We start from the raw sequence: 72,089 nt of genomic DNA, 5'->3' as shown, positions 1-72,089 counted from the left end.
ACGCCGTTTCAAATAATGATAAAGGACCTCACTATAATCAACCACTTGTAGCTGCTGTTGCTCCTGCTGTCAAAACCCAACCATTTCAAGTTCCTCAACATCAGAACCGCAATAGGACTCACTTTGATCCTATTCCCATGACATACACTGAGTTGTATCCAACTTTGATTCAGAAATCATTGGTGACTCCTAGACCTACTCAACCAAGAATAGCTCCATTCCCTCCTGGGTACGATCCGAATGTCAAATGTGACTTCCATGGTGGGGTGGTGGGTCATTCAATTGAAGATTGCAGAATTCTGAAAGAAAAAGTTCAAGATCTAATTGATAAGAAGATGATATCTTTCAAGGATACCAATCCTAATGTTGTCAACAATCCTTTGCCAAAACAGAGTGGCTGAGGACAAAGCAAGCCAAGTTATTTTCCTAAAGCCAAGTGTTTCATGATAGGACAACTCCTCCTCATCACTGATTAGTCACTAGGCCTTGTTTCCTTCTGTTTGCGAATTCCTTGTGTTGTATTGTGTACTGCATTAAACTTTGTTTGTTCCTGAATGTTAATTTTAATGAAATGAGCATTACATATTTGAATCAATCCATTTATATCCATTGTGTGCATCTTTATGCTTTATCTTTCAAAAAATATATATCTCTTCTTCATTTTCTTTATCAAGCTTTTGTTTATGCAAAGATTGGAGGGAGGATGATGACAACGAAATACCCAAATTATTGAATTGTATGCTTTCAAATAGAACTTTGCTGATGATGTACAGGCATTGTTTCAATCCCCAAACACTGGAGAAATAAGGAAGTTAATCCCTTGTCAACCCCTTTGAGCCTTTGGAGTTGAAGTTTCTTTTTTTAAACGGAAAAACCCGCAATTTTAACCTGGGGCAGGGTAGGTCTCAGTTAATTTACCTGTGCATTCAAATTCAAGATAATCATTAAGTACACCTTTCAATAAGGGTTTCGATAAAAAATGACCAAGATGGTTATTATTAACCATTATCAAGGCAGTCATTATCTTTCCAAATATCAAAAAATATTCAAAGAAAAAGCCCGCTAAGTCAAAACCTACAAAGGAGACTTAGGCAAAATTGGGGCATCCCGCTGACTGTAATCTCAAATGGAACAGTTCAGGAAAAAGTTAGGGATAATAGAAATAAAAAAGAGAAGTCAATAAATTCCTGGAACAACTATAAAACGTTGTGACTATCAAATGGAAGAAGTGACTGCCATCTCAAAGATTCCCTTGGTCTTTAAACCATCATCATTATCATAGGTGCGATTCCAAAGTCTCTTGGAACCTGAATGCATAATTTGAATTAACTGAGCGTAGGATTGAAGTTCATCACGGAGAATGGGGTGGGTACAAATAAATTTTGAGCCTATATCCTTTGTTTCTAAAAACCGTGAACCAAGCCACGTTACAACCTTCAAAAGACCTAATTGAAGCAAGGTTTATTTTGAAAGCATACTACAACAAGGTTGCGTTAACCTGACTTCTAAAGATCTTTGCAATTCGTTTGTTTTACCATACCTTTTGCTTTATCCATCACTTTGAACGTCTAGATCATTGTGTTTGGACCTTTGATTCATTTGCTTTACATCAATAGCATCATTCCAATAAATGACTTTGATTTCAAAATATGCTTTGAGTGTCGCATTAAAATTACCATTTTTGAATGAACATTTTATTTGCAAGTACTCATTTTCAAAGAAGTTCAAACAGTCAAGAAACTTGGTCAGTGGTCCTATCAGGGGCACGTTACTTCAAGATCCTGTTGTTCGAGACTTATATTGGGGGCAAGTGTTACCAACATTCAAGAACTGAAGCAAGGATCATATAACAATCAGTCAATCAGGGGCAGTTTTCTTCAGCGATCCCCAAGCAGTTTATCAGTCCTTCTCAAAAGGATCATCAGTGTGACGTAACAGAGTTGGCAGTGTTCTTGTGTTGAGGAATCAGAGTTTCGATCTACCCTCACAAAAGAGTCTACCTCAGTTGTCATAACCGATTGCATTACATTACATTCACATCTCATTCATAGAACAATTCAATAACATGCATAGAAGCAAAATTCATACTCATTTGCATTCTTTCAAGGTCTCGTTGTTATCAAACATCTTACCCTGAGATCTAAGTCCAACTCACTTGGCATTTACCAAAGCGATTTCGTCTTACATTCATCAGTACATTAGCTGATAATGTCAACTTTTTGTCATATTCATCCGTACATTAGCTGATGTCATTCACCACTTGTTGTTATCATTAGTACATTAACTGATAATATGCACTTTCGTTTCCCGTCATTAGTACATTAGCTGATGCAGGACTTTCATCAGTACATTAGTTGATATCTGATGTCTCCTATTTTCTCTCGTCAGTACATTAGCTGATGATTGATCATGGTTGTCTCATCCTTATCAGTACATTAGCTGGTATAGGACTTCTCCTCGTCAGTACATTAACTGACGTGAGCCTCTTTCTTCTTTCCTTATCAGTACATTAACTGGTATAGGATTTCCTTTCGTCAGTACATTAGCTGATGACAATTCCCTCTTGTTTCCCTCATCAGTACATTAACTGATGCAGGTCGATTTGTTTCGCATCTTCAGTACATTAACTGATGATATAATCGTTTTTCCTTCTTTAGTACATTAACTAAAGTCGTGTATCCTTTTCATCTTTTATCAGTACATTAGTTGATAAGAGATCTCAGTTCCATCTTTAGTACATTAGCTAAAGTCGATGGTCTTCTTTGCCTTTACCAGTACATTAGCTGATATGGGTCGCTGTTTACATCCAAAGCCAATAATTGGATGTCACTCTTAGACGCTTCTACTGTCTTTTTACCCAGAATTTTATCTCTCTTTTCCAAGTCTATCCAACATTAGTTTATCTTATTCCCCACAGAGAATCGAGTCTGTCTCATATCATATTGCATTCAAAATAACAAAGGAAGAGTCCATGCATTGCATTCCATTTGCATATGAAAGACAAAAATTGTGTACTTTGTATTTAAGTCTCTTCACATCTCCGTTAGAAGAAACTTAAATAAGGGCATCTGTCGCACCCCAATTTTTGACCTGCATATTTCATTCCTTTTATATTATCGCATTCATATTTCGTTTGCATTATATTGTCGCATATTTGAAAACATTGACTTTTTACTAAAGTCAACAAAAAAAAAACCTGCATTTCATATCTTTACATATTTCTTATTCGGTTTACCATTGTTACCAAAATGTTTATTTTTAGATGATTACTAGTTGTTTGTTTATTTTTATCATTTTAAAAATCTCAAAAAAAGAATATATAATTAAACATCATTTTCATTTTACATTTTTTATTAATATTGCATTTTTGTATTTAAATTCTTAATTAATGTTGCACTTTTTTATTAATAAATTATTTTTTTATTAACTTTATTATTATTATTATTATTATTATTATTATTATTAGATTGTTTGTTAAAAAAATGAGAATATAACACAAAAAAAGAGTTTATTTAGTTATGGCCCAAATCACACAATGTTTTCATAAGCCCATCTTTTTATTTATTTTTTGATATTACACTACAAGTCAAACAAGAACAAAAATGTACAGAAAAATGGGGTCTTTCACGTTTGCTTTTTTGATGCAGCCATATTTGTGTTTCTATCTTCTCACATCTCAGCATCTCTATTCATGCCATGCCAAAAAACCTGCTACACCCTGTATTCTCTGCTCCATAAAACTACACACTACAACAGTCCAAATACCCTGCTTTGCCCTGCACAAAACACACCAAATTTTACACTAAAATGGTTAAACAAAGATTTGCAGCAAGGAAAGCACAAAAAACAGCCAACAAGTATGTTCAAAATTTGATCCATTTTCCCCCCAAAAGCCAATTGATTCCTATATAAAAACAGGGGGAGAAACCGAAAGGAGAGGGGACACGAAAAAATCATCATAACAAAACTCTGAAAAGAAAACCGAAAAAAGAACTTCTGCCAAGAACTCACTCCACATAACCTTCAACTTTCAGCCTTCAATCATCATACTCCCTCATTCACATACGTCGACACTTAGTGTCCACCTTCTGTTCATCTTCATCTGTTACTTTACAAACCAAAACAGAACCACACTCACTCTTCGTAAACTCAAATCTTCAGCCTCTAAACACAACCAAAAACCAATACCTCTCACAAAATCAGTGGCTCACGACCTCAACAACAACGTAACTTCCATCGGTAGGAGCAACAACACACAAATCATAGTACTTTTAGAAGCAACAGTGTACAGAAGAAGGATCAGAGCATAAACGGAGGACTCAACATACCTGGGCTCTATTCATCTTCTTCGATTTCCATTCCGGATCTGTTGTTTGTAGCATACCGGTATCATCTTTTCTTTCTCTGTGTTTTAATCATGTAATCTTGTGACTCTGATGAACATAATGAAAATAATGTTTGGGGTTTAGGGATTTATGTTGGGATAAGGGTTTTTGATTATTTGATTGAATGCTGCTGTGTTGTTCTTGATGATGTGAGTGTGAGAGATCGAGAGGGATGAGCGATATGTTGTTGAAGCTCCATCCATGGTGATTCGAGAGAGAGCGACCGTGAGATCGAGAGAGGCGAGGGTTTCATTTGTTGCTTCTCTCCATTTCTTTGCCGGTGATAGAAACTGAGTGAGATTGACGCGAGAGAGGTAACGTTAGAGTCAGAGGGAGAAAATCGTGAGTTAAGATGAGAGTTGAAGTTACGTGTTTTTTTTTTCTGTTTGAGGCAAGTTGGGGCGGCTGGATCCCCCTAACATCTTCAGGGTTTTTTTGTTGGTTTAGGGTTTGGGCCCTCATGGCTCTTACCCGATTTGGTAGGCCCAACGCCTCTTTTATTTCCATGCTCCCCCATGTTTACATTCTAGCTCATATTTTTTATGGTTTTGTTTAATTGTTTTAGTTTTATTTAATTGTTGTTTAATTGTTGCTTTATTGTTATAAATAAATAAAAAATACAAAAATACATGTTTTCTTTAAGGTTAGATTTTATTTCTTATATTGAAAACTCCAAAAAATATTATATTAATCTCAATCCAAAAATCAATAAACCTTGGTCCAACGCCAGGTCGTTTCAATAATTTTTCGATCCAACGTCGATTTCTTCTTTATAAAAATTCTTTAACCATACTGAAAGATCGTGTGACAAGGGGTGTACACCTCTTGAATACCTCAATTCTTTTGGATTAACACCTTAAAAAAAAATCCTTCTTAATCAAATCAAGAGATTAAGTGACAAGGGGTGAACACCTCTTGAATACCTTGATCTTTTGAATCAAAATATATTAATTAAATCAAAGTGATTAAGTGACAAGGGGTGAACACCTCTTGAATACCTTCGATCCTTTGAATCAAACAATAAATTGCTTTCTTAAATAAATCGAGAAATCAAGTGACAAGAAGTGCACACCTCTTGAATACCTTGATTTTCTCGAACCAAAACTCGTTAACAAAATCGAAGTGATCAAGTGACAAGAAGTGCACACCTCTTGAATACCTTCGATCCTTTGAATCAAACTTTTTCTTAAAACTTAATCAAATCAAAGTGATCCTGTGACAAGGGGTGAACACCTCTTGAATACCTTGATCTTTTGAATCAAAACACATTAATCAAACCGAAAGATCCTGTGACAAGAAGTGCACACCTCTTGAATACCTTGATCTTTTGAATCCTTTTTTATCAAACCGAAAGATTCTGTGACAAGGGGTGAACACCTCTTGAATACCTTGATCTTTTGAATTAAAATAAGTTAATTAACAAGGACAACAAGTGACAATGGGGCTCGCTCCTGTTCAATACCTTGGGTAAAGACGCGCTAGGTGAACACCTATGCTCAATCCTTTGCTAAATGTCCCTTTAAAACACAATATCAATTTCATTCAAACCTTTTTGCCTTATGGCTTTTAAAACTCTTTTCATAAACGAGACACTTATCCAATTTTAAAATGCGAACATACTTCCACATGTGAAGATCTAACATCTTCCACTCGAATGCGATGATGGCCAAAATCATGTCTTATCTTGATTTAGTCATCCATTCTTGTAGTGATCTCATATCCATGTGCGCATAGTATTTCCATTTGAAAGCGATCGAGTACCTCTCGCTAAAATCAACCAACAAAACTTTTCGTGGTTCCTAGCCCGAACTACGATTGCTCTGACTTTCCCATTGCACTAGGGAATACGTAGGCACAAGATACAAACGTCTTGGCGAGCATAATAATAAAAAAATCATTTCTTTTTCTTCACAATAATAAAAAACCTAAAAATCTTTTCTTTTACCTTTTCTCGATTAATAAGCTAAAGAACACAAACATTACACTAACACTCAAACACAAAACTAACTAAATGGGTCCCATCGAGTACGATGGAGGTAAGGGGTGCTAATACCTTCCCCTTGCTTAACCGACTCCCGAACCCTAATTTGGTTACGAACGACCATCTTATCCTTCTCTTTTTATTCTGTGGGTTTTATCGATATTTTCCCTTTCCTTCTTGGAATAAATAAAGTTCGGTGGCGACTCTGTTGTACTTCGAATGCGGAAACGCGTCGAATACATTTTTACCGCTACAGTAATCGTCCTCCATCATGATTTTGTGCATGCAATAAGCGGGACTAATACCTTTCAAATCAGATAAAACCCACCCTATTGCACCTTCATGCTTCTTTAACACCTCGATTAAGCGAGTCTCCTCTTGAGTAGACAAAGAATTACTAATGATCACCAGCTTAGTGAAGTTATCACCAAGGAAAACATACTTCAAATGAGGTGGCAACATCTTTAGCTCAATTTTTGATTCTTACACTTTCTTTTCCGCATGCAACTCTTCTACATTTTCTTCATTATGGTCTATCTCCCCACAAGATTCCAACTCATTCAAGAATGCTTCCATTTCTTTCTCTTCAATCTCGGATAAGACATTGTAAGCTCCTATAAGAGATCTTTCCAAAGGACTAGAGATGTGAACTTGATTAGCAACCTCCTCGATCTCCTCTTCGGTGGCATCGACTCGAAATGTGTCATGTTTATCCTTGGGATGCTTCATTGCTTCAAAGAGATTGAAAGTGACTTCTTCATCTTGCACTCTCACCTTCATAAGACCATCGTCTATGTCGATCATCATCCGGGCTGTTTTCATGAAAGGTCTTCCAAGTATCAATGGTACGTCACGGTCTTCTTCCATATCAACTACCACAAAGTCTACCGAGAACAAAAATTTGTCCACTTTGACTAGCATGTCTTGTGCAACTCCATAAGGAGAGGTGAGAGACTTGTCGGCTAGTTGCAAAGTCATTCGGGTCGGCTTCATCTCTATGTTTCCCAATCTCTTGATGATAGATAACGGAATTAAATTAATACTTGAGCCCAAATCTACCAAACCGTTACCTATGTAATGACCTCCAATTGTAACCGGCAAGGTAACACGTCCCGGGTCGGCTTCTTTCTTTGGTAATGTCTTTTGGATTATGGCACTACAACGAGCATCAAGTAAAATAGTCTCCTCTTCCGAATATCTCTTTTTCTTGGTGAGAATGTCCTTCATGAACTTTGCATATTTTAGCATTTGTTCTAACGCTTCGGAAAATGGGATATTTACTTGGAGTTGTTTGAAAATATCCATAAACCTAGCGTATTGCCTTGCATTATCCTTCCTTGATTTGGCATGAGGGTATGGTAAGTGTTGGGAAGGGATTTCGCTCTTTTGTTCATCTCTCTTTTTATTTCTCTTCACACTTTTAGTGTTTTTCTCCTTTTCTTCATCTTCTCTCCTCTCTTTTTCAACTAAGTCTTCCTCTATCTTTTCCTCACTTTTTTCTCCCTCATTTTCAACTATCACTTCCACTTCTTCCTCTTCAACTACTACCTCCTCATCATCTTCCACTATAACCTCTTCATTCACACCATTATTCACCTTTCTCCCACTTCTTGTAACAATGGCTTTGCAATGTTCCTTAGGATTGGTTTGGGTGTTGGCGGAAAAGGATGTTCCCGGTTGTTGCTCGGACAATTGCTTTGCAAGTTGACCCACTTGATTTTCTAAATTCTTTATGGCCGCTTCATTGCTCCTTTGGTTAGCCATGGATGCTTGCATGAATTGTGTAAGAGTGTCTTCCAATTTTGAGCTCCCACCTTGAGATTGTTGACCTTGGACTTGAGGATTTGGACTTTGATAAGGACTTTGATGTTGATAGTGTTGATTATTGAATCTTGAGGGTTGAAGTCCTTGGTTGTTTCTTTGGTACGGGTTATTGTGAGGTGGAGGTTGCCTTTGATAACCTTGATTTTGATTGTTGACATAATTCACTTCTTCACCCTCGGGAGGAGGACAAAACCTGGTAGGATGGTCACCTTGACACAGTTCACAACTTGCTACGTGAGAAGTCATTTGCATCCCATGAATTTCCTTCATTTGTTGTGGAAGCTTCGACATTTGCTTAGTGAGTAACTCAACTTGTTGAGAGAGAATCTTGTTTTGAGCAAGGATGGCATCATTGGTGTTTAATTCGAGAACACCCGGCTTCCTTTGTGATGGACTCCTATCATGTTGAGTTTGGAGATCATTGAGTGCCATACGATCGATTATCATTATTGCATCCTCCGTGCTTTTTGACATTAGGGAGCCACCCGCGGTAGCATCCAAAAGTGTCTTGTGCACCGGTTGAAGCCCATTTCGGAAGATGTGAATTTGTGTGAGATCATCAAAACCATGACCCTTGCATTTTCTAAGCATGGATTTGAATCTTTCCCAAGCATCATTTAAGGACTCGTTGCTTCCTTGATTGAAAACCGCAATTGCCGTTTTGGCCTCCATGAATCGGGATTGAGGAAAGTATCGTTCTAAAAATTTTTCTTCCAATAGATTCCAATCTGTCATCACATTTGGTAATTGATCAAGATACCATTCTTTGGCTTTCCCAAGTAGTGAGTGTGGAAATAATCTCTTGAACAATGATTCTTCATTAGCCGCATCGACTCCCGTTGAACCCGCAATCTCATAAAACTTGGTGAGATGTGCAAAGGGATCCTCATGATCCATTCCGGTGAATGGATTTGCATAAACAAGTTGGAGGATTCCGGTCTTCATCTCCGTATTTGCTCCACCTTGAGCATTGCGTGCAAATTGGGCGGTACGTCTTGGACTATTGGCGGACATTTCGGTTGGAACAACACCCGCCATGTCTCCTTCAAAAGTCTCTACAACTACTTCTTCAATGTGATTGTTAGAAGAAGTAGATGCCTCTTCTCTTTGTCGCTTCTCTTGGGCTAACTTCCTTCTTCTTCGTGTCTTGCTATTGAGCTTTCGGAGTGTTCTTTCAATTTCGGGATCAAAATGAAATTGCTCTTCGGTAGCCTTTTCTCGCATACACAAGAATCTACAAAACTAGCAAACCAAGTGAAACGAAAAAGCGATATTAATAAAGTAACAAAACTTAAAACAATGAACTATTGCAATGCTTGCAATATCAAACGCCAATCCCCGGCAACGGCGCCAATTTGTTGAATAGTATATTCAAGGCAAATATTTTTAAATCGTATCCACAGAGATTGGGTGATATTACCGCCGTTCTATAGTTACTATCGCTTTAAGTTTAAGTTGTAACAAAGTTGGTTTAAGTTGAGTTTCTATTTTTCTATTCAAAAGGTAAAACAAGTAATAAAATAAGATTTGTTCAAAGATAAAAGATTGACAAGATTGGTTTTGGTTTCACTATCCCTATCTCCTATGTGACTTTAACAACTAAAGTATACTTCAATAGCAATGCAATGTTCTAGTATCCTCTCAACAATGTTTATGTCTAAACAAAGTTGTGAAAGTTAATATATTAATCTCTAGATGATCTCTCACTCTAACTATCAATACATTAAGCTTGATTGATTGATACAAATAGAAAAGTGGCAAATAAATCTATCTCTAGCATTTATCCACTACTTGATAAAATGTTGTAGAACAAGACTTGAAATATATTTCTCAATCATAAATCAAATCTAAATATGAAATATAAAACAACAACATTCATCCATTTCAATACTAATGAAGTTCATACAAAAGTGTTAGAGGAAATACATAGTTAACAAGGATAGCTACTACCTCCAATCTTGTCAAAATGGGATTTAGCTACTCATCACCATGGTTGACAGCAAGAAGAATGAAGAAGAAGCTATGAGCATCAATCTCTCACAAAGTTACAAGCTTTTCTCTCCAAAACCCTAACCTCAATGTTTGGTTCACAATAGAATAGAATGACTGGTCTTGGTTCCTCTTCTTTTATCTAAGTTAACCCCCCAAAATTCGTCCTAACTGTCCACCTTCCAAAGATTAAAAATTAACTAATGACAAGTGGCAGACCAGCTAAAGTAAAAGAGGAGTTTTGCTGCGCAGTGTTTGCGGCGCCAAGGGTGTTTGCGGCGCAAACACTTCAATTTCTGCCACATCAGAATCCAGCCAAAAACCAAGACAGAAGAGATTTTTGTAGGTTGCGGCGCCAAGGATGTTTGCGGGGCAAACTGATCTCCTCAGCTCTTCTTGTACAAGTCCAAGCCTTCAAGTGATTCCCCTTTGCTTCCATGAGCTTCAAACCTAATCAAGCGCTACAAAACTAACAAACATGTGAAATAACAATTCAAAAGAACTAAAATTAACTAAATTGCAAAATTATTAATTTGTAAGAATAAATGTGTGATTATTGAGTGAAAAGTGGCTAAAGGGACCAAAAACAATATATGAAAATTAGTACTATTCGGTCCCTAACATATACCAGTCAACTGCGTCTTGAATGAAAGAAATGTGCTCAACCAAATTAGGGAAAGTTACAACATGACTGGGTTTACTGACAGAGCATGACTTTCAAAATCCTAAATGGGAAACTGTATAAAATTAAAATGTAATGTTTGTTTGAATGTGCTAAGATAGGAGAAAGATCTCTTTATATAGATAATCTATGTCTATCTACTGTATGAAAGATTTGACTTTAGCTGGCTTGTATAAGGCCCAAGCTTGAGGATTTTTTATTGATTTTTATTGACTCTGGGAGATGACTCCATTGGGGATTAACTTAAGCTAAAAGGTTCTGTGTTCTGTACAAAGCCCAGAATTGAGGCTGACTCTAGTTGGAGAGTGTTTATTTGATGGATTTTATTTGGTGTTCTGTACAAAGCCCAGAATTGTGGCTGACTCTACTTAGGGAGTATATTATTTTCTTCCTTGTATGAAGCCCAAGGTTGTGGCTGACTCTTACTAGGGAAGACATTGTTTTCTGCCTTGTACAAAGCCCAAGGTTGTGGCGGACTCTTAAAGAAACTGAATATGGGTGACCTATGGGGAAAAGATCCTAAAGGTTAGGAATCTTTTGACACAGGGAATATAATTTTCTCTGCCTTGTACAAAGCCCAAGGTTGTGGCTACTTGATGGTGAAAGACTCACTAGGGAGACTCTATTATCTTCCTTGTACAAAGCCCAAGGTTGTGGCTGACTCTGGATAGGGGAATACCTATGAGTAGGGTTTTGACTCTAAGAGGAGTATGTGCCTTGTACAAAGCCCAAGGTTGAGGATGACTTTTTAAAGAAAGATCTATCAGTGTGGGATCTTTGACTCAGAGGGGATTTTGACTCTGTTGAGGATTATCCTAAGGGTTGACCCTACTAAGGATTGTTCTTCTGTTAAACAGGAATGAATGAATAAAAGACCCAGGTTTGAAGATTGACCTTACTGGTGATTTGTTTGAGTGGTTGACCTAAAGTAGAATCTACCGGGGAATTTGTCTTTTTAAAAAGCTTAATTTTGGAAGCTAACCCTTTCCAAGGAATTTGGATTTAAGGAGTGATTTTGGAGGCTGACCCTTTCCAGGGGTTTTGTCTCAACTGGAGATTTTTATCTTTTGAAAGTTTTAATTTTTGGAAGCTAACCCTTTCCAGGGAATTTTATTAAAATGAAGGAATTAATGGAGGCTAACCCTTTCCAGGGATTTTTGGAAAGATGGCAGAAGGATTATCTATTCGAGACTTCTTGTTTAAAGCCCAAGATTAAGGCTGACACTGACTGAGGATATACAGATATGGATCCTAGACTCTGCTAAGGAGGAAAATTATTGGAGATAAGGGTGACAGAGACTGTCCATGTCTCTCATTACAAAAGGTGTGCTCAATACTAAGATTGAGACAAACTTAGCTTGTGTAAAGTCTGGTTTTAAGAATAGAAGAAACTTACCTGGGTAGGCTAAAAGGTGACTAAAGACCTGTTCCTATATTTATAAGAAACCTGGTGGGTCCTTGTATACAAGCTCAAGAGGAAGCTGGGAATGCTTTTAAGAAGCCTGTGGGTCCTTGTACAAAGCCCAAGAGGAGGCTAATCGAGGGTCATCAAGGGTCCTTGTTATAGCACAAGAGGAAGCTATGTGGTTTTGAACTTATTTTGGCTCTAAGCAAATGGGTAAGAGGTTTCACCGGGAATAATTCCTCTTGGGTGGATGTGTCCTATTTTGGGTTCTAAGGCTTTTTCAAGATGTTTCACCGGGAATAATTCATCTTGAGGGTTTGAACTAAAGATCTCTAATTAGGAAAGAGCCTTCACCGGGAAGACATTCTCAATCCTAGGCCATAGTCCTATAATATATATATATATATATATATATATATATATATATATATATATATAGTTTAACTGTCCTAAGGTTGTACTCAGACGTAGTCCTAAACAATATATAAACAGTTTATATTTGACAGTAATTTTAATAAAGACTGTAAATTGAAAGCTTGTAAAACCTAACCTGGATGAAGTGGAGGCCTTTGAAGGATGTATGTACAAAGCCTTACCAGCAATTTTGTTGTTTATTGATAACAGTTGAATATTTATGATAAACAGTTAAAGGTTTTTTAAAAGCAGAAGAAGTGAAGATGGACATAGGTCACATAAGTATCTGAAGAGTTTCACCGGGAATAATGCCCTTCAAATACCAGAAGAAAGTTTTGAAAACAGAAAGAAGATTTTTGTAAATACAGTTTTTGAAAACAAACTAAGAAAATAAAAAGGTGCTAGGAGTTACACTCTATTAGAGGCCCATTAAAAATGAATTACTGTTTATGAGAAACAGTTGAGGAGATACAAGGTTTTGTTGTCTGAAAACCTAGATCGTCTGTTTGATCGGAGATTGAAAATAGTTTTGAAAATTGACAAAAAGTCAACTTAATTAAAGTAAAGATGAAATCTATACCTAATTAAGACCTAAATGACTTAGGTTTTTATCACAAAATTATTCATACAATAATTAGGTAAAAAAACAAATGAAAACATATATTTGAAGTATTAAGAAAACACTTAAAATACACCATTTTAAACCTAATAAAAATATATGAAATAAATAATATTTTTGTGATTTTTTTATTGTTCATAAAATAGATATATTAATTGACAAGTGTGTGAAAAATGAAGTTAAAATGAATTAATTTGATAAGTGAATTAAATGGTTTAAGTTATGAAGAAATTAGGGAAGAAAAGTGGTAAAAAAATTGGTTTTGGTCCTAACAAGGCTTGAACCCACGCCCTTGATAACCACTTCACAAAAGCTGACCAACTGAGCTACGCGCTCAGTTTGTAATATCACCACCATGAATTAGTTTTATTTTAAAAACACCCAGGAGATTCAAATTTGCGCGCCACCATAGTCATCTTCTTCCTTGAGCTCGTGAGAATTTGAATTTTCTAACTCTCTGGTTTCTCAACCAAATGGTATGATGTAAACATCAATCTTGCTCGTTTTTAGACGAGGAACATGATTATGGGTTCAGAATTTATTTATTCTAAGTGTAACTAACAAATTTCAGTATGAACACAAAGAACATATAAACCCTAATTTTAAAATTAAAGGATGAACAAGATGAATAAATGAATGATGATAGAGGGTTTTTAATCCTCTGATGATGCTGAACAAACTAGTATCGAGATATATCAAGAAGAGTACTTAAATGTGAGTGTTAGAGTTTGAAAAAATACCTCTGAAAATGGAGGTCGATGGCTATGGTGGAGAACTTCTGGCTATGGCTGAATGATCCTAAAAGCTTCCTGGGGACTCAGTGGTGCTAACTGAATGCTTATTGTATCTTGAATGCTTCAGAATTGCCCTGCTCGACACCCTCGATTTGAGCTTCAAGTGAACATGGAGGTTGATGATTCTGCATTTACAGATAGGCTGCGACCATCTGGATAGCTTCACTACACCCTAAGGAACATGTTTGGATGCTTGGACTTGCTTGACACCTCCTGAATTGTGCTACAGACCTTCAACTGCTCGAGCTCCAAAATGGAAGTGACTATGGTGTTCCCCCACTTACAGAAGTGATTCAGGTGCTTGGATCACTTCTAATGAACCTCCTCAATGTGTTAGAAGGCTTACTTTCAAAAGAAGAGCTATGGTTTGAAGAAATCGATTCTTCTTGCCAAAGATCTTTTGAAAACCATAAGCATGAGGGAGAGAAAGAGAAAGCAAGAAGTAGGGTTACTTTGGTGTGTTTAATATGAAGTATGACACTTCTATTTATAGGCAAAGAGCTCTGTACAGATTGGAGGAGTGAGCTTGCTTAATGAGGGAGTTTTAATTTCTTGGCCATGAAGAAATTCAAATAATCTCCAAAATGCAATGATGGCATTTTCGAGCATTCCCCCTAGCCATTGATCCTTGCAGATCTTAGGGAACATTTCTGATGTGTAGAAGCTTTCTATTGGCTTAGGAGAAGATTTCAATTGATGAATCATCACTTACCATAAATTCTCAAAAGTAATGATTACATAATCACATGTTTTTGTTTTGGGAATATTCTTCAATTCTCATGCCATGGTGAAAATGAATGCATGGCATCTTTTCTTATGTGTTATGGGTCGTGTAGCATCCATTGATGAAGTCATTTGCACAAAATTGCAAATTTTCAAAATGGTACATGACCTATAATTTTACTTCATGAGGCCAACTTTGAACAAGCATAACTCTTAGCTCAAAATGAATTTGGAGAAGGTTGAGCATAATTTGGAAAGTACTTAACATGTACTTCAATTCATTAGTTTGGAGTTTTTCCAAAATCATTTGGGAAATTTGTGAAAAACAGGCCCAAAGTTTGAAGAAAACTAGGTTAAAACACTTAGAATTTTTCTAAGTTTTTCATGACCTATAACTTCCAAAGTTCATATCTCTTAAATGATTGATCTCTTGAAAAAAGTTCCCTTGTGAGAAGTTGTTTTATTTGATGAGATCTACAACTTTCATGTTGGAAGTTTTTTGAGTTGTGTAGGTGAAATTTTGAGATCCATGAACTAGGTTAAAATGCACTAGTTTGATTTTTTGTTGACTTTTTGATCCTTGATGAATTTTCTTGATTTTCTTTGGTCAAATGAATTTAATAATCATATGTTGATGATATTGATCCTTAAAAGTCATGTTTTGATCCAAAATCCTAAAAGTCAAAGGTGATCTTGTACAGTTGACTTTTTCTATATGAAGTGAAATCTTGGACTTTGGTAATGAATCAAGTCCTCCTCCTCAAATGGGTGATATGAATGGATTATATTGAGGTACTAGAAGCTATTGAATCATGTTTTGAGTTGTAGACCCATGTTCTGATTAGAAGTTAACTGTCCAGGAAAATTAGGTCAAAAACCCTAATTTGTCGACCAAGATGAAATTGATGACTGTAGATCTTGAATTGAAGTACAATGCCCAATGGATGTTGTCATATGGATCATTTGAAGATGATTAAATCCTTTGAGTGATGCCCTGGAGCTTTTTAGGGTTTCCCAAATGTGGTCCCTGATTGCAGTCCTTGATGGGCTCAAAACCCTAGACTGGTGAACTAAGCAAACCTGAGTCCAAATGATTGGTGTCTTATCAATCTGTGGGTAAATGAATCATCTGAGTCCCATGATTGTATTAGAAGTCCTTATCATATTGATTGATCCTTTGCCTGAACTCCTTTGTCCTTGAACATCCTTGATTAAGTACCAGATGAAAGAGTGACTGTCCTGAGTACTTGTCTTGAGTTTGATAAAATGCCTGAAGGTGTGACATCTCAGGGGGGTCAAAATTAGGGTATGACAGAAGACTACCTGAAAAGATTAACAGATTTCTTAAAGAATATTACCTAGAAAGGTTCCTAGAAAGGATGTGAGAGTGGTATTGACCCCATCTGATATTGAATGACCTTTGCCTCGTGCCCCTAGGTGATGGACTTGCCCCATGGGCTATTAAGCATATTTCAGAGATTCCATGGATCTTGATTAGATTGCCCCAGATAAATGGGATAACGACGGGTTATGCCCCGTGTACACATTAGCCTTTAGCCAAGTCAGACGTGAGAGATGTTTCTTCTTTTTGATGTGCTTCTAAAGCTACTTCGTCTGTCGGTAGGATTTTTAGTCATTAGCCATGCCCCATGCAACTTCTCCCTGATGTTAAGCATTCGAATCTATATAGACAAGTGTGCTTTATAATTAAATTCATAAGATGCGAATGCATATGTCTGTCTTGAAAGTTTAAAAACATTTTTTCGAGTAAAACGAAGCCCCTTTTTTTTGTAAGAAAGTGATATCAACTCAAGAGTTATAGTAAATCTTAAGGAGTCAGAATACATTTCGGTAACGGTATGCTTTCGAACTAACCATGCTTCAGTTAGGGCTTTTAAGGGTTGTAACGTGGCCTGGTTCACGGTTTTAAGAAACAAAGGATAATGGCTCAAAGTTTATTTGTACCCATCCCAATCTTCGTGATGTTCTCCAGTCCTATGCTCAGTTAACTATGCACTTAAGCTCCAAAAGACTTTGGGAATTGTAATACTGACATTTATAATGGTTCAAAAACCAAAAGTTTATTTGCAAAGGCAGTCATCCTCTTTTTTTGTAATATTTTCCTTTTGTCGAGGGTATGTAGTGACCTCTTTTCGACTTTGTTATCCCTAACTTTTGCCTGAACTGTTTATTTTGAAACTACAGTCAGCGGGATGCCCTAATTTTGCCTAAGTCTCCTTCATAGGTTCTGACTTAGTCGGCCTTGCGTTTTTTTTCTCTCTTTTTTTTGGACATTGACTGCCTAACTTAATGATGACAGGGAACCATCGGTGATTGTGTTCAAAGTAACAATTTGGGATGATTAAGTTAACTGAACAACTACCCTACCCCAGGTTATATTTTGAGGGTTTTATTTTGTACGTGAAGGAAAACTCCTACTTCTTAGGCTCAAAGGGGTTGACGAGGGATTAACATCCTTATATCTCCACTGTTTAGGAATTGAAACAATGCCTGTACATCGTCAACACGGTCTATTCGAAATCATAATGTATGAGATTGTGGTATCGTTTTCGTCATCCTCCCTCTAAAGGTATACAGCTTTAACGAGAGTTGAATATCACAAAGAAGAAAACCAAGTAAAACACAGTTTTAAATATAGTGAAAACACTAGGAATAAATCAAGACAAACGTAAGCAATGCATTAATGATTATTGTAAAGTACATAGCGTATGTCGTAAGACCAATGTTTAAACAAACAGAAAAGAAATTGCTAATGAAAACGAAACTAATGATCTAAGAAACCCTCCTTCTAGCCACCTATAGCATTAGACTTGCGAGGCTCTTCAAGCTGGCCGAACTCAATGATCCCTTATTCAATTAAATCTTGGATCTTATGCCTCAACGGCCCACAATCCTCTGTATCGTGACCAGGGCTATCTGAATGATAAGCGCACCTAGCATGATGCTTGTACCCGGGAGTGGCGTTAGCTGGAGCTGAGTATGGAGGCAGTAGAGTTATCAAGCTTTGACTGAGCAGATGTTGCAACGCTTGAGATAGTGGCATATGCAACGGGGTAAATGATCGTTTTGGCTTGGACTTCCAGGTGCGTTGGCCACCCTGTTGCTTTTGCTGATCCTTTCGTTGTAGTGTTGGGGCCTGATTAACCAGGATTGCCCCAACAGTGTTGGGTTCCTTTTTCCCATCATATGACTTCTTTGTGTGATAGGAACCTGAGGGTGCCCCTTGTATCTTCCCATTTTTAATCCCATTTTCAATCCTTTCACCAATGACTACCAAGTCCGAGAACCCTGAAGATATGCTTCCGACCATCTTATCGTAGTATGGTCCTTGCAAAATGCCCATAAATATGTCCACCAGTTCTTTTTCCAGCAAGGGAGGTTGGACTCACGAAGCCATTTCTCGCCATCTTTGGGCATATTCTTTGAATTCTTCATCCTTCTTTTGTGATAGATTTTGCAGTTGCAGCCGGTTGGGAGCTGTCATACCCCAATTTTTGACCCATACATTTCGTCCCATTAGATCATTTGCATATCATTCATTCATAGGCATGAGTTTAAATAATCAGCATTTTGTACAAAATTAGGGTTTTTGCATGGTTTAAGCTGGGTATATCAATTAAGCATGATTCAAGTGTTGGTTCTAGTGGAAAGAAATCAGGGTTTTCTATTTCATCAATATGTTGATTCAGTTTATCAATTCAAGAATCATTTTTGGTCATGATCGTTGGTTTAGGGTGAGGTTGTGCTTCTTTGTGTTTGAGAATTCAAGATTAAGTGTCAATTTCGCGAAAGAAAGGCAAATGTTTGATTCAAGAATTCGAGAGACAAAGTTTGTATGCTTTTGACAATACTAGATCGTCTACCCGTGCTTCGCACGGTATGTTAGATATAAAATTATATTTTTTATAATAATTTATATTTAATTTTTTTATTTACATATAAAATTATCTTGTAGGGCATTTAGATTATGTTTGCAATTATAATATGAAGGACAATAAATTAGAAAAAAATTATTATGATAATATAAAATATATAAATTAAAGAAAAGAAAGATTAATTAACTAAAGAATATTATTAAATACTAAAGAAAGATTTAACTATGAAATTATATTTATTAAATTTTAAAAAACTTAGAACTCATTTATCATGTAAGGTCCAGAAAAATTAATAGTCTAGTAATATTTTTATTTTGTAACTTCCATGAGTATTGAAGAGTTTTTAAATGAATTTATATTTAGTATATTTTTAAAAAAATTCATTTATATTCATTTAATTTTAAAAAGTTTCTTATAATTCATTTATTGGGTAACTTCCAAGAACTTAATAGCCTAGTAATCTTTTTGTTACATAACTTCCATGAATTAAAGACATTGAAAAGTTTTTGAAATAGATTTATAATTAGCATAATTTGTTTATTTTTTAATTTTTTTAATTTCTTCTCTATTATAAATTATTTATATAAAGGATCTTATCACATAATTTTATGAATATAAAAATCTAATTACTGAAACTATATTAAACTTAATATTTAAATTATAATTTAAAATATAAATATAAATTTATTATTTAAATTTGAAATGTGGAAGAGAGAGATTTTTTAAATTATATTTTAGAAATGATAAATATATATATATAAAAATTGTTTTTTATATTTTTTATTTCTTCTCTATTATAAATAATTTTTATATATGGTTCATGATCAAATGACACAAAGGTGTCAAACTTAATTACATGACACCAAAGTGTCAAACTTAATTATATGACACGTTCGATAACTCTTTAAGGGATATCCGTATAATAAAATCTACCGTTGGATTGAATGGTAAATTGTTATGTATTGGATTTAAATTTTAAAAAACTTATTTTAACAACAACAACAAATTTTAAAATTTTAAGACTTTTTAGAATTATATTGAATTAATTGACTTTTAAAAATAATTGTTTTCTATTAAGATTTTTTTCAGTTTTAAATTTCAAAGAATTTATATTACCACCATATTTTTGTATGAATTTAAAATATTATAATATATTTTTATATTTATAATATTTATTTTATTATAATCTTTAACAAATTTTTTTTCATCTTTCTCATTTGTTAGATTTTTTCTTAATCTTTTTTATCATTCTAATTTTACTTTTTTCAAATATTGTATTTTCATGATTACTTGTTTGTTATAGATTTAAGAGTTTATTTCTATTCTTATTTAGATGGTAAAGTTGATTAATTTTTTTAAAATATTTGTTTATGAATCCTGTAGTTTTCAAATGATATTTGAGGAGATTCATCATATTTTATCCACAACATAATACACAAACATGAACTTAATAGCTAATCATTTTACCAAATATTTGTCATTTAATAAATAAATTAATATATTTTTATAACATTTTATCTCATATACTAAATTATTAAATAATTATTTTTTTAATCAATTAAATAATATTATGAAATATATATATATATATAAGCACTTAGTATTATTATTTTCTCATATTTAAATTAAATTTCACAATTATTTTAAGGGATTTAAATAAGTTTTCACATTTTAAAAAAATAAAACCTTAAGAGACCTACATATATGCCTATACACCATAAATAGATAGATGTATCAATTACATAAAAAAATCATTTTTATCATTATCATGATATAAAGTGAATTACATATGACTTGTAGTAAGGATGCAAAAGTAAGAACAATAAGAATTTTCTTTATTCTCTTCTTTTCATTCACATAACAATAATAGTTATATTTACATAAACAATAAGTAGAAGAGGAAATTATAAAAGTAGATAACAAAATATTATATTGATTCTCAAAACAAATTATTATAAAATACTATTGATAAAATATATGTAGATTAAGTTGACTCAATAACCTGCAACATAAATCAGAGTCGTATTATTATAAAATACTATTGATAAAATATATGTAGATTAAGTTGAGTCAATAACCTGCAACATAAATCAGAGTCATTAGCCTGCAACATAAATTTAAAAAATAGTTAAAACATAAGTGAAAATTAAGAAAAAATAATGAAAATATCAATACAAAAGGAAAAGTAGATCTCATTTTCATATGGATTGGGTGGTAGATAGGACCTATTTATATTGAATAAGTTTTCTTTATTAATTGAAGAAATTGAAAAGGTTAAGAAAATTGTCATTATGATTAACATTACAAATGATACTATACACAATAAAAACATTTTATGGGGATACCGTTTTATTATAATATAATTTGTTAAGTAATAATCAAAAATGCATTTATTTTTTGTTTTTAATGTTTATATATTATCATTAATATAGTGTGTTCGTTATAGTTTATGATAAATAATTAAGTAATTTACTAATGTAATAATTAAATTTAATTCATAACAGTTTTGTTTTAAAATAAATTGTTAATTAAAATGGTTTTAATCAGTTACATATTAAACTTATATTTATAACTATAACTATAATCTTTTATTTTCTTCTTATTATTACATATTAACTAAACATAAAATATTAATTTATATTAAACAATTATTAAAATATAAGTTTCTTACATAATATTTTTATAATTTGCTTTCTTTATATTATTTTTGTAAGTAACAAATATGAAATATAACCCAATGCTTAAAAGTTTTTAAAAATTTGAATGATTTGATGTTACTGAATAGACATAAAATAAAAGAAATAGAAAAGAATATGAATAAATTGATACTAAATTCTTTTTATGAGTTTTTTTTTTAATTTTAATTCTAAAATTTCTTATAAATTTTGCATTCTTTAAACTATATTCTTTTAATTTATTATTTTATTATTATTATTATTATTATTATTATTACTATTATTATGTATTAACTAAAAATAAATTAGTAATATATATATATATATATATATATATATATATATATATATATATATATATATATTAAATTAGAAAAGAGAGATTTACATATACTAAACATAAATTATTAATTTATATTAAAAAGTTATAAAAATTTATGGTTTTTTACCTAATAATTTTATAATTTGTTTTCTTCATTTTTTTTTTGTAAAATATTAATAAATATAATATATTATAAAATTATATATAACTTATATATATATATATAACTTATATATATATATATATATATATATATATATATATATATATATATATATATATATATATATATATATATATATATATATATATATATATATATATATATATATATATATATATATATATATATATATATATATATATATATATATATATATATATATATATATATATATATATATATATATATATATATATATATATATATATATATATATATATATATATATATATATATATATATATATATATATATATATATATATATTAAGTTAGAAATGAGAGATTTATTAATTGGTAGAATTTTGTGAAGATGACACATAAGATTTTTTTCTAGGGTTGCCATCATGACAACCTTACATTTATATTAAGTAGATTATAAGTTAACTTATAAGATAATTTCTTTAAGTTATAAGAGATACTTGTCATCTAAATACAAGGTCCATGAATCTAAACATGAAGCCATTTCAAATCACAAGGTTCCATTCTCCATTCAATTTCCAATAGCTTTACATCTTACAAGAAAAAGAAAGATCACATTTTAATTCCATTTTGAACATTTCAAGAACAATTGGTATTCAAATGCAATTACTTCTCACAAAAAGGTAGAATCTTCATTCAAAATTTCATTTGAAAAATTACAAGGAATTACAAGAATAAGTGTACAAGTAAGTGTACAAGCTGTTACAAAAATCATTCCTAAACCTAAACTTTAAAAAAGGGCCCTAAGTTGTTGCTGCTAAGCCCATTGTGGCTGCTGAAACTATGTCCAAAACCAGCCAAAGACCTTCTGTGTGCACCAAGCCAAAAGTTACTTGAAATTGGTCAAAACCAAAACCTGCAATAGAAAGAGCAAGAAACAGATGCCATATTAGAAAAGCTTGCAGCAAGATAACAAAGTTTGCATCAAAATGTAAGGAAAAGGGAAGCAGTAGCAACACAGAAGAAAGCATTGTTCAGAACTACCTAAATTTTAATCTTTGTTTAAACCTTTATTCCCTCCAATTCTTGGAGTCTGACCACTATAAATACTGATAAACCCTAGAACTGAGGGGGAATCGGCAGCCACCACAACCATAACAATAAACCTCTGCAGAAAATCACCCTCGAAACTCAATGAACCTTAACCACTCAAAACTCTGCCTATTTTCAATCACAAAACCACACCCTCATTCTCACTCACACCATAAACCTGTATATCTTCATGACCCGAAAACACTTGGCCAAAACCTCCATTCAAGAGCTTCCAACCTCACAAATCAGATACTATAAAATGAGAGCAAAGACAACAAGCAGAGAGGAATCGGCAGCCACAGAAAAACCTAATAGAAAAACTCTCAATCTAATATGCAGTCACCTTTCACAAAGCTCTGCCAAACCAATTCCTCATAACCTCATTCTCACCTTCATCACTCAAACTTTATACCTTCAAATCGAGTCTCACTCACCTCACAAAGCCTTCACGCATCGCAAATTCATCCGCACGATAACAAAAAACAGAAGCACACGGAAAGATTTACACAGAGATTCGATAACAACGAACATAAAGAGAACAAGCAGAGCCGTCGCATGAGTAGGATCGAAAAAGAGATTCGTAAGAGTTCGAAGAAGCATTACCTTATTCAGGTAGATTTTTCCGTGTCGTTCCTTGTGTATTCAATTTCTCGCCGCAAAATTTCATGTAATATGTAGTGATATCATAGTGAAACTGGGGTATTTGGGGTTTAACTTTGGGATAAGGGTTTTATTGTTGTGATTGAGGCTGCTGTGCTATTTGTTTGTTGTTGTTGTTGTTGTCTGTGCGAGAGTGAGAGATATCGCAGAGAGAAAGAAAGAGCATTGCTCTGTTTTGAGTAGAGGAGATACGAGTGAGAGGGATGAAGAGAATACTCTAGGTTTTTTTTAACCCGGTAGTATCAGAAGAGATTTCGGATCTGGCTTGGATCCAACCGACCCGGCCTATCTTTGTTTGTGTTCATGAGCTTTTCTTGAAAATTATACCCCGTACCCCAACGTTTATCCCAATACCCCTACAATTTTAAAAAAATTCTAATTTTATCCTTTTTTTTTACTTTTAACTTTTTTTTTCATTTTTACTGTTTGTACGGACGAATGAGGGTTGGAGACTGTGACGTTGCCTAAACCGGATATCCCAAAATGCAGAATTCCGATTAGTAAAATCCAAAACCGGACAACCCAGGGGTGGGTGTTCCGGTTCATTTTTTTTTCAATTTTCCTCAACCGGATATCCCAGGGGTGGGTGTTCCGGTTTGTTGTGTGTCTCAACCGGATATCCCCTTTGTGGGTATTCCGGTTCCCTTTTTTTAAATTTTTTTTCGTTTTTTTTTTTAATTTTTTTAATTATATATTAAACTAAATTAATTTTATATATTTAGGTGTGGATCCTCCTTTGAAGAAATGCGATGTAACTCAAACATCTGTGGATACAACTGATGTTTTTGTAACTGGTCAAAAATTTACTACAAGAGAAGAGGCGATAAGTTGGATTAAGGAGGTTGGAATCAGGAATAAAGTGACAGTTATAATAGCTTGTTCAGATATCAAAACAGGCAAGAGAGGAAGAAGTGATAAATTAGTATTTGGTTGTGATAGAGGTGGAAAATACAAAAAAAACAGATAGCGAAACCCAAAGTGCTAGTAAGAGATGTGGTTGTCCTTTCAAAATTAGGTCAACACCGTCGAAAGATGGTTCTGGATGGAAGATCGATGTAAAATGCGGAGTACACAACCACGGCTTACCTGATAGATTTGAAGGTCATGCTTTCGTAAGTCGACTAAATACAGATGATAAGCAACATATTGTTGATTTGACAAAACGCCATGTTCCACCGAGACACATATTATTATCATTGCAAGAGCGTGACCCGGAGAATGTCACTCGGATCACGCAAATATACAAACATAAGAGTAAGATACAAAAAGACATAAGGGGTCCTAGAACAGAAATGCAACAATTGCTCAAGTTGGTTGAAGAATCAGGTTATGTTTACTGGAGTAGGAAAAAGGATGAGTCAGAAGTTGTGAGAGATATTTTTTGGGCACATCCAGAATCAGTGAAGTTGTTGAGTATGTTTCCTATTGTATTGATTATGGACTGCACATACAAGACAAACAAGTACAGGCAACCGTTGTTTGAAATAGTTGGTATGACATTAACTAAATTAACATTTGCTGTTGCATTTGCCTATATGGAATCTGAGCAGACAGAGACTTTTTGTTGGGTATTGGATAAGTTGAAACAGTTGTTTATCAAGCAGGATAATTGTCCTCAAGTAATCTTGACTGATAGAGATCTTGCTTTAATGAAAGCCATTGAAACAGTATTTCCAAAGACAACTAATTTGCTTTGCCGATTTCACATCAACAAAAACGTGAAATCAAAGTGTAAGGAACATGTTGTGGATGATATGCGAGAAACAGTGGAGAAAATGTGGTTTGAACTGATAAAGGCTAGTGATGAGATGGAGTACCATCAACGGTTGAAACAACTTGAGGATGCATGTGTTGACTCCAAAGGTTTTATTGATTATGTGAATGACACATGGTTGACACCGCACAGACATCGATTTGTCGAAGCATGGATCAATCAAGTGTTACATTTGGGCAACACCACAACAAATAGGTATGTTTATGTGATTTTGTCGACATTGTTTCTTTATATTAATACTACAGATAATTAGTTGTTTTGTTTTATTTAAAGGGTGGAGTCTGCGCATTGGAAACTTAAGCAAATGTTAGAGAATAGCTTAGGTGATTTATGCAAATGTTGGGAGGCTATGAATGACAATATCAAGATACAAGTGGGCAACATTAGAGCTTCATTTCAGAAGAGTTTTTATGAAGTTGAGCATGCACATACTAGTCCTTTTTATTCAAATTTGCGTGGTTCGGTATCAAGAGTTGCATTGAGGCAGATAGCTGAAGAGTGGTTGAGGATTGACATGGTGGGTACCGATACGCAAAAGTGAGGATGTACTCATAGAAAAGTATATGGGTTACCATGTGCTTGTGAGTTAGGGAGATATACATTGAGCGGTGATGCGATACCAATTGAGGCTATTCATATTCATTGGAGGAAACTAAGTATGGAAGGAAATCAAGATATAGATGCAGATGATGGATCAGAAATAGACATGACAAATGCAATCGATGAAATTTGGAAAATGTGGAGGTCATTAGATGTTGTCGGAAAAAGAGCATTAAAAAGCAGAGTGTGTGAGATTGCTTATCCAACTACAACAAAGATGTGTCCACCGCCTGAAAAAATTAAAACCAAAGGAGGGGTTAAGAAAAAAGGTAAGAGACCTGTGGGATATGATGTTTATCGTGATCCTTCAGGATATGAGTATGTTGATCAAGCACATTCGAGTTCTCAAAAATCTTCAAAGAGGTTATATTCACAACTATCCCAAACCTCAAAAAATAGAGAATTTGATAAATACATTGTACAATTTCCAGATTACATCAGACCATTTATTGATGACATTGTTGATGTAAGAGATGATGGAAATTGTGGGTTTAGAGCCATTGCATCTTTGCATGGTTATGGCACAGATGGATGGTCAATGGTTCGTCGGGATTTGGAGAAAGAAATTATAGGTCCTAGAAGCAAGTTGTATGAGGATTTATTTGGTGAACGCCTTCCAACAGTGAGATCATCGTTGGTGATAGAAACTTTAGGACAACAACCACCAAATAAATGGATGACGTTACCTGAGTTAGGCTATGTAATAGCTAATCGGTATAACGTTGTTCTCGTCTCTTTAGGTCACCCTAGTTTGAGTTACTTTCCTATGACGAGTGCACATTCACCTAATGCATCCATTTACTGCATCGGATTTGTCAATGAAAATCATTGGGTTCAGGTAATTAGTAACACAATTTTGGTATATTCAATCACTATTTGACTTTTTCTGATATTTATTTTATGTGCAGGTAAACATGAATGAAGGATTCCCGTTTCCACCTGTCACAAATGAATGGAAGAAATATCGCACAAAAGATGCGACTTCTTGGATGGTAGGATTTGCCGGGCGGTTACAACATTGGCAACGGCTTATGCCTATACTGCCAAAATATGTCAGCTTAGATAGATTTTATGATATTACAACATTGGCATTATTTAGTTTGATTTTATGATATTAAAACATTGGTACTATTTAGTATGATTTTATGCTATTGGATTTTAATATGTTGACAAATGAATTATAAATAGTTAATCTCAAACTATAAGTCTTATAATAATACAGACGTCTACAAGTCTCATAACAATACATAAGTCTCAAACTAAAACATAAATATAAACATAAAATGTGACATCAATCAGACTCATTGTCATAAGTAATTGGACCTTCCCTAGGTAATGCTCCGCCCTGTGCAAGTCTGAGTGCTCTAAATATCTCCAAAAACTGTTCGTCTTCAGGAACAGCCTGATGACGCTGTAAGTAATGATGAAGCTCATGAGATATATATGATAATCCCGGTACATGAAGAAGACAAGAAACATCGTCTAGCGTGATGGTCATCTCGCCGAACGGCATATGAAATGACGATGTTTCAGGATGCCATCTCTCAACAAAAGCAGATAATAGATGCGTATCTACCCTGGCCAAACTAGTATGCTGCAAAGATGACAGGCCAGATGCAACTAACCAATTTTCCATCTGCCTTGGGAGCATTGTCGGAACCCATCCTATTAATTTGCTGCCATGTGCAGCAACCTTTAAGGTCGGCTTTGGTCGTCTCTCCTGAAAATAATTTGTAATATATGTTAATATATAAGTACATGTAATTTAAAAAACATTTAAGAAAATATTTACGTACCTCGCCCAACCATAAATGACATGCAACGTGGCTCTGATATCTAACCAATAAAGATGTATCAGTAGGTCCTCCGGGAAATGTCGGATGCTGCAGACCAACCTCAGGTGCAGCTCCCTGCTGTCCCTCGCCATCAGCCTCTCAACGTTGTCTTCCTCTTTGACACATTCCGTCGATCGCACCTCCTCTTCTTCGAACCACTAAAAATTAAAAAAAAATAGTTAACAATTAAATAAAATGTTATTAAAAATAAAATAGAATATTAAAAACAAAAAAAAACTAAAAACGAAAAAAAAAAATAGGAACCGGATACCCCAAGGGTGGGTTATCCGGCTGAGGGTAACAAGAACCGGAAACCCCATTGTTGGGTTATCCGGCTGAGGCAAAAAAGAACCGGAAACCCCATCATTGGGTTATCCGACTGGTAACGAAAAGAAACGAAAAGAACCGGAAACCCCATAGCTGGGTTATCCGGCTGAGAAAAAACTTTGGAAAAACTTACTGTTTGAAGGAAATATGAATCGGAACTGAAGAGGCTGGGATATCCGATTTTGGCTCAAAAAAATTCTCTCCTCTCCAACGCTACGTAACTGTAAGAATGAGAGAAAAAGTTAAAAATTTTGTAATTTTTACTATTTATACAAGGGTAAATTTGTCCGAAATTTTTTTTTGTAGGGGTATTGGGATAAACGTTGGGGTACGGGGTATAATTTTCGCTTTTCTTTCTTTTTTTTCTTGTCATGGGCCTTACCGCAAATTTCATTGTTCCTGGCCCACTTTTTGTTGATTTTTATGTCTCATGTTTTTTTTTGTAAATTAAATTATATAGTTTTAATTCATTAGGATATTAGATGTTCATAAAAATTACAAAAAAAACTATTCCTTTTCTTTTTTTAGGACATTATAAAAAAAAGGGGGACTTTGTTGAAAATTTAAATCTCTTCTTAGAATATTTTAGTTCTCCTTAGATGTATTTCTAAAATGACGCTTGTGATGCTCGTATGCTTGATCCCGTATTAAATTATTTCATTTCAAACAATTTCAATAAGTCTTGGTCCAATGCCAAGTCTTCTCAAATAACAATTTCTCGATCCAAGGTCGAGGTTCCTCTTTTCGAAATCTATTTTCTTAATAAAATCGAAGTGATCGAGTGACAAGAAGTGTACACCTCTTGAATACCTTTGATCCTTTGAATCAAACTTAAAAAATTCTTTCTTAATTAAATCGAAGTGATCGAGTGACAAGAAGTGCACACCTCTTGAATACCTCTGATCCTTCGAATCAAACTTAAAAAAAAAATTCTCTTAATTAAATCGAAGTGATCGAGTGACAAGAAGTGCACACCTCTTGAATACCTTTGATCCTTCGAATCAAACTTAAAAAAAAAAATTCTCTTAATTAAATCGAAGTGATCGAGTGACAAGAAGTGCACACCTCTTGAATACCTTTGATCCTTCGAATCAAACTTAAAAAATTCTTTCTTAATCAAATCGAAGTGATCGAGTGACAAGAAGTGCACACCTCTTGAATACCTTTGATCCTTCGAATCAAACTTAAAAAAATTCTTTCTTAATTAAATCGAAGTGATCGAGTGACAAGAAGTGCACACCTCTTGAATACCTTTGCTCCTTCATAAAACCAATCAACAAACTCGTAGTTTTTTTTTCGAACTACGATTTCTCTGACTTTCCCATTGCACGAGGGAATACGCAGGCACAAGATACAAACGTCTTGGCGAGCATAATAATAAAAATCTCTTCTTTTTCTTCACCATAAACTTAAATTTTTTTTCTTTTATCTTTTCTCGATTAATAAGCTAAAGAACGCAAACATCACGCAAACATTCATTCATAAAACTAACTAAATGAGTCCCATCGTGTACGATAGAGGTGAGGGGTTTTAATACCTTCCCCTTGCCTAACCGACTCCTGAACCCTAATTTGGCTGCGATGACCATTTTATCCATTTCTTTTCATTTGGGGGGTTTTATCGATATTTTCCCTTTCCTTCTTGGAATAAATAAAGTTCGGTGGCGACTCTGTTCTATTTCGAGTGTGTAAACACCTAGAGTATTTTTTAGCGCTACAGGAGCCATATCCAAGTTGTACTTATACTACTTTAGGAACGTGTTAGCAAGGTCATTCCAACTTCGGATATAGGATTTCTCCAACTGCATGTACCAATCAACAGACGCTTGGCTTAAGCTATCTTGGAAGAAGTGTATCATCAGCTTTTGATCGTAGGCATAGGCAACCATTTTTCGCACATACATGCGCAAGTGGTTCCTCGGACATGTGAGTCCTTTGTATTTCTCAAAGTCGGGAACCTTGAATTCGTGTGGGATAGTCAAGTCTGAGACTAAGCTCATTTCAAAGGTGTCCACGTCGAAAACATCGTATCCTTCTACCACCTTTAGTCTCTCCTCTAGCGCCTGGATCTGTTCATTATCCTTGGAGTCTTCCCTAGAGTTGGGAATAGACTGCTGCGTTTGAGGTGCTTGGTCTGTGTTGTCCACCTCTTGTACCCCGTATTGTAGATCCAGGTGATCGTCATCCTCAGGGATAAGGAATGCGAACTGTGCGGGATGTTCCTTTCGTCTGTGGAGTGGGGACAAATCCTTCTCGAGAGGTCTCTCCTTCTTCTCGGAATTGGATGGCTCTCCTAACAGACCGTGTCTGAAGTCTGTCCTTAGCAGGGCCGAAGCCTGGCATAAATCCTAGCAGCGTGTTTTCGTCGTTGGGAATTTCATTCTGAATAAGGGTTTCCCTAGACTGAACCTCTTTTGATTTTTCTTGTTTATCCAGGAGGTCCTTCATGAATCCTAGCATCTGGGCCATACCTCCTTTAACCTCTTCCACACTACCCTTTAGTTGATTCACCTCCTCACGAAAGGCGGCTTAATTCTGTTCTAGCTGATCCATTGATTTCTTTTGTTGAAATCTGGTTTGATAAGACGGTCGGGATGTTAGGTTATCCTTCCCAATGGTCTCTTGCTCTGGAGGTAAAAGAGAAATCTTCTTTCAATGTCATGGAAATGATATGCATGCCATGAATAATATGCTTTATTCGCGTTTACGTCTTATCCACATCTATTGCTTAAATATAATAAATCCTCTTTTCTTTTTTTTATTCCTTGTGGATAAGACATGATGCAAGAATGCACATGATGCATGCTGAATACAACAATTATATGATATAAAAATAAATAAAACATATAGTTGAACACATAAGCACATAAGCTCTAAGTTCATAGGTTCGACGTAACGGCTTAGGCAGCCTACCCTTCCAATGGGTATGTTCTAAAAAAGGGTCTCATGGGGCCGTTCGTAGCCTCCGAGACTTTTTGTCTCTTTGGAATTTAGAACAACTCATTTATCCATGAGGTTCGAATTTTAGGGGTAGGTTCCCAGAGAGATCAGCTAAATACCAAGTCCTGCCCTCAACAAAGTCAAGCCTCGTATCAGACATTTCCGGATATCTAACCCACTCTGGGTAGAATTATCAATAAGACTTGTAGGCGATGCGAGTCCCCTCTGGTCTTAGGGATAATTCCCACGCTTAGGTTTAACAACAGTTTTATATATATCCCAACAATGCAATAAGATAAATATTCACATATACGCAATTAGGCAAACATTTAGTCGAATTATTATAAATAATAAAGAAATCAAATAAAATAATGTAAGAAGGAAACCTAAACCTAAACCCCAAAACCCTAAAAAACCTTTAACCCTAAAACCAAAACCATAACCCTAAAAGATTAGCCAAATACCCTAAACCAAATATAGGAGCATAATAATTTACCAAATGTTCCCTAGCAGAGTCGCCAGCTATAGCAACCTGCCTTAAAAATTAAGATTTTTAGAGTCGCCACCTATTCTACCAGGGCGAATAGGAAACTCTATGCAGTTAAGAGATTCGAAGTAAGTTATTATATTCGGGTCAATGGAAGGTTTTAGGCACCCTTAACCCTTTCCTAAGGTTTCGTCTAAGGCAAAGGTTTGTGGTTAAAAATATTAAAGGTTTATAGCTAAGGAAATGAATAGGGTGAAAAGTGAGATTTTAAAACCTGATTGAAGTTTTGGGGAAGGGGACTCGCCTTGTTGCCAAGTGCCTACGTATCTCCTTATGGAGGATCAGAGTCTACGTAGTTCGGGGCAGGGTTATACGCCTTAGAATTGATTATGAATGTATGAAGGCATTTTGAATTGCCTTATCGAAGTTATGAAAATACGTAGTTTGAAGATGAAAGAGTGTTTTAAATTTGGCGTACAACCCTGATTTTAATTTGTTCTATTAATCGCAATGATCAATAGGTTTGATCACTATAATTAACAGATAAATAGGAATTGTTAACTATTCTAATCGATAGATTCGATTATCACTATTAGCAAATTGAATGTATTTTAAAATTAAATTATTAATTTATCGTTACCCCTCATAATCAATAGATTTGATTAAAAATAGTAACGAATTGATAGAAAAGAAAATGCTAATCATCGTAACCAATAGAATGGTTAAAACCTTTTAGCAAAAATAAACCCTATTTGAATTTAATTAATTAAACAATTAGATAATCGATTATTACCCATCGCAATCAATAAATTTAATCGAAATGAATAATAAATTAAATTTTAATGTTTATTATATTTTAATTTGATTAAAAAAATCAGATTATGAATATAAATAAAGATTAAAAAATTAATTATATAATTATAGTTAAATAATTAAAATAAAATAAGAATTAGAGAATTTGATTCAGTGTGGTTAAGCTGAAGGCTCATGTTATGGACATCAAACCTAGGGCGTTGGATTTAAAGGAATTGAGGATTCTATGGTCAGATCTGAGGGAGTATAGTGCGCCATAGGATTGTGTACGCACGGGATGACAAGAGAAATTTTTGTAAAAAAATATTGAAAGGGCCAGGGATCAAACCCTGGACCCTGGGATTACTAAACACGCGCCTCACCACTCCAACCAACTCACTTAGTCATTTACAGCATGGAAAACAAAAACAATATACAATCATTGCCAGCTAACCCAAAAACAGGCGCGCAAATTCAAATAGCCCAATGGTGTGGAGACACCTCATCGTCTTCCCCACAAAACTCACAAAACCCTGCAACTTTTAGCTACGGTTTTGCTAGGGACATTTTTCGTAGCAAGTTAGCCTGTTCACAACGAATATCACATACGCATAAATAAATATTTCGCGACCCCCCCCCCCAATCTTTTCGTCCAAGCCTTACGAACCTGAATATGCAATTAAATCCCTCCAATTTTACCCCTAGCGCAAAGCCCCAATTCTAAACTTATGAACCCTAGCTCGGCCAACAATGGTGATTCAAGTTTTAACCACATAAGCTTCAATTAATCAACCCAGAAACATTCACAACATCAAAACATAGCATAATATGCAATCAAAACACGTTGATATGGTATGAACCAAGCAATCGATCCCAAGTTTGAAGAGACTTACTGTGGCCTTAATGGAGGTTATTTGGGGGTGTTGATGCAGCGCAATGATCCTGACACCTTCAGAATCCTTCAAGGAACGTTTTGCAATCCTTAGATCTTCTTGCAACTGCTTAATTCTCCAAAACCGAATCTTGAATTTTGATGAGGTTTTGTGTTCTTGATTATGCTCTTCTCTGCCCAGATTTTCGTCCCCTAATCCTATGCCATGTATTCACTACTTATAGAGGAGTGAATTAGGTTAAAACAATAGTCCAAAAGTCCTTTGAATCCAATCTTGAAGATTTGTAAAGTTTGATTTATTAAACTTTCTATTTTTGATCAATCTTGCACCAATATTCTTCCAATCACTTATGCACGAAAATTGTATTGCAATATGGTATAAATGCTGATTGGAATTGGCCATTATTATTCCCATAATCAAATATTTGATTTTTCTTTGATTTATATAACTTTAACTCATTATTTAAATGAATAAAAATCATATAAAATCAAATAAAAATACTATAATTCGTGGAAAATGATTTTGATAGCTTGGATAAATTGTGGACCAAGATTAAACCTTAAAAAGTTAGGCCCATTTGTAAGAAACTCCAATTTAAACCCCTTTTATTTCACATTTTTCCTCCAAAATTGCCCAACTTTGACAAGGCATATCTCCCTCAATTTTTATGATATGGAAGAGTTATAGGACTTTTTGGAAACCTAAAAATGTCCTCTACAAGCCACTTTGGAACACATTTTTCACTTGAGGATTTTATCTTGACGATATGCCCTTTGACAAAAAACTGCTTTTGGTTGACTTTTGAAAAGGACCTATAATCTTTTGTACCATATCTCCCAAATGAAGCATTTATGGCCTTGGCATGTGAAAGACAAAGTTGTAGAGAATCAAATTTCCTTCAAATAGGTATGAGTGAGAAATTTATGATGTTCCATGTGAAAGTTATGTTTGGTCAAAGTACAGTTGACTTTTTAGACCAAAACCCTAATTTAGTAACTATACCCTTTGTTGATTTTGAAGCTTTCCCTTGATGAATCATGATCAACCTTTGATCAAATGATGAATGATACTTCATAATATTGTTGTTAATCAAAAATCAGGAGTTTTGACCATACTTTGACCATAGTTGACTTTTAGGTCAAACTAGTCGCCTGTGGATTATCTGAGCAGTTTAATGAGCTATCCTTGGAATTGAAGCTTTCCTTTTGACATGGAAATACCTTGAACCCTAATAAACCATATGAAATCCATTGGAGACCTTGACCCATCCATTTTCTTAGGAGAATGCCTTGAGTAAACCCTTGAGCCTTGAGTCATTGAAGATGAAATGAGGTGGACAAATTTTGAGGTATGACACATCTCGACACTCTAAATCCCCCAAGTATGCGTCACCAATTTGAGTAACCATTATATAGAAACCATAGACTTTAGTTTTTGAAGTAAACCTTATTAGTTTATCTAGCAGTCGACACCGTCTTAAACACAAACTATGCAAAGAGTCGATGAATATAAGTGTATGATCCACTTAATAAAAATTTTTGTATGCTTAACTGCCAATGGAAATGTACCAACTAAGTAATTTGATCCTCACACGATCATTTAACCCAACGGTTACAAATCTGAAATATTCAATAAACTCATTGTTGGTTGGTTCAGAAGATATCTAGTACTGAACTTGGTAGGAAGGACCATGGTTCGATTCCCCACAATCCACAATTGAGCGTTAAAGGAGTATACCACATAATTGTGCCAGAACTCATAACTTAAGGATCATAGTCACTAATCGGCTACTCTGCTATGTGCGTGTAAAGATAATGGGCTTAATGTGATTGCGCGCGAATGAAACGGGTAAAATAAAACGACAAGAATAAGGTTGAGCTATAATAGCATGATTCGGATTGGTATGCATACTGGGAGTTGTTTAGTGTCGCTACTGTAATCTTCTTGTTGAGATTTATCTCATAGGTTTCCAACAAAAATACTTCGTGGCTAAGTACAACCCGAACGATGTGGCGAACCTGCATTTAATTTTCATTATCCGCCTGTTTTAATCTGATTATTTGCTTGAGGACAAGCAAAGGTTCAAGTATAGGGGAGTTTGATAACACGAATTTATATCATATATTTAGCTTAAATTCCATAAATATTATTAGCATTTTCATTTAATTATATTGTTTTATTATGGTATTATGCGAGTATTTTCGATGTTTCAGGTATTATGTTCGTGTTGAAAACTATTTGTCAAAAGAAGAAGAAATAGAGAATAATCAATTTAAAATACAAGTAAAAGATGGAGGTGAAGCATTAGTAAAGGATGGAGGTGCAAAGAACAGCTGGCCCAGCCCAAAAGAGTGAGCACGTGGCTCACTCAAGGAAGAAGACGCCCGTCTTGGGCTTGAAATATGGAGAAAGACCAAGTAAAGGAGTGGAGACGTCCGTTTCCCACTCCCCTTGCCACATAACGTGACCCACTCAAGAGGAGACGTCCGTCTCCTAGATTATAGTCACTTGAGACGCACGTCTCAAGTCCCTTTTCAACCAATGACTCTTTTCTGTTCACGTGGACGCGCGCTTTAAGGAGAAAAAGGAGGAACGTGAAAGACTGAAAGTGGAGAGTACTTTGCAAACCTATTCCTATAAATACCAGAGGCAAAGTACTTGAAAATGGTCCGAATTTCTGCAACGAAACTCTGCCAATTTTTTCTGATTACATTATTTTCTTCGCAATTTAATTCCCCGTTATTATTTTCTCACAACAATTTCTACACCGGAAATTGTTGTGGACTTTCAATAAATCTAACCTTACGTTAGATTTAGTTTTTTTTCTATTCCTTGCTTTACTATTTTACGCCGAATAATTTTCTGAAGAACGATCCAACCGATATGTGGTGGAAGTTCAAGTACTCGAAGATTTCAAGTTTAATTAATTCAGATTTTATTATTCAGGTTTCTATTTACTGCTTTAATTATTATTGCATGATATATTGTATGCCTACTAATATTCCTATTATTATGAACCGAACCAATTTATGCATGTTTAACCGTATCAATATGTCTGGCTAATTTAATTGAGATATCGGTATGTAGAGTAAGTTAACCGTAGGGATCCGAAATAAGTTGGCTTAAATATGTTTTGTTAAATATCACTTGTTTCTGGTTTTATATCTAATTTAATTTGCTAAAGTTCTAAAATCAACAGAGCGAGAGTTTGAGACTTTAGGACTGATAAAGGTTAAAATCAATAGAGCGAGAGTTTGAGATCTTTAACTGGATAGTAGACATAGAACATTAGTTTTAAGGATGGCGAAAGCGTATTAAAACTAATTAGAATTTATTTATTTTCAAAAAGTGTTTTTAAACCCGACGCGGGACAGCGAGAGCGTACGTTAGGAAATACTAGCATGATCCGAGTCAACAGAGCGAGAGTTTGAGACTAGGAGATTTAAGTATGTAACGTCTTCATGAAGCGAGCATTTTATTAAATATGATGTTTTCAGAAAGCTTTTCTAAATCTAATGGGAAGGCGGAGCGTACATTACGAGTTAGGATAGTAGTCTAAATCAACAGAGCAAGAGTTTGAGAGGAGCCCTTTTAAACGACATAGTTAATAGAGATTTTTAATTAAATAAGAACCATAGCCAATGGACATTCGAATCACCTAAGTTAGACAAAATACATACTGATATGCGTTTATTATTATATCCTTAGAATTAATATTTTAATTTTCCCGTTAGAAACAACCCAAGTATTAGTAGCCTTAGCTTTACATAGTAACCTTAGATAATGGTAGATCGATTCATAGTCCCTGTGGATTCGATATCTTTTAAAACTATACGACACGACTGTGCACTTGCACTTATCAGATTTATAGACACGTAAAGTCACAATCACTAAGTCACAAAAGAATGCAACTGAGGCCGGTAGCTCGAATCCTCCACCTAGAGCTTTTGATGAGTTACGGTTCAGAAGTGCAAACCACCAAGATCGTATGCCCATGTTGGAGAAGAAGAAGATTCTTGCTAAAAGGAAGTTTGTCATTGACATGCATGGTACTTATGGAGATATTGCTAACATCTTCAATGCTAAGATGTGGGGTCATTTGCTCACTCCGGTTGATTGCATCAACTTTGAGATTGTCCGAGAGTTCTATGCTAATGCTCTTCAGCCGGAGGAGGAGCTGTGTACTTACAAGACTTTTGTGCGAGGTAAAGAAATTGACTTCTCATGTCGTGCTATCAGTGAGGTGTTAGGGCACCCTTGGGATCCAGCATTTCTAAACTAAACAAGTGATGAGTTCTCTCTAGCACGTAGAACTCATCAAGACCAAGAGGTAATTTCTCGTGTTATCTTTAAACTGGGAAAACAGGTGGAGTTGAACAACAGCCAAGAGCCGATAAGGTATAAGCGTGAAGATATGACTCCCTTGGCTCAAGCGGTATTGCTTTTGATAGTTTTCGGAGATGCATATTCGAACATGTTTTAAGTATGTATTTGACACAGACATAACCCCTCATACTTCATGTTCTTTTAACTTTTTCTATTTCATTCACAAAATCTCTGAATCCTTCATTTTGTGCAAGTTATTGAAGCAAGTTTTTCTGATACTTTGACGGAGTAAGTGTTACTGAAGCAAATGTTTCTTCTACTCATTTCAACAAGTTTCCAAAAGCTCCAATTTTGAGTAAGTTTCTCCAAATCATTTCTTGTACATTGCATGTATGTAATAGGTAGTTTATTATCATTTAAAATCATTAGATAGAAGTTTAATTTGGAAAATATGATTGTTTGGATCATTATTTAAAGTTTATTGGGGCATTTAGGACAAGAACGGACGCCTGTTCATCCATGGTTGTTCGTAGGGGTGTTCGGATGTGCATATCTGAAATCCCCTCTGAGGAATTTTCGGATATGCCAATCCGAAATGTTGCCTGAGTTTTTTTTCATATTTGTTTCATTGTTTCATTGCTTGAGTGTTTTTTAATTAATGTTATTTTTTTAGGATTATGGCTGAGAACCCTAGACTGAGACTTGGCAGGCCAAGCCAAACAGTATCCGCTCGGTGTGAGAGAGCTGAGTAGTCTAGAAAGGTCTCGGGGATTCGTCAGGATCACGGGGATAATGAGCAGGAACCCGAGGAGGAACATGTTCAAGCATAGACTGCTCCTGATACGCAAGCTGCACAACTACGTGCAGCAATGAGGCAGGCTGCCGAGAGGTATGTCCAGGAGTACCTGTGAGGGCCCTATGACACTTCCCTTTTGATATACTACAACACCCATACCGCTCTGCGTGTTTGGCCAGGAGATGTATTTTTGTTTACAATTTTCATCCAATGTTTCACACATAAATATGTTAACGACTAACATTGAACTTAATTTTTATTTTTACAAGAAAGGCTAGCCCTAAAGTCCGTGAACCACGCATAGAAAATATTTGATCTTATTCATCCCCGGGAGGATTGGTTCAGGGAGGCCATCCTTGGCTCCGGACTTATCGGACTATGTTGTTCCGGTTATGGGACTATCATCCACGACATGCAAAGGGCTTTTTGCGAGAGATGGCACAAGGAAACCTCAACTTTCTTTTTTTCCTGTTGGGGAGATGAAGATCACATTAGATGATGTCGCATGCCTTCTACACCTTCCTATTAGAGGGAGGTTACTTAATCACTCTCGGATCAATCATAACGATGCGATTGAATAGATGTTCAAATATTTGGAAGCTCAACCAAAACAAACTTTTAACCAGTGTACCTCAACTAATGGAGCTCATGCCATGTTCTCCTTCCTGGAGGAACTATATGAAGAGCACCTGAATGCGATAAAAGCATACGCGAGCGAGGGCATTGATTTTTTTGTTCAGTACCACCATGCTTGTGCTTTGCCGTGTTACTTCATGTTCTTGGTTGGCACGTCCATTTTTGTGGACAAAAGTGCAACCTACGTGGATGTTGCATACCTCCAGTACTTCTTTGATTTGAATACAGTTAGCAAATGGAACTGGGGGAGGCGGCTGTTTGGTATACTTATACCAAAAGCTCAATGAAGCTTCTAACTGAAGGACAAGGCAGTTGACGGGCTCTTGCACACTGCTGACGATACTTTTCATTCTAACTATTAATTTTAATTTGATTTTAATATTTTGTTCTTACATAGTTCTTATTTGTTTTTCAGGGATGGAACATTTCCCACTTCCACCACATTCATGATTTCTGCTTTGATGAGGATTATCGTGAAGGGTTACCGCAGGCTGCCATGTACCTTTTCCAAAGAGGGAATAATGTTGTGCCACCGTTTCGGGTGTATCTTGACCAGAGCGTTCACGATGACATCAGTTGGATGCCTTACGAGGATCACAGGGAGATGGTTCCCTTCGACCCCACCTCATTATACTCAATGTGGCTGGTATGTGGGAGTAACATTATGGTCAAGTACTTTCTTGATCGATGCATGCGACAGTTTGGCTATGTGCAGACCATCCTCATGCCTCCCTTTCAGGCTACTCCTGACACCATTATCGCTCGCGATCTCGATGGCATCTTTCAGGATTGGGAGCATCATATGGTGGCAGAGGAGTACCGGATGATGCCAGCATCAGGTTGTTGGCATTGTGTGGAGGGATACATGACATGGTTTTACAGAGTATCGCATCTTATCATGTCACTAGACGCTCTTGGTCGTCCACCTATGCCAGCTCATGAGGAGATCTTGGAGAACCAACAGGCCCAGGATGACCATATCACTGATGTCTTGCCGATTTGTCAGCGTATATAGTTGTTTGGGCAAGAAGCTTTAGACTTAGGTGTGATTGAGAGAGACAGTCCTGAAGCGGTGGCCATCATCGAAAGGATGGTTAGGGAGACATCGAGTGCTACGGAATACATGAGGCAGAAGAGGAATCAGGGGTTACGATAAGGCATACGCAGTAGGCTATGCCCTTCTTTTTTTAATTGTCGATGTATTAATTTTACATTTCGTACTTTCTGAACAACATTTGTATTATATTTTGCTATATCAGAACAATATTACCTACCTTCATTGTGTTTGTTTAATTGTTTCCCGTTTGCGTGTTTATTAACGGTTTAACCAAATTACAGATGAAACCGACATTGATTCTTTTTAAAAAAAGTCAAAAACAATTATGTTTCAGCCAACCATTATGTACAACCACGCTTTCAAATATACATATTCGAAACACCTTTGAGTGTTTTCAGAGATACAGATTCGAATCAATTTTTCTAAAACTCATTGAAGTTCGTTCAGAGTATATCTCCAAAAAAAAACAATTTAAAATTTTCAAAGATATAGTTCAACCATAGGGTGAATTAAGAAATTGTCTATTTTAAATCTACAATATCTTTTATTTAAAGTAAAGTTAATAAATTTGTCACTAGCTAACCTTGTACATTTTACATCTATAACCCAAAAAAGTCAAAATTAAGAGAAAAACAAAATGTCATTGTTCAAATACCAAAACCTTCTTCGTCACTCTCTACTACTTATACCAACAACACCACCAACAACAACCCCTTCTTCCTCTTTCTTCTCACCTCCATCAAAACTCACCCTAAAATCATCACTCATCACAAAGGCCTTTTCATCATCATCCTCAGAAATGGTGAAAGCTATTCGAGTTCACGAACTTGGTGGTCCTCAGGTGAATGAATGAATTCTGATGTTTATTTTTTTCTTCTATTTGGTTTTGTTTCTTGCTCGCACGTGACTTGAATTGACAGGATGATGATCACGTGATTTGAATACAGGTTTTGAAATGGGAGGATGTTGAAATTGGAGAACCTAAAGAAGGAGAAGTTCGTGTTAAGAATAAAGCTGTTGGTGTTAATTTCATTGATGTTTATTTTCGTCAAGGGGTTTATAAGGCTCCTTCTTTTCCCTTTACTCCAGGTTTAATCATTTTTCTAACAAATTGTGTTGTTTATGTTGAGTGTGATTGGAATGGCTTATTTATAGCTTATTTGAGTTGATCTTTTGTTTGGATTTCTAGAATCTCGTTGAACCGCCGCGATTTGAATTTATCTTAGCGTGTGTTTGAGTTTGTGGTGATGAGAATTGATTTTGAGCGAATTGATTTTTTTCAATTTGATTATGGTTAAGAGTGAGTTGAAGGTAAAGTGATTTATGATTTATGTTTGGTTAAATTACTGTAAAAGTGAGTAGAATAAAATTTCAATGTAAAAATCACATTCAGACTAATAAGCTACAAGTTTTAGTTTCAAGTAGAATTAATTCAGGAGGTGAAATCAATTTTACTTTAGAAGAACCAACACTTCAAAACCATCACAAAATCAATTATACACCTCTAGAATTGCTTTTGGCTCTTCCAAAAGCTAAACCAAACATACACTTAGCGTGGTTCCGAGATGAAGAAAATTGATTTTGAATGAATTGTTTTTGTAGAATTGATTCTGGCTAGTAGAGTGATTTATGTTCGAGTAAATTATTGCAAAAGTGCGTGGAAAAGTAAATTTCAGTGTAAAAATCACGTTTAGACTCAAAAGCTACATATCATAGTTTCAAGTAGAATCAATTTAGGAAAGCATAATCAATTTTACTCGAGAGTAACCAAATATGTTAAAATCAATTCTATACATCCTGAATCAATTTTGGGTGCTCCAAAGGTGAAACCAAACACACTTATTTTCAGCTTATTTCAATAAACTATTTGAGGTAGAATTATGAAAAAGAATTGATAATATGAAAACTTTATTGAGTGGATCATCATTAGAGATTAGGAAATGTGATCCCGGTTTTGTGAAACAACAATTTTGGCTGGTTTTTTATTAACTTTTATTAGTATCTCTTTTTAAGTTTATAGGTGTTTTGAAGATGTTAAATTGGAGAACTTCTAAATAAGTTGAGACGGGGGAAGTAATATTCTTGTAGTATTTATTTATTTTCCTGAGTGCTTGTTAAGAAGTTTATCCAAACATGGTCTTAATATACAGTTGAGCACATCCATTGGTGATGAACTTCATAACATTTCGATTTAATGTGGCAGGTATGGAGGCTGTTGGCATTGTGACAGCTGTGGGTGCCGGACGCACTGGTATACAGGTTGGAGATCTTGTCGGTTACACCGGTCAACCAATGGGCTCGTATGCTGAAGAGCAGATTCTTCCTGCAAACAAAGTAATCCCTATCCCTTCCTCCATTGAACCAGCTGTTGCAGCATCTGTCTTGCTGAAAGGCATGACAGCTCAATTTTTGCTCCGCCGTTGCTTCAAGGTTGGTTACAATAAATTATTTTTTATGATCATGATTAATAGTCCTACATTGGATAAGATGTAGTCTGAAATTGAGTTTATAACTGGGAGATATTCCTCAGCTTACAAACCGGTTTCGTAGGATTGAGTTACGATACGACCAACTCAAATTTTAAGATGCATCTCACACTTTACAAGACTGATTTGTAGGATTGAGTTAGACCTATCTCAAATTTTAAAATGGTATTAGAGTCTATTTAAGATTCGTTGGGCTATCTGCTATCGGTTCCCTAGGATGACATTCCATATATCCAGTCTCGGACGCGATAGACATGCGTTAAGAATCTCAAATTAGGTGAGATTTAACCGGAAAGTGGGAGATATCCCGTTTTGTAGGATTGAGTTGAACATAGTCCAAATTTTAAGAATCATATTGGAAGGAAGCCTTTTTGCTTTTATTTATATTAGCATACTAATATAGATTGTTATAAGTATTTTTGTTACCCTTTTGCTTTTCGGTTTGCAGGTTGAACCCGGTCACACAATTCTTGTCCATGCCGCAGCTGGAGGAGTTGGATCCCTATTGTGCCAGTGGGCAAATGCACTTGGTGCAACTGTTATAGGAACTGTATCCACTAAGGAGAAAGCAGCTCAAGCCAAGGAGGATGGCTGCCATCATGTTATAATCTATAAAGAAGAGGATTTTGTGGCACGCGTCAATGAAATTACATCGGGCGCTGGAGTTGAAGTCGTCTACGATTCCGTGGGAAAGGATACCTTTGAGGTAGTCTGCTTATTCTATGATGTATCTGATAAACGTTTATTCTAGTAGTGCTTATTCTATGATGTATCTGAAAAACGTTTATACTAGTAGTGCTTAGTTGTTTATTCAGATCGAGCTGTCGATGATATTCTATGATATGTACAGGGATCTCTGGCATCGTTGAAGCTTAGAGGCTACATGGTCAGTTTCGGACAGTCATCGGGTTCACCTGATCCAGTTCCATTGTCTGCCTTGGCTGCCAAAGCTCTGTTCTTAACAAGGCCTTCCTTATTTCAATACGTTGTCACTCGCGACGAGCTATTGGAGGCTGCTGGTGAGCTGTTTGCTAATGTTACTTCAGGTGTGTTGAAGGTGAGAGTTAATCATACTTATCCATTGTCTGAGGCAGCAAAAGCACATGAAGACTTGGAGAATAGGAAAACCTCTGGATCTGTTGTGTTGATCCCATAAGGCTGTGTGTTGTGTTGATCCCATAAGGCTGTGTGTTGTGTTGATCCCATAAGGCTATGTGTTGTGTGTTGGTATTAAACATTTTACCACCTTGTTGGGTACTTACTGAAAGAAACTGTTTTATTTTGATAAATAAAAGGGACTATTTTGCTCAACATCAGTTTCTGTGCCTAAATAATTACCATACTTCTGTTATCTAGTCATGATATTCAACCATTCAAACCTATGTCTTTCTTTTGTTCCTAGAATAACTTCATACTTCATATGTTAATAGTAACAAGTTTATATTAAAAATAAAATTCTCACAATAGTTAATAGTAACAAAAATAGTTTATATTATTGGAAAGTGTGCATACATTAAAAAATACGATAAGTATATTCATATAATTATATTTTAAAATATCATTTTGATTCAAAAATTAAAAACAAATGACTTTAAATTCTTCAAATAAAATTTTATTAAGATTATCAGAATTAATCCAATTTATATAAATCTAAATCCTTGTTAGGGAGTGATAAAACTTTCTCAATTTCAATACTATCCAGAAATATCTTCATCCATGTGTTATGCTAAAAAATTATTAAGACAATTGCTTAATCAATAATATATTAGGAATAATGTATTCTAAAATATTTTTAAGTAGGAACCATCACATTTGGAAGTTCACATACAGATAAAACATAGACCTTATGGTGAAAAAACACCCCATGATTGGATAAGAGTTTTTATTATTATAAATAAAGAACTTGTGCTCTATTAACAATTTGCCACTTCTAGCACAAAGCTAGAAAGTAATTTAAATTTTAACCATGCATCAAGCTAGCTCATCTAATACATAAAAGAATACACTGGGCATGTTATTTTTTTGACATCATCAGCAAAAAATAATAATTTAAAAAAGGGTGTATCAGCTGATTATGGAAAATTAGCGCCAAGAAATGAAATCCATATATATGTAGCAAATGCTCAATTATACAAATCCCTGAAAAAAGGGGCAGGAAGTGAAAAACTAGATGAGAGCTTGTATCCCTTGCTGCTGCATCTCTCTTAGTCTCCACATTAGATAAATCGCATCCTCTCCGTGATCTTCTCGGTCCATTTGTTGCAACGCCCATAGATAGAATACAGTGTGGATTGTATCCTAGTAAAAAAAAAATAACATAGTGGATCCAAATTACATCAAGATTATGGGAAAAGATGACAAAAGGTTAATCTTAAGTTCACAGATTCTGATTTTGTTTACAATGTAAAATAAAAATATGAATAGTAAAAAACACAGCACTCACCTTGCCTCCTTCTGTTATTGCCCCGTCCTTATCTCGTACACAATAGATTTGCTGTGTTTGAAACTGAAAATTCATTGAACAAAATCATTAGGATAAGTTTTTCTTCTTCTACCGCATAAGAATGAATTTTGCATGCTAGCAATGAAACTTCTGAAAGTAATAATTTGCAATACCACTACAATAATGACCGGAGATGATTCCAACATCTTGGTTTCTCTTACATCCACGTCGGCAATATGCAGGATCTGTATATGGACAGTTCAATGTTAAAATCAAACATCATAATAGATACATACAAATAAATTGTGTGTGCGTGCGTGTGTATCTCGTTCATCACAATAGAATCTTGGTAGGATTGAAAACATAAATTATAATCCCACCTTGTTATCAAAGAAGATACCATGACTTTTATAAGCACTATGCTCTGCTTTACAACGTTCGATCAGCTGAGGGCTGCAGTACTTCTTCAGTGTTTCAACATCTCCCTGTATGTTTATAAGTAAAAGCCAATTCATAAATCATAGATGCATCGGAACAAACAACAAATAAATTTAATGCAAAACTTATTCTTACTGCTTTATCTTTATCCCTTGATATCAGGTTTTGCATTTATCAAGTGACATAGGTAGCATTTTTAATAACACTCACATCATTAACAAACTTCTCCATAACCAACTGATGACTTCCATTGGACTCTTTAAAATCTATCAAATGTAAATCCTTAAAATATCATTTAATGCTCTAATGGACCTCACATCTAACCAGCATCCATTTTATCCTCTTAAGGATTTAGAGTTTAAGATTTAGGGCGATGCAATCTACGGTATTACTCACTAAGAGCATGGATAGATGCGTAATTGGATGAATTGTATGGAGCTCAATTTTCTCTTAACTAGACCCTAAAACGGGCAATTATCAAGTACTAGTCAGAAGAGAGGATATTCATAAAACAAAATTAAGTTAGAACACTTTAGGACTTTGTGTATTTTATAACATCATTTGGGTTAATGAATGCACCCACTACCTTCAAGCTCTAATGAAAGTAGTTTTTAAGAGCCACGTTGATGATATTTGAGTTAACCTTCTTTGCCGATATTTTGGTGTATAGTCTTAGACTGAAACATACATTTACTGCATTTGGCAGAGGCGTTGGAGCTAATTACATAACCAATTGTCCAATAGCTGGTCCTGAAGTATTTAGGACATATAACATCAAAGGTGGCAATAGATCTCAATAAAGTCAAGAGTGTGCTCCAATTGCCCGTGCCTAACAATTTAAAAGGTGTGGTGTTGCCAAAAAATATTAACGGTATGGGGATTTTAGGGTTTAACGAGATCAATTACAGAAAAATTATCAAGGGCAGGGGTTTATCACACTTGGAGTCAATCAGTATTGTCGATTGCGGTCCATGGCGGAGAGCCAAAATCCCACCATGATTATGGCAGAAAAACCAGCAACATCAGCCGGTATTTATCATTGCCGTGAGCCCAAAAACCACCACGTATATCTGCTATGACCGCTATTTGATAAAACACTGGAGTCAATTCAGCTAAATCTGCATGCCAGAAAGAATTTATGGTTGTGGCATTGGCAATTCAACACTGGAGGTCGTACATGATATGCAGAAAATTCAGTTTGCACAGACCAGAGAATCAATTATTATTCTTACAAAGTGTGACTACCATGGATCAACAAAACTGGGATGTGCTATACTTTTTGGGTACATTTTTTACACCCTTTATAAACCTGATTTGGAAAATAAAGGTTCAGATGCATCTATAAAATAAAGTGCATATCCTATATTTTTTCATTTAAGTTTTCATTAAAACTACTCCGTAACACTGATTATTTCTCTGGTTGAGTTAACTTAAGTATCAATATAATTCAATTTTTCTATTCCTACTCAGAGTCCTATATCACTAACCTTGATGTAAGCATTAAGCACTGGTTTTATTGCCTCCTGAACTTCTCCCACAAACTCCGTTAAGGAAAAAGAACTGACTCGTGGGATCAAAATGAAAGAAAATGGTGTTAGCAAGTAAAATAATATTGAAATGTTAAAACAAAGAAAAGAATCAGAACCTACGGATCCCGTTGACGTATTTCTTTAAATGAAAGTGCAGCATCAGTCTCTTGAAACATGGTATCGTTGATGCTGTAAAAGAAGTATGGTGAATCAGCGCCTATGAAGCCATATACTAAATATCACACTAGTATGATACAAATACGGCCTAGGTATGTTGATACGATTGAATAAAAAATATACATGCTTTGCATAAATGTAATATTTAAGAGGTTACATTGATATATATATATTAATATATAATAACAATATAGTAGATGACAATCACAATTTACAAAAAGATACTTGCAATCATAACAGAAAAACAAACACATATCTTTCTCTTTCCTACATCAAAATATCTTCTTTTCCTTGTAAACATGCTACAAATGTATTGTTTTCCATGACTAAAGTTAGAATGTCACAAAAAGTATTGACTCAATCCAATTGCTTCAAATTAACTTTCTCGTGCTTAAGGTATCATTTCCATCTATCATATTCACATTATCTAGAAAGTGTAGCTTTCATCAAGAGATAACATGTCTACCAATTCAAGAAATCCACCACCCCATCAAGTGGATTGTGTACATCATCTCTAATGTACAAGGTGTCGGTACACCAATCCACACACAACATAATGAAGAATAAGGATGGACACACAACTAGAAGCCAAGTTTTTGTAGTTATATCTTAGAGTACTGACAATATGTACCCCAATCTATGAAGCACCAACACTTCATATTGAAGGCATGTATGGAGTCCAACATGTGCAACACAGACACTAACACGACACCAATAGGTGCGGTTACATCCAATCATTTCATATTCTCAAATTATTACTGGTGTCAGGGTTGTGTCTCTATCAGTGCTTCACAAATCCCAAATGTATTGTCAATCAATAATTTCTTTAAAAATTAAAAAAAAAAAATGGAGGATACTCAAGGATACATAAATAGAATCTTCATACGATTATCGATCAATACTAGATATGAGTATGAAACTGATACTCAAGAAACTTTTGGAGTAAGCGGGTTTTAAAGATTAATACTGTAATTTGCATCATAAGTTACAGAAATTTAGATTATAACCAGACAAATATTGCACTAACCATATTTACAATCATCAATCACATGGTAATTCTAAGAATAAGAGAAACTGAGAGACTTACTCCTGTATTTTGTGAATAATAGGGTTGTCACTTGTGTCATATCTTTCCCGCAAATCCTCTACTATCTGCCAATTTCACAAGACATGTAAAATACCAAGCCAATAAAAAGTGATTCGGAAGTCACGTGAAATAATTAATTTTCTCTATCCACGATCACGGATAGAGAAAAAGAATTGTTACATTTGAATCAAAACCTCGGGAGTAGAGCATACCTCCTGGCTCTTTGTCTTCACAGGGTCAGTATACTTAATGAATCGCTTGAATGCAGGAAAGCTTTTCACCTAAATGAAAAGATAGAGAAGATATCTTAATGGAAAGATATTGTAGGCAATCCAATGACGAAATAATTGCAACACAGTTACCTTATCCTTGATCTCATCAAACTTCTTACTCCATCCAGATTGGGTAGAGGGCGTAACAACAAGATCAGTTTTTGTGCTTGTTTCTCCACTAAAAGTAGATCGAACATGCCGTCTCTTAGTTGGGTTACTACTTAATTCCTCCTTTAGAATGCCATAACCTTTCTTGGTTATGTCCACAATTTTTGCATCCTTTAACTTTTGAAAGGAAGTGGAAACATTTGGTGACGAAAAGGTTGACTTAAATTTGCCAAACAATGACTCTGAAGCATTATCAGACGTAAATTGCTGGTTTTTCTCTTCCTCGTGTGATGTCTGACTTCCTTGCTTTGCATCGGCGTCATGTTTGGTTGAAGAATCAGTTGATTCTGAAGAGTCCTGCTTTCCTATCCCAGGAGTTTCCTTCACCTAATTTAAAATGAGTAATATCAGTAAGCCGTCAATTGTGGATCATGTTTTGCTGGAAGATTTGTAAATCAGACCTTTTCAGTTGCAGCTGAAATTTTCTCTTTAACATTGTAAGAAACCTGCAAAAAGTATAATTACTAATCAAATCCCACGAAACGTGTCAAGTTATGCACATGTCAAGTTATGCACAATAGACTACAGGATACCGAGTACCCAACCAAAAGTTCAATAACAAGGCAATATAGAAGAATCAAAAGCTTTAGCCACACAAACAAACAGTTTCATAAATAAGTTCCAACCAAAGGTATACATGTGTTACTAGTATCTTACAATGTATATAAAATATCTCATTTTGATACAAAACTTAACCCAGTAGAAACAAATATCTGTGAATGGACCTGAATCATGTGTTACCAGCCACTTTTCTTTCATCATTTAATTTTATGACTTGAAACATGAATTATCTTGAGATTATATAGTTCTCATTTTCATTATACCTTTTTTGCAGCAGCTTCAGCTTCTGTCCACACGCCGTCTGCTTGTTTGTACAGCTGCTCAAATGTCTGCTTTGTTCTGCATTCGCCAGTCAATCATCTCAGGCACTCCTTTTAAGTGTCGAGCTAGCCTTGACATACAATGGTATGTCTCAGCCTATTAATGAATAACTTTAAAAAATTTATGTTACATTATGGTCACAACAAAACAAAACTTACTTTTCTTTCAGACCTTCTTTTACCCCTTTCAGTTCTTCTGCTTTTTCCTTCAGCTCCTTCACAGATTGTTGGAATTCTGGGGTTCTGCAACCACCAACAACAAGAACCAAATAAAGGTTAGATCTACTCCTTTATTTGTTTCAGGAAGGAAATTTAAATACCTAGCTAGTCTCATAACTCAATTAAAGGGTTTCCCTGTATACATGTAACATCCCTATTGTCCTAATAAACATTGCGGAGAAAGTAGATAGAACAAATTAAATGATAAATAAGAATACAACAACAACCTACAACAACCAAGCTTTATCCCACTAAGTGGGGTCGACTACATGGATCAAATTACGCCATAATGTTCTATCCAAAATCATGTTTTTATCCAATTCGTTAATCTAGAAATCGTTCGTAATAGTTTCTCTAAGAGTTTTTTTACGTTTTCCTCTGCCTCTACTCCTCTAGTCGTTTGACTCCTCTCCATCTGATCTACTCTCCTTACAACAGAATCTACAAGTCTTCTCTCTACATGCTCAAACAACCTACGCTTATTTCCCACTACCTTTTCTACTATAGCTGCTACCCCACCTAAGAATAAGGGAACAGTTTCATTTCCTATTGTGAATATTCAAAATCAAAATTGTTTTAGTACAGAAAATATCTCAAGCATGTACTTTTATTTCTCTTTTTTCCCAATAACCATCACCTATCATCTACACCACACCTAAATTTTATAGTGGCGCTATAACGCGGTTGCATAGAAGATATTGAATATACCGCTATTTATGTGATTGCCACCAATAGAACCTCTAAAGAATGTACCACGGGATCAAAACTAGTGAGAGAACATAAGTGAGATCATAAAAGACCTTCTACACCAAAACTTGATATTTTTATTGGTTCGGTTTTGAGTTGGATGTCTTGATTCTATTTAGTGTTTCCAAGTTATCAAGAATAACCGCTTACCATTAAATACAAGTTGATGTTTACATAGAATTTTCTGAATTTTGCTGCTTGAACCTACAAACTATGGTACTCAAAATATGACTGTGATTATCCCACAAAAAGCTCAATTTTCTGAATGAACCGAGAGTTGTGATTAATTTTTAAAAACTAGGATTTTATTTCTGGTTTACTGAGATTCTTGCCATGTTAGATACGAGAATCTCTTTAAGTATAGATGTATGCTCTCTAAACTCTATCATCTATTCAGACCTTTTTTTTGTGGAGTGTGTTTGCCCCCTTTAACTAATAGATTAAGGTATGGTTACTGTAAAGGAGTCATCAGTCTTGAATCATGTTATGCAGCTCTTAGTGTTCTATAGTGAAAAGTTATAAATCCCAATGGCTACGTTACGTAGATTATGAACAGGGACATGTTTCAAATTCAATGTATTTCAAAATACATATGTAGTCATTTTAACATTATTAGAGATAAGACATTAACTACTAGATTATGTCAAAAACACTAGCATGTGTTAAAACATAACCTATCACAGCTCATATTGGTAAATTACCCTGCCCTTGCAAACTCAACATGATAAATTATTCTTAACCAATTTTATGAATGAATCAAGAGTTCTGAAAATTGGGTAAGAATTTAATATGTTGATAGTTGCAACGGCCACACGAAGTTGAATCCTGAGGTAGAAGCCATGTTATATGAGCATTCCCACTCAATACATCTTCTATGTCATCACATAGGCAGCACAAACAAGATACATTGTACCTAACTAAATGTCCAAAGCCATTTAATAAAAAACTAAATCTCTAAAGCTAGATATCTTAAGAGACTTACTTAATTAGTGAAATTTAACCTATGAAGCACAAACACCAAATACGATACAGACACTTAGACACCGCACTGCAAATGTAAAAAATTTAGAAGAATGAAAAAGGGAAATAAAGAAAACTATAGATGAAGATGTATGTAAGGAAAATGTACATAAGCAGGAACTTCTCAAACGTCTCGTGAAAATATGATTATACTACTTTTAAAAGAATATTAGTTTCTGACTTTTTATATAAAAGGTGTAGACATTTTCGTTGTCAATGGGTATAGATATGTCAAAGCAAAGGGGAAAAAAGTGCTTATGTTAGTATTGTCAAATAGCAACTATAGTGTTGTTGTATAGCAGAACTTGAACAAATCGTTACTGTTACGTAATACACCATTTAGTACACCATTTCTATAGCCCTTTAACGTAGCAGAGTTTGAACAAAGTGCTATTTTTTGTGATCCACAATTGACAATATTGTCCCTCAATAGGTATAAACCCAACACTTTATGCATTTCATAGCAATCCTCCACATGCCCGGTTAATAAGTTCATTTGAAATTTTAAAGCAAGTTCATACAATTTACTAACCTAGCTATAAAAACCTAAGTACAACTTCATAACTTATAAAATTTAAAATTTACCAAAGTCACATGAGTTAATCACTTAATCTGATTCTTAAACCTAGCTATAAGAATCTATATAGCACCAACACCTCTAATAACTTAATCACTTGTGACTATGTTTAATTTACTATTTTTTCAAATTATTCGGTGTCATGTTCGGGGTGATTATGCTTCATAGATAAGAATCTAGAGTAATTTCATAACAATCTGAAAATGAAATTAAAAAAAAAAAAGTTGATAGAGTGAAAGTAATACCTAACAGTTTCATCTTTAACCTTCTTAGAGAACTCATTGAAGACACTGTATCCACGCCTATCATACGAATTCCAAAACAGCCTCGTCTTCACAACCTATCATATAACCAAAAATCAATAAAAATGGAGAAAATGAAAATTAAATTCAAGAAAAATCAAAAGAGGAACAGAATATGAACTTGGTGCGGAAGAATAAGAGATCGTTGTGATCGTTGTGAAAGTAAGAAATCGCGAATCAGCTTCCTTGTAGCCATGTTTGGAGTTTCGAATAACCGTTTCTCTCTCTAGTTTCTCTCTCTATTTTCTCTCTATGTGTATGAATTTGTTGTTACTGTTAGGTACTGTTGGGTGTGTGTATATTGAAGTGGTTAGTTCTTGAAGAAGAAGAAAGGAGAGAGGATTCTAACGGTGGTGCAGCTGCTGCTGCAAATTATACGAGCGAGACTCGCATTGAGATATATTTTTATTTTATTTTTTTTCTTGTTTTTTGTGTTCTTTATGGTTTGGGCTAGGGTTACTGACGACCCATACTCCTCTGGCCTTTTTTTTTTCTAATTACTTCTCCCACCCTAAGTGGTGGAGAACTACGCTATGAAAATTCGAGATTCAACCTAAAAATTTAAAAATATATTTTTGGACGCAATTATTTACATCAAAATCATGTATAAATGAGTCGCGCTTTTCTTTCTTACAAGAAATTAATATGGAGATGCACTTTTGTAATAACCTCGCATACACCTCACTCATTCGTAACTATTCGCACTCTCATTTTATTATAATTTGGTCGGAATATGCATCTCTGTATCAAATTACAGATGCACACTTCTGTATTCACCCTTTAGGCCATAATTTGATATATTTTTTTAGAATTACACTTATGTAAAAGATCATGTATTATAACTATACTATCATAATAAATTTTTATCAATTAAACCATGTACTTACTCCCTCTGGTCTCAAATATAAGCAACAAATAAAAATTTATGGTATTAAATATTAGCAAAAAAAATCTATAATTATTACATTCAATGTCACTATTCCAAATATATCCTATAATTTTTTATATTTTAATGTTTGCAACGATTTCCAAAATAAAAAATAGGGATAACATTAGAAAGAGTGTTAGAATTAATGCATTGAGACATTTTTCTTAAAGGGTGGACTTTTTTGTAAATTTGCTTATATATGAGATTGAATGGAGTATATAATAAGATGAAAACGCGATATATCAGAATCAATTCAAAATTCATGATAATGTCAAAATAACAAAGTAAAAAAGCGATAATACTATCCATAATCCCCAACACAAATATTAATACTACTTCATTTGTCGAACTTTATGTTCCTTCGCTGCCTCTCGTACTGCAATGTCATATGTGCCTCAATAAAAATGACACCTACAATGGTCCCTTCAAAAGAGCCTTCTAGAAAGTACCATTTATTTATACTCGCTCACACAAGATCCATAATACGATGACATGTAGGCAACACATCAACGACGTGATATGCTCTAACATGCTCTTCCTCTAATATCTCTTGATGAGTTGGCCTAGATGGCTCTCCTTTAGCATCTATCATCATGTAAGGATGTGACACTCTAAAATACCATTGGACATCGTATGCACAAATTCATTCGCTATGAGATACGACACCTCTTGTGTTAGCTAGTATCAGATGATTAAGGAAATCATCATACATGGCATCTACATCTTAGCAGTTCATTGCAGGAGAAGCAAACACATAGGGTTCTTTTGGACTGGGGCGTGACTCGCTCAGGAAGATGTTGATACATAAGACGTGACCCATAAGCCAACCATTCAGTGTATAAGACTATATCATCTAACAAACGCATATGACGATGAAATTCGTAATTCCGCAGACATATATTATTGTGTACATTATATTGAAGATACATTCTAAAGGGCTCGGTCAACTGATTTCCTCTAAGCGTGATGAATGCACAAGCATGTGGCATATCCTTAGTGTATAGATCAACATATGACCAGCCAGAGATATGTGAGAAGTACTAAAGGATTGATGCCTAAAAATGGTACATATGAATTATTAGTAATGGCATAGCATAAGTGTTATGAAAATGGTATGGAAATAGTAAAGGATGCAAATATTTTACTGTCAACGACGTACAATTAGTTGTCATTTGTTTATTCATCCAAAAAAAACCTTCAACTAACTCGGAGTACAGGTAAACCAAACAAGTGACCTCTAGTTATACTCATGAATCTGCTTCAAGTCACTAAAGTATCTAAGGTAAACTACATTCATATAATAAGCACTCTTGTCCACAAATATGGACGTGTCAACCAAGTACAAGAGGTATGACCTTAATGCCTTAGTTCTATACATAACTTGTTCATACTAATTCATAAAAATCAGTATATGATAAGTGCTTTATTCATGCTAAAATGACTTATTATAACATAGCACTTATCTTGCTTATTTGACCTATTTCTCACATAAAAACCCCCAATTATTGAATAAACTATTATTGTGCAAGATTACTTGGCTTGGTTTGTTTTTGTGCAGGATTTGGCCTTAAAGCAAAAACCAGAAAACAGAGCATTCGCTGCAGCGAACTATATTTCGCTGTAGCGAACTCCAGGCACTCAAAGGAAAAAATCCAGAAACAGTGCATTCGCTGCAGCGAAAGGTAGAGAATGGTAGCGAAGGCCCGATTCGCTGCAGCGAACCATATTTCGCTGTAGCGAATGAAGTCAGAATCAAACTTCCCAGTTTCGCTAGCAGCAAGCAGTAGCGAGGTACATTCGCTACAGCGAACCATATTTCGCTGTAGCGAACTTTGGCGGTTTCTAGAAGATTTGAATTTCTTAAAGCTGAAGAAAACATTCGCTGTAGCGAAATATCCTTCGCGTAGCGAAATCTGGCGGTTCAACAAAGACTTAACCCTGAAGCAAACGTTCGCTGTAGCGAACTTCTGTTCGCGTAGCGAACTCAGGCGGCCAGAACTGCTATAAAAGGAGCAGAACTTATTTCAGAAAGGATTCATTCAGTTTCTATCATTGTAACACTTTTGTATTAGCAGTAGAATAGAAATATAAGAGGTTTTTAGGGAGAAGGAGCTGGAGATACATCGAGAGTCGAGAAATCGTCATTGATGTCGTTCCAACTCAAATCTTCCATTGAGCTTCAAACTACCATGAGTAGCTAAATCCCTCTCTTGTTGGGATTGGTCGTAGTTCACCAAACAGTATGTATTTTCTTTGATCATGGCGTTATATATAATTTATGTTTGAATCATTATCGTTGTTATCTTCGTTTTACCGTTTATTTCATGGATTGAATTGATATTGACAAATACGATTCTAATCTCGATCCAAGATAACAACTATTAAACTCTAAATGCTAGACATAGATTTAGGTTTAATATTCACTTCAAGTATTGAAACTTAATGCTACCGTATCGTTTAATAGGCTGAGAAATCGTCGATTAAACCATAAGGTAGAAATCTCAACAAACGTTTAGACATGAACTTTGTTGTGAGCAATACGTGATGATATTGAAACAAGCATACATTATGTATAACTGATCTAAGATTTACATATTGAATCGGTGGATGAAAACCAATTCCCAACAAGTCTTTTCCTTTGAAACTTATCTTTCGTTATTTACGCATTTTTACTTTCCGTAACTTTCAACCAAACAAATCTTGAAACTTATGCTTAGAGATATAGAAATTGTTGAACGGTTTTGATATCGCTCCAATCCCTGTGGATACGATAATACAAAATACTTACATTTGACTTGTACTTTCTACAACATCAAATTGGCGCCGTTGCCGGGGATTGGCGTTTAAGATATTAAAACATCGCAATCGTTTCTATACTTTTAAGCTTTGTGCATTTGTTTATATATTGTATATATTTTTCTGTTTGTTGCAACGTTTGCTCAAGTGTTTGGATAGGTGGAAAAATTTCTGTTTATGCTTCGAGGCAAAAGTTCAAAGGAGCAACTTCTTTTTGATCCCGAGATCGAAAGAACAATCCGAAAGAACAAAAGGCAAACGAAGAAACAAAAATCCAAACAGAAAAAGAAAGGAGCATCTACATCAACTTCCTCATCAAATTCATCAAAAGAAACAATGGCTGAAGTTGTTAATGGTCCGTGTGAAAGTAGCCCAAGGCGGTTCGCCCATCTCACCAATAATCCAGCCGCAAGACGAGCTGAGATGAAAACATGATTGCTGCAAATTATTTATGCTAACCCTTTTGCAGGTTTAGATCATGAAGATCCATACACTCACCTCACTCGATTCTACGAAATAGCTGGTACATTAGGTGCACCAGAGGCTGAAGAGGAAGCTGTCTTCATGAGGTTATTTCCGCACTCTTTGACCGGCAAAGCAAAGGATTGGTACCTTGATCAATCAACGGAAACCATGACCAATTGGAATGTTTTAGAGAGAAACTTCCTTAGCAGATTCTTTTCTCACAACCGATTCATGGACGCAAAGACAGCTATTGCCACATTCACTCAATTTTCAAATGAAACTTTGTGTGAAGCCTGGGAATGCTATAAATCCATGCTACGAAAGTGTCCAAACCACGGTTTCGATGACATGTCACAAATCCACATTTTCCGTAATGGATTATTACCTCAACCAAAACTTTTACTTGACGCAACAGCTGGAGGTTCTTTGATAGCAAAAAGTGCAGCAGAAGCAATTTCAATCATTGATAGGATGGCTCTCACAGATCACCAAGTTCAACACAATCGAGGTACCGTCCAAAAGAAGCCTGGAGTTTTGGAATTGGGTACAAATGATGCAATCCTAACACAAAATAAATTGCTCACTCAAACCGTAGAGGAATTGACAAAACAGTTATCCAAATTGCCTCAACAACTCAAAGAAGTGCACGGTTCGTCAAACGCATCACAACAAGTAGCTTTCTGTGAACTTTGTACGGGTGATCATCCAACTGGTTTCTGTCCCCCGATAAACGAAGAGGTAAAATATGTAAATACAAGGTCACATTCACAAAGAAGTTTTTGATCCATGGCAAACTCCACAAGCAAACAAACAACAAGGCTTAAGCAAAAGAACTCAAGGAAATGCTAGGTTGGCTATTCAAGACAAGTCAGGTCGACCTGCTATGTATCTAGGTCGACTCAAAACTAAGAAAACAAGAAAGATTCAGAAATACCACAAGTAGGTCGACCTAACCACACTCCCAGGTCGACCTAAACTGAAGAGTTTTTCTCATATCACTGTTAGGTCGACCCACTCACATCCACAGGTCGACCTAATCTGAAGAAATCTCCAAAAAGCTGAATTAACTGATTCTAGGTCGACCTAACCTACCAATGAGTCGACCCAACTGGCAACAATTTCATTTTGACTCATTTTACTTCTGTTAGGTCGACCTAAGCACTAAGGTAGGTCGACCTATCTGCTGAAAACCTCCCAAATCATGTGTTCACTATGATTCAACATACCAGCAACTATATATATCATTCCATGTTAATTATTCAAAAACACCAACAACTGAAAGATACACAAAGGCTTCTCATCTTCGTTCTTCATCATCTCCAACATAATTACACATAATCATTCTTGTGTTGAGGGTTAGTGATCGAGTTCGATAACGTCCATGGAACGGAATTGAAGATTCCTAGTGGGTGAAGATTTGTGGGGTTTTTGGTGAATAAAATCTGAGGGTTTTGTCCTCCAAGATAGGTGAATTTTGGGGGGTTTTATCAAGAGGCTTCATCAAGGATCCAGCTGAGTGTGAAGATTGTAGAACAAGTGTTCAAGCAATTCAAGACACTGCAGAAAGGGATCAAAGTGAAGCTCTTGGAAGACCTTAATCTGGCTCAAGATTAAGGGGGAAGAAGATTCAAAGGATCGACAAATTTGGTTTATTGTTTATCGCTTTGTTATCTTCTTTGTATAAACTGCTTTCAACATTAATGGAAGATTTCCCAATTTCAATTTGGAATTGGGGGCAGACGTAGTCGTAGCGAGGACGATCGACGAACTGCCTAAACAAATATCGTGTTCTTGTCGCTTTTATCTTTTCATTTACGTTTTGTTCATATTTGGTTATAATTGCAAATTGATCAACGATTCGAGTGTTAAAATTGTGAATTAAGAACTTGCATAAACATCACAATTCATCACACATTGAATCACCATCAATTTGATCATTATCACCAAGTGTTTGTGTTTTTGCTTCTTTCACTATTACTGCATTGCAAACCAAAGTTTATCAATTTAGAAGTTAATCGATTTTCAGCTGTGAAACGTATTGATTCGATAACATATTACTTCATCGTTAATCTCAATTATCTTGTGGTTTTGGCACATATACGACCCTTGCAATAACGGTCCAGAATAGACGCAAGTCGATTCAGAACCGCTTTCGCATTAGTTCGAAATAATTCCAAAAAACTCTGTGAGATCTATTCACCCCCCCTCTAGATCCTTAGGCCAGCGTCTAACAAGTGGCATCAAGTGCTCTGGTTTATTCCGTGCTACGTGAAACACTTATTGGAAATATGGCTTCCGGACCTAAAGGGGCTCACAATAGAGCTCCAGTTTTCAACGGTGAAAACTATGGCTATTGGAAGGATTGTATGTGTGTCCACATCAATGCAATTGATAGGAACATCTGGACAGCTATTGTCGATGGTCCCTTTCAGATCACCATGACAAATGCAGTTGGTGCAGTTGTTCCAAAACCAGAAAATACTCGGGATGCTGAAGATGAAAAGAGATATGGATACGATTGGAAAGCGAGAAACATTCTAATCTCAGCTCTAGGAGTTGATGAATACTATCGCGTTTCCCATTGTAGATCCGCTAAAGCTATGTGGGACACATTGCAAGTTGCCCACGAGGGAACGGATGATGTCAAACTAGCTAGAATCAATACGTTAACTCAAGAATTCGAACTCTTCCACATGGAAGATGGTGAATCCATCGAAAACATGCAGAAGAGATTCGTTCACTTGAAAAATCGTTTAAATTCTCTTGATAGACCTATTTCCAATGTAGTTGCTACTAACAAAATCTTAAGATGTTTGAACAGGGAATGGCAACCCAAGGTTACAGCAATAAAGGAAGCAAATGATCTAAACACCTTAGACATCACCACTCTCTTTGGTAAACTAGAGGAACATGAACAACATCTTAAATGCCTTGACATGCATGAGAAAAGGGCAAAGAAAGAGAAGAACATGGAGAAAGAGGTAGAGAAGAAGTCAATAGCTCTAAAAGCTTCAAGCTCCAAGACCTCAAGACAAGAGCTAGAGGATAGTGATACTAGTGATGAGGAAGACTCCGATGATGAGGAAATGAGACTGTTTGTGCGAAGATACAACAAGTACATAAAGAAAAATAGAGCAAAACTCTCCGGAAAAAGCTTGATTAATCATAGGAAGCAATTAGACAAGTCCAAAGAAGATGATAACAATAAAAGAAAATCCAAAGGCCCTTGTTTCAATTGCGGCAAAAATGGTCATTACAAACCGGATTGTCCATATCTCAAGAAGGAGAAAGACAAGAATCAAAGCAAAAGTCACAACAAGTCTAGAAGAGCCTACATAACATGGGAAAGTGATTCCTCAAGTGAAGACTCATCAAGCGATGAAGAAGAATCGGCAAACCTATGTCTTACGGCTCATCAACACAAGAAAAAGAAACGTGTAAGTCATCTTAAATCTGAACTTGTAGATAAGGTATCTCATGCTCAATTAAAATTAGCCTTTGAAGAACTACATAGAGATGCAATTGAAGCTTTCAAACTTTTGGCCTCAAATAAGAAATTTTTTTCGTATCTTGAATCAAAAGTTGAGAAGACCGAAAAGGACATGGAAGCTTTGAAACAATCTATGCTAGATATTCAAAAGGATAAAATTGAGGAAGATCCTACATCATGGTTTGGTTGTGAGACATGTCATATTTGGCAAAAAGAAGTAAGAGATCTAAAGGCCAAATTAGATAAGGCTCTACAACCAAGAGTGACTTTTGCGGTTGATCCAAATAAGTTCAAAAGATCGTATACTCCTTTATATAGTAAATACACTTTTGTACCAAAAGTATCAACTAGCAAAATAGCATACTCTTATCATATTACTTGTCACTATTGTTGCAAAAAGGGACATACCATTGAAAAATGCAAATTTAGGAGGATTTTAGTTCCTAAAGGAGTATTTCAATGGTTGCCTAAGTTCAACAATTTCTGTACTCACCACCTAGGACCCAATGAAGATTGGGGACCTTCCATTCTAAATTAATTTTGCAGGAAAAGTGTCTTGACATCGCCGAAAGGTGGTGGTCCCTTGATAGCTGATGCTCAAGACACATAAAGGGAGACATATCACTTTTGGTATGTCATCTATGAAGACAACAATCGAAGAACTATACTTGGCAAAGGAAATGTAGGTGACCTGGCCACCACTAATGTATATGATACATCACAAATACAAGTTAACCTGAAAAACACAAAGGACGCATTACTTGATGAGCAATTGGCAAATTGCATTGCAAGGAAATTTAAACCTATTCTAAGCAGAATAATGTTTGGGACTCTGTCCCGCATTCGGGAGAACATCAAGTAATCGATACTAGATGAGTTTTTCGCAAAAATCAAGCAACCAAGTCATGAAACATTCTATCAAGACAATTCATCATCAAATCTAGGAGTGTGGCACACTGACAAGAGGATTCCACACAATGATGACAAAACACCTACACATTGAGAAAGCGGTAACATGTTTATTGTTCACTTCCAAAAATTTTATTGATACTATAATATGCTATCAATTAACATGCTTATAGTGACTCCATGTATGATTATTCGCATTTCTCACTTACATATGTATGTTCTTCATCATCAATCATAACATATCATGTTTTTGGGAATACAAGCTAGTAACTAAGCATAAATCCATCACATATGCACATCACCATGGCACATCAAACAATTGATGCAAGCTAGGTCGACCTACTATGCATCTGAGTCGACCTACAGAAGTTAATTTTTCACAGAAAACAAAAACACTCAGTTACGTCAACCTACCCCTCTTTTAGGTCGACCTAATTTGAAAATTTTTCTTCGTTCTTCTGCTAGGTCGACCCAACCTTCATTTAGGTCGACCCACTGCTGTAACAATTCCCAAAATTGGGTCTGTTGGTCGACCCGACCCATCCCCATACATAACTAATCTTTCCTCTTTCCATTCCCACTCATTCTCATATCATTGTGTACGGCCAACCCTAATTCCTCAAGTTCAAAGGTTGTCAAAAATCATCCCTCTCACACAAATCATCAGCAAAAATGCCTCCAAAATCGCGAAAGGGGAAGGAGATTGCATCTGGTTCATCATCTCGACCGGTAAGTGTTGTCGCTCTTGTTCATCCTGATTGTCAAGAAAATTTTGAAAAGTGGCAAAGTAAGAGAAAGATAGTTAAGCAATACATCTATAACCCATATGTTGCCAAACGTATGCACATCCCTGATGTTGTTAATCTGATTGAGCATCAAAACATTCATCCGTTGGTATCATGTGACACTCCGTACTGTGAGAACACTGTTAGGGCATTCTATGCAGGGTTTCAAAATGAGGACGGCTGCAACTTTCGATTCAAGATGGGGTCAAGATCACATGTTGTTGACAAAAGGACTTGGATAAGCATCTTTGGTCTTACAATTATGGGAGATGAACTTCGTATAGAAGACGGTGAAATCCCTGGGGTCTATGATCATGTGGGATACATGAAATCAATCCTCAAAGATCCATCCATCCTGGACAGGCCAAATGAAACAATCACAGCAGGGCACTTGAAGAGAGATTCTAGGCTCCTAAATTGGGTCATATCAAGAGTTATTAGACCACAAGCAGGAGGTTTCTCAAGAATTGAGCGAAATGAAATCGTGTTAATGTATTTGCTTCAAAATAGGACGCGTGTACACTGGCCAAATTTCCTCGCAGCTAAGTTCCATGAAATTCAACAAAAAACTACTTCTCTATGCTATGGCTCAATCATTCAAACGATTGTGAATCATTTCATCATGAAACTTGATGGACTGAACTACATTCACATGAAACAGCATCAGGACTTCTCCCAAACCACCTTAACCCTCATGGGATATCACTGGGATCCAGATAAGAAAACTTACTATCTCATTCAGAAAGGAACCGGAAAATTCATATACAACTATGACGATCCCACATAATTTGGGCACATTGCAGGAAATGAAGAAGAAGGAAATGACCAAGACATACCGAATGATGATGATCATACAATGGAAGATGTTACTCATGAGGCGGATCAAAATTGGCAATATGTTCCACCTCAAGAAGAGGAAATTCCTTGGAATCATCCTGCTCCAACTCAGCCGGATCAGTCCAACATCATATCCATGCTTGAAAATATGCAACTCCTACAACAACAACACTTCGACACACAGCAGCTTCAGTTCCAGAACATGCAACAACTTCAACAAGATCGATATGACGAACAACAACGTCAATATCAATCACTATACAGCCTGGTTCAAGACCACAAAAACGACTTTGAGACGTTTGCATCAAACTCTACCTTAAGACAGAATCAACTTGAGGAGACTGCATTGAATCGTCATGCAAATATAAGTCAAAGCTTCAATACTCTAAACCACTCCGTGCTTGATCTGTTGGAACAAGTTGAAGAAGATCGTCCTCAAACATTTCAAAGAGGAAGAGGAAGACGGGGAAGGCGTTAGGATGCATCTCTTTTCATTCCATCATAACATCACATCTCATTCCATCATTGTCATGAATATTTGCTAAAGATTTCTAAGTACTTAGTTTAGTTTCCTTTTAAATTTGTCTGAATATTATGTGTGCTTGGTTGTAACATTAAAAGTTGTTTTTTTTGGATATTATGTCACCTCTACTTGCTTCTGTTAACTATTTTGTGTGCTACGTTCCTGCCTTATCTATTTTTATGCTGTCTCTTGCCTCTATTACTCGTGTATTTCTTTTTTTTGATGTTGTCAAAGGGGGAGATAGATGCTGAGAGTACGGGGGAGAGCAATAGATGCTGAGAGTACGGGGGAGCTCAGTTATGGATGCTGAGAGTACGGGGGAGCTCAGTTATGGGTGCTGAGAGTATGGGGGAGCAATCACTACTTGTCTGCTGGAGATGTCACTGAGTGTTTGCCATCATCAAAAAGGGGGAGAATGTAAATACAAGGTCACATTCACAAAGAAGTTTTTGATCCATGGCAAACTCCACAAGCAAACAAACAACAAGGCTTAAGCAAAAGAACTCAAGGAAATGCTAGGTTGGCTATTCAAGACAAGTCAGGTCGACCTGCTATGTATCTAGGTCGACTCAAAACTAAGAAAACAAGAAAGATTCAGAAATACCACAAGTAGGTCGACCTAACCACACTCCCAGGTCGACCTAAACTGAAGAGTTTTTCTCATATCACTGTTAGGTCGACCCACTCACATCCACAGGTCGACCTAATCTGAAGAAATCTCCAAAAAGCTGAATTAACTGATTCTAGGTCGACCTAACCTACCAATGGGTCGACCCAACTGGCAACAAATTCATTTTGACTCATTTTACTTCTGTTAGGTCGACCTAAGCACTAAGGTAGGTCGACCTATCTGCTGAAAACCTCCCAAATCATGTGTTCACTATGCTTCAACATACCAGCAACTATATATATCATTCCATGTTAATTATTCAAAAACACCAACAACTGAAAGATACACAAAGGCTTCTCATCTTCGTTCTTCATCATCTCCAACACAATTAAACATAATCATTCTTGTGTTGAGGGTTAGTGATCGAGTTCGATAACGTCCATGGAACGGAATTGAAGATTCCTAGTGGGTGAAGATTTGTGGGGTTTTTGGTGAATAAAATCTGAGGGTTTTATCCTCCAAGATAGGTGAATTTTGGGGGTTTTTATCAAGAGGCTTCATCAAGGATCCAGCTGAGTGTGAAGATTGTATTACAAGTGTTCAAGCAATTCAAGACACTGCAGAAAGGGATCAAAGTGAAGCTCTTGGAAGACCTTAATCTGGCTCAAGATTAAGGGGGGAGAAGATTCAAAGGATCGACAAATTTGGTTTATTGTTTATCGCTTTGTTATCTTCTTTGTATAAATTGCTTTCAACATTAATGGAAGATTTCCCAATTTCAATTTGGAATTGGGGGCAGACGTAGTCGTAGCGAGGACGATCGACGAACTGCCTAAACAAATATCGTGTTCTTGTCGCTTTTATCTTTTCATTTACGTTTTGTTCATATTTGGTTATAATTGCAAATTGATCAACGATTCGAGTGTTAAAATTGTGAATTAAGAACTTGCATAAACATCACAATTCATCACACATTGAATCACCATCAATTTGATCATTATCACCAAGTGTTTGTGTTTTTGCTTCTTTCACTATTACTGCATTACAAACCAAAGTTTATCAATTTAGAAGTTAATCGATTTTCAGCTGTGAAACGTATTGATTCGATAACATATTACTTCATCGTTAATCTCAATTATCTTGTGGTTTTGGCACATATACGACCCTTGCAATAACGGTCCGGAATAGACGCAAGTCGATTCAGAACCGCTTTCGCATTAGTTCGAATTAATTCCAAAAAACTCTGTGAGATCTATTCACCCCCCCTCTAGATCCTTAGGCCAGCGTCTAACAAAATATATGGGAAATCAACAACAAAGGCAAGTTCCTTACAATCAAGTTTATCCACACAACAACAACGCAAGCTATGGCCAAAACCGACCGAATCAGTACCAAAGTTATACGCAGCCAGATAAGCTCTCAAAAATTGAGGATACGTTGAATAAATTCATGCAATTGTCCATGGCAAACCAAAAGAACACTGATGCATCGATTAGAAATCTTGAAACACAGGTTGGGCAAATTGCGAAGCAACTAAGTGAGCAACAAAGAGGTACGTTTTCTGCCACCACTCAAGTAAATCCCAAGGAAACTTGTAACGCAATCATGATGAAAGGTGATGACATTGTTCAAGACAATGTTGGGGAGAATTCAAAAAGTATCACGATAGATAAAAATCAAGAAAAAAGAAAACATATGGAGGAGGAAGAAAACAATGCGGATCCTGGAAAAGTTACCTTACCAGTTACCATTGGAAATATCTATTTTGATAACGCTTTAGTTGATCTTGGATCAAGCGTGAATCTTCTTCCATTATCCACCATGAGAAATATTGAAGATCTTCACTTGAACCCTACAACAATGAAGTTGCAACTTGCTGACAAGTCAACCACAAAACCAATTGGCGTAATGAAAGATGTAATGGTCAAAGTGGATGGTTTTTGATTTTCAACTGACTTTGTGGTAATAAGCATGAACAATGATGAAGATAGTCCTCCGATCTTAGGCCGTCCATTCATAAAGATAGCAAGAATGATGATTGACGTGGATGAAGGAGAGATGAAAATAAGGCACAAAGAGGAAGAAATCAATTTCACATTGTTTCAACACAAGGAGGATGATTATCCCAAAGATAAAGCTCCTGATGAATCAAGCCTGGAAGCATTCAAAGAAATGGACAAGAAAGAAAGGCCAAAGAATGGTGATAAGGACATTTTGACGAATTCATACAAACCACCATAAAGCTTACTCGAAACAGGCGTCGAACTAATGACGTTAAACAAGCACTTGTTGGGAGGTAACCCAACCTTTTACTTCTTTATTATCTTTCTGCATCATTAGTTGAATTAGTAAGAAGAAGATAGCATGACATGGCACGACACAAATGAGTTTCTGCATAAAACTGAATTCTGCAGAGTTCGCTACGCGAAGCCCTGGTTCGCTGCAGCGAACACAACAGAATCAGCAAAAATTTGCCAATCATGCCATCTTCTTCATCTTTGAATTTTGTGTGTTTTAATCTAGTAATTAGGAAGGTGTCTTATGACCAATCCATGATAATTATGCTTGAACATTTGTCCTCTAAACAAATGAGATGAAATAATAAGCATGAAGTGGAAAATCAACTTCACATAAACCAAAGGCACAATGACAAAGGCATGACTTGAAATAATTGCACTATCCAAGGTATGTGTTTACTACTTTCTTAGAATTTAGCATATGCATGACATGAGTAGGCTGCATAAAACTAGTCATTCAATCCTATGCCATGATATGTTTTCATATGAATCACTTAGTTCTAAAACAAGAAAGTGAGGTAACCTTCCATTGTTCACTATATGCTAAGGAGACTGACAAATTCTTGTTTTAACTCGTTTGATTCATGCTTAATCTTGCATTTATGTTGGTAATTGCAAAGACATAGAAGGGATCAAGGCAAATTCTTTGAAATTGAGCATAACTACTAAACCAAATATAGCCTCATTATCCCTTGTGAGTAAGTGATCTTTTGCAAACCCTTTTTGAGCCATATGACTATGAATCTATTATTGATGAACTGAACAATACATTAAGTAAACCACTTAATGGATATTGTCCTATATCTTTGAAAATCATAAAAATTTCATAAATGATAGATTCTATTTTTCCTTGAATAAAACCTTGAAACCATGATATCTTTTGCCAAATCTTAATGAGCATTCATAACAAGTAAGGTATTGTTCAAGTTGGGAAGAAAAGAGAAAAATACTTTCTTCAAAAGAAAATAAAGAGATATGAGAATCAAAAGAAGAAATAGAAAGTAAGAAAAGAAAAAGAAGAAATGAACAACAAGAAAGAATTCAAAAAGAAAGAAACAAGAAAGGTAGGATGAGTGATATGTGTAGAAGAATCACAATTTATGAATGCTCTTCTAAAAAGAAAAATCAACAACCTTTTTGTTTCCATTACCCCTAGAAATGAGACTTCCTTGGTACCTTGGCCACATTACAACCATAAAAGACCTTAGTGATCTATGTTCTTGCTTATTGTCATACCCCAAAATTTGCCCACACTTTTCAAAAATTCAAGACTATTTCAAAAAATTGAATTTTTATAAAATTTCGGGTTCATTTACATTGACATTCTGAATTTTATAAATATTCGATTTAAAGTCTATTTTAAAAATATAATAGTTTACTCTTAAATTGTTATATTTTAATAAATAGCAAAATGCTGGCTGACACTTCATACACTTTCAATTAGTTTTTTATTTCAAATAATTAACATAGCACAATTGGTAAGAAGAAAAGGCTTGCAAATATAAGGTCACGGGTTCGAATCTTGCACATATCATTTGTGACATTTTTTTGCTACTAACTTTATTTTTATTTTTTGAAAAATCACTTTTTATTATTTTTATTTTAATTTTCGTTTTTCCATTTTAGGCATTTTTTTTAATAATAATTATTTTTAATTTATTTTACGTTTTTTCATTAAAAAGTGTCCAAAAAATTATAAAAAAATCAAATCTTTTTCATTTATTTTCTATTGGTTGTTCTATGTCACACCGGTTTGTGATTGGTTGCATCTTGTCACAGTTTTGTCATCTTTATTAGCAAGACAACAATCAGTTCAATTAGGAAATAATTAGTATAAGATTTTCCCAAAACAGAAAAATAAAATATCAATTAATCTCTCTCAATATGATTTATTATCTTCTAATTTTGCTGACCTAAATTTTCAGATATAAATAAGAACATTGTCAACACATTGAGGGGGACAATTCACGCAGCCAACTTTTTTTTCACAACACTAACTCTCTCCCTCCGGTACAGTAGCCAACTAACGATACACAACTTTCACAATTTTTTTTATGAACCAACAGACACAATTCCGAACCCTTATTTTCTTTCCCATATGTATATACACTACATACACTAACTATTTATGCTTTCTCTGAGATTCACTACCAATTCACCCATATACACTGTTACACACAAAACTCATCACTTTCTACCATTCCAACCATTAACCTCACTTATAAATAAAACTTTAACCATGAACTCACCATGAACACCAACCTCTCATAATCATGTCTCACCATCAAATTTGTTGCAAATCTGATGCGAAAAGACAGCAATAACCAGCGTTTCAAACAATAAACCACAAATCAATTTTTTAATTTACACCATTGACTTATTTGTTTTTCAGGAAAGAAAGAAGGAGAAACGACATCAGGAGCAGCTCCGCCGTGCCTCAAGTTCGCCCACCCGCACGCATCCGGCCAGATCCAAAACCGCACGTCAGAAGCACCATCACCGCCGATTTCAGCAAGCGTGAAGCCAACACCGCGACACCGAACTCGCCGCGACAAGCTGCAACTTGCGTTCACCGCTCACAACGCAACCTTCCTCGGTTCCGATCGCGATTCTCGATGCAGCCCCGTCATTGCTCCGTCGATCTCCTCTTCTACTGCCAAAAAAAAAAAGTTGAAAGATGATGACGTAAAGAAGGAGAAGGCATCGTGAAAAGAAAAATAAGAAACAACTGGTCTCCCTCCATGTATGTATGTGTTGTTTTATTATTTATTCCTGGTTTCTCTCCATGTATGTGTTGTTTTATTATTTATTCTTGGTTTATGTTTGCCATGTGTCAATTTACTATTAGTTTTTGAATCATGTTTGAAAAGTCAAACCAAGAGAAGTTAATTTCATTCTAATTCCAAACGTGAGAGAATAGAGAGCTGCCCATGTGTAATTTTTTTATTTTTTTTATTTTTTTTATTTTTATTTTTTAACAATTGGTTTTTCTAATTTATATTTTTAACAATTGGTTTAAATTTCTAATTTATAAAAAATACAAAACATACATGTTAGGATTATTAGATTTTTCTTTTATATCATTTTAGCAATTAAACTTTTATTTTATTTTTCATATAAAAATACAAAAAAAATATGTTAGACTTTATATTTTTTTTTACCTCTCATATAAAAATGCCAAAAATATATTGTTTAAATTCTAATTTCCTATTAGAATTTTTAATATGCTTATTTTTTTAGATTTTTTTTAGTTAATATTATTAGCATTTCTTTATATTTTCTTTGCATCACTTTCCTATATCCATACTAATATTTTCTTGTTTTATGAGGTATTACCATCATTGAGCGGCTGGACTATCTCATGGACATTCATTTATAATTTGTTGATCCTTGTACATTTAATTTCCCCTTTAATTTTTTTGGGTTTATAATAATCTTTGATCCCCCATTTTTGATTATGTAATCCCCGCCCCGAAGCCGTGTAATAGCGTAGGACTCTACTTTCTGCTTTTATTTTCTGTACCATATACCTGCTAGATGTATGTTAGGATTGTATGGCAAGATAACTCAATTAATCGTTAGCTCACTAACCTCAAGATAAATAACTGAAAACAACACACCCTTTTTACTTGTTCACACACTCACCTCTAGGGTACGCCCCTCTTGGTTGCCTTCGATTAAAAGGTCGAGTCCCTCGAAACGTAGAGGTATCCATTAGCAAAGTCCCTCGATTAAAAATCATTGCAAAGATCATAAGTCCCTCGATGACCCACGATGTTGCCTCGGTAATATGATCTAGTCCCTCGAACGGTTGCCTACGAAACAATGATTGTCCCTTCGAATATAGCTAAAGGTACCTCTACCCGTCGCCTTCAAACGACCTCGATGACCCTTCGATGACCCACACGTCCAATAAACAAGGATTTCCTACTTCTATATAGTATGGAAAATCCTAGGAATTTTAAAAGGTATAGAAAAAGACCAACTATTTAGGGTAGTGCTCTTAATATGCCTAGCTCAATAAAAAACATCTTTTCAAAACTTTTTCGAAATAATAAGGCTACGCATTTACGCTAAAGTCCTTATGTCCCTTTTCAATTCAAAACAAACAAACAAACATGAGCTAAGCAAGTTAAGAGCCCGTAGATAACTACGGATGAAGAGGGTGCTTACACCTTCCCTTTTCATAACTTACCCCCCGAGCCCGTTTCTTTTTAAAAGAGGTCTTTTTCTGTACTTTTTACCTTTCCTAACATTGGACAAAATAAAAGTCGGTGGCGACTCATGCTCACCGCAACATTGTTGCTTTAAAATAAAAGTCAGTTCACCGAGTTACACTTATCAACATATCTTGCTTGGATGAAAGTATGAATTGATCTAGATGTTAGCAAAATTTGTCATGTGAGAGATCAACATACCTCATCATTTTCACTTATACAAAAAGTGTAGTAAGTGTGATTCATGATTAACATGTTTAGTGCTTTGGATTGATTGACATGGTTTTTATGTGGAAGACTTGTTTCATGAATATGTCTAAGTACTAAAGGAAGTCATAAAACATTTATCCTTGGATGTTCAAACTTCAAAGAGCCATGTGCCTCCTATACTTCATTGAGAAATTTGGTTAATCATGTGAAGGTGGTTTAGAAACTCTTGCTTTTGTTTTTACTTTGATTGAGGACAAGCAAAGATTCCAGTTGGGGAGAGTTTGATAAGTGCTTTATTCATGCTAAAATGACTTATTATAACATAGCACTTATCTTGCTTATTTGACCTATTTCTCACATAAAAACCCCCAATTATTGAATAAACTATTATTGTGCAAGATTACTTGGCTTGGTTTGTTTTTGTGCAGGATTTGGCCTTAAAGCAAAAACCAGAAAACAGAGCATTCGCTGCAGCGAACTATATTTCGATGTAGCGAACTCCAGGCACTCAAAGGCAAAAATCCAGAAATAGTGCATTCGCTGCAGCGAATGGTAGCGAAGGCCCGATTCGCTGCAGCGAACCATATTTCGCTGTAGCGAATGAAGTCAGAATCAAACTTCCCAGTTTCGCTAGCAGCAAGCAGTAGTGAGGTACATTCGCTGCAGCGAACCATATTTCGCTGTAGCGAACTTTGGTGGTTTCTAGAAGATTTGAATTTCTTAAAGCTGAAGAAAACATTCGCTGGAGCGAAATATCCTTCGCGTAGCGAAATCTGGCGGTTCAACAAAGACTTAACCCTGAAGCAAACGTTCGCTGTAGCGAACTTCTGTTCGCGTAGCGAACTTAGGCGGCCAGAATTGCTATAAAAGGAGCAGAACTTATTTCAGAAAGGATTCATTCAGTTTCTATCATTGTAACACTTTTGTATTAGCAGTAGAATAGAAATATAAGAGGTTTTTAGGGAGAAGGAGCTAGAGATACATCGAGAGTCGAGAAATCGTCATTGATGTCGTTCCAACTCAAATCTTCCATTGAGCTTCAAACTACCATGAGTAGCTAAATCCCTCTCTTGTTGGGATTGGTCGTAGTTCACCAAACAGTATGTATTTTCTTTGATCATGGCGTTATATATAATTTATGTTTGAATCATTATCGTTGTTATCTTCGTTTTACCGTTTATTTCATGGATTGAATTGATATTGACAAATACGATTCTAATCTCGATCCAAGATAACAACTATTAAACTCTAAATGCTAGACATAGATTTAGGTTTAATATTCACTTCAAGTATTGAAACTTAATGCTACCGTATCGTTTAATAGGCTGAGAAATCGTCGATTAAACCATAAGGTAGAAATCTCAACAAACGTTTAGACATGAACTTTGTTGTGAGCAATACGTGATGATATTGAAACAAGCATACATTATGTATAACTGATCTAAGATTTACATATTGAATCGGTGGATGAAAACCAATTCCCAACAAGTCTTTTCCTTTGAAACTTATCTTTCGTTATTTACGCATTTTTACTTTCCGTAACTTTCAACCAAACAAATCTTGAAACTTATGCTTAGAGATATAGAAATTGTTGAACGGTTTTGATATC

The 72,089-nt window shown here is 35.3% G+C and overlaps 4 protein-coding genes across 4 annotated transcripts; 2 read left to right on the top strand and 2 right to left on the bottom strand.

The window, feature by feature from the left end:
• Window positions 1-6,849: 6,849 nt before the first annotated feature.
• On the bottom strand, window positions 6,850-9,228 carry LOC131604530 (uncharacterized). Its single transcript, XM_058876961.1, has 3 exons — window positions 9,036-9,228; window positions 8,384-8,888; window positions 6,850-8,317 (listed from the first exon to the last, which is right to left on the bottom strand). Exons 1-3 carry the CDS (start codon window positions 9,226-9,228, stop codon window positions 6,850-6,852), a joined length of 2,166 nt encoding a protein of 721 aa, XP_058732944.1.
• A 16,809-nt stretch (window positions 9,229-26,037) lies between these two features.
• LOC131604528 (uncharacterized) lies at window positions 26,038-27,091 on the top strand. Its single transcript, XM_058876960.1, has 2 exons — window positions 26,038-26,817; window positions 26,888-27,091. Exons 1-2 carry the CDS (start codon window positions 26,038-26,040, stop codon window positions 27,089-27,091), a joined length of 984 nt encoding a protein of 327 aa, XP_058732943.1.
• A 13,598-nt stretch (window positions 27,092-40,689) lies between these two features.
• Window positions 40,690-43,864, top strand: LOC131601585 (uncharacterized). Its single transcript, XM_058873438.1, has 5 exons — window positions 40,690-40,908; window positions 41,015-41,156; window positions 42,271-42,497; window positions 43,002-43,259; window positions 43,404-43,864. Exons 1-5 carry the CDS (start codon window positions 40,705-40,707, stop codon window positions 43,707-43,709), a joined length of 1,137 nt encoding a protein of 378 aa, XP_058729421.1. The 5' UTR covers window positions 40,690-40,704; the 3' UTR covers window positions 43,710-43,864.
• A 737-nt stretch (window positions 43,865-44,601) lies between these two features.
• On the bottom strand, window positions 44,602-52,797 carry LOC131601584 (mitochondrial import inner membrane translocase subunit TIM44-2). The gene is made up of 14 exons (XM_058873437.1): window positions 52,535-52,797; window positions 52,357-52,451; window positions 49,708-49,791; window positions 49,492-49,567; window positions 49,069-49,113; window positions 48,590-48,994; window positions 48,440-48,508; window positions 48,228-48,292; window positions 47,084-47,152; window positions 46,922-46,994; window positions 45,377-45,481; window positions 45,170-45,241; window positions 44,997-45,059; window positions 44,602-44,851 (listed from the first exon to the last, which is right to left on the bottom strand). The coding sequence occupies exons 1-14, from the start codon at window positions 52,607-52,609 to the stop codon at window positions 44,720-44,722; spliced, it is 1,428 nt and encodes a 475-aa protein (XP_058729420.1). The 5' UTR covers window positions 52,610-52,797; the 3' UTR covers window positions 44,602-44,719.
• Window positions 52,798-72,089: the final 19,292 nt, after the last annotated feature.

Source organism: Vicia villosa, linkage group LG5 (genome assembly GCF_029867415.1).
Source record: "Vicia villosa cultivar HV-30 ecotype Madison, WI linkage group LG5, Vvil1.0, whole genome shotgun sequence".
NCBI lineage: Eukaryota > Viridiplantae > Streptophyta > Magnoliopsida > Fabales > Fabaceae > Vicia > Vicia villosa.
Note: the sequence above shows the minus strand (reverse complement) of the source record. Positions and strands in the feature narration are given on the sequence as shown.

Excerpts from the sequence above, each read along its gene's own strand:
- LOC131604530 (XM_058876961.1), bottom strand. The coding sequence starts at position 9,228 with ATGGCGGGTGTTGTTCCAACCGAAATGTCCGCCAATAGTCCAAGACGT. Across the intron at positions 8,889-9,035 it reads CAAGTTTTATGAGATTGCGG|AACGATACTTTCCTCAATCC; the intron begins GTTCAACGGGAG and ends AAAAATTTTTAG. Across the intron at positions 8,318-8,383 it reads CAAGGTGACCATCCTACCAG|GCAACCTCCACCTCACAATA; the intron begins GTTTTGTCCTCC and ends AGGTTATCAAAG.
- LOC131604528 (XM_058876960.1), top strand. The coding sequence starts at position 26,038 with ATGGAAGGAAATCAAGATATAGATGCAGATGATGGATCAGAAATAGAC. Across the intron at positions 26,818-26,887 it reads ATGAAAATCATTGGGTTCAG|GTAAACATGAATGAAGGATT; the intron begins GTAATTAGTAAC and ends TTTTATGTGCAG.
- LOC131601585 (XM_058873438.1), top strand. The coding sequence starts at position 40,705 with ATGTCATTGTTCAAATACCAAAACCTTCTTCGTCACTCTCTACTACTT. Across the intron at positions 40,909-41,014 it reads ACGAACTTGGTGGTCCTCAG|GTTTTGAAATGGGAGGATGT; the intron begins GTGAATGAATGA and ends ATTTGAATACAG. Across the intron at positions 43,260-43,403 it reads TGGGAAAGGATACCTTTGAG|GGATCTCTGGCATCGTTGAA; the intron begins GTAGTCTGCTTA and ends TGATATGTACAG.
- LOC131601584 (XM_058873437.1), bottom strand. The coding sequence starts at position 52,609 with ATGGCTACAAGGAAGCTGATTCGCGATTTCTTACTTTCACAACGATCA. Across the intron at positions 49,114-49,491 it reads CTGAAGCTGCTGCAAAAAAG|GTTTCTTACAATGTTAAAGA; the intron begins GTATAATGAAAA and ends TACTTTTTGCAG. Across the intron at positions 47,153-48,227 it reads ATTATTCACAAAATACAGGA|CATCAACGATACCATGTTTC; the intron begins GTAAGTCTCTCA and ends CTTCTTTTACAG.